At 34.5% G+C, this 72,089-nt stretch overlaps 6 protein-coding genes and 1 long non-coding RNA gene across 10 annotated transcripts; 3 read left to right on the top strand and 4 right to left on the bottom strand.

Annotated features, from left to right (window-relative positions):
- Positions 1-344: 344 nt before the first annotated feature.
- On the top strand, positions 345-2,758 carry LOC132599495 (uncharacterized). Its single transcript, XR_009566841.1, has 2 exons — positions 345-452; positions 2,125-2,758. It is a non-coding gene; the product is annotated as an uncharacterized LOC132599495 (long non-coding RNA).
- A 7,718-nt stretch (positions 2,759-10,476) lies between these two features.
- LOC132643732 (protein GL2-INTERACTING REPRESSOR 1-like) lies at positions 10,477-10,827 on the bottom strand. The gene has a single exon (XM_060360264.1). It carries the CDS (start codon positions 10,825-10,827, stop codon positions 10,477-10,479), a length of 351 nt encoding a protein of 116 aa, XP_060216247.1.
- Positions 10,828-18,952: 8,125 nt separating this feature from the next.
- LOC132600621 (uncharacterized) lies at positions 18,953-28,771 on the bottom strand. 4 transcript variants are annotated; one of them, XM_060313916.1, is made up of 3 exons: positions 28,505-28,771; positions 26,514-26,696; positions 18,953-19,269 (listed from the first exon to the last, which is right to left on the bottom strand). In XM_060313916.1, exons 2-3 carry the CDS (start codon positions 26,673-26,675, stop codon positions 19,102-19,104), a joined length of 330 nt encoding a protein of 109 aa, XP_060169899.1. In that variant the 5' UTR covers positions 26,676-26,696; positions 28,505-28,771; the 3' UTR covers positions 18,953-19,101. The 4 variants fall into 4 exon arrangements, with proteins under 4 accessions (XP_060169899.1, XP_060169900.1, XP_060169898.1 ...); XM_060313917.1 differs by having other exon boundaries at positions 28,558-28,771; XM_060313915.1 differs by having other exon boundaries at positions 28,473-28,770.
- A 1,064-nt stretch (positions 28,772-29,835) lies between these two features.
- LOC132643731 (cytochrome b561 and DOMON domain-containing protein At5g47530-like) lies at positions 29,836-30,789 on the top strand. The gene is made up of 2 exons (XM_060360263.1): positions 29,836-30,286; positions 30,374-30,789. Exons 1-2 carry the CDS (start codon positions 29,836-29,838, stop codon positions 30,787-30,789), a joined length of 867 nt encoding a protein of 288 aa, XP_060216246.1.
- Positions 30,790-31,472: 683 nt separating this feature from the next.
- On the bottom strand, positions 31,473-38,206 carry LOC132600620 (NAC domain-containing protein 40). The gene is made up of 4 exons (XM_060313913.1): positions 37,667-38,206; positions 34,179-34,438; positions 33,175-33,450; positions 31,473-32,175 (listed from the first exon to the last, which is right to left on the bottom strand). Exons 1-4 carry the CDS (start codon positions 37,944-37,946, stop codon positions 31,744-31,746), a joined length of 1,248 nt encoding a protein of 415 aa, XP_060169896.1. The 5' UTR covers positions 37,947-38,206; the 3' UTR covers positions 31,473-31,743.
- Positions 38,207-44,538: 6,332 nt separating this feature from the next.
- On the top strand, positions 44,539-45,132 carry LOC132643729 (uncharacterized). Its single transcript, XM_060360262.1, has one exon. It carries the CDS (start codon positions 44,539-44,541, stop codon positions 45,130-45,132), a length of 594 nt encoding a protein of 197 aa, XP_060216245.1.
- A 1,940-nt stretch (positions 45,133-47,072) lies between these two features.
- On the bottom strand, positions 47,073-60,937 carry LOC132600619 (methyl-CpG-binding domain-containing protein 5-like). The gene is made up of 3 exons (XM_060313912.1): positions 60,539-60,937; positions 47,738-47,851; positions 47,073-47,622 (listed from the first exon to the last, which is right to left on the bottom strand). Exons 1-3 carry the CDS (start codon positions 60,866-60,868, stop codon positions 47,383-47,385), a joined length of 684 nt encoding a protein of 227 aa, XP_060169895.1. The 5' UTR covers positions 60,869-60,937; the 3' UTR covers positions 47,073-47,382.
- Positions 60,938-72,089: the final 11,152 nt, after the last annotated feature.

Raw genomic sequence — 72,089 nt, 5'->3', positions numbered from 1 at the left:
CAAAATATATCAACTTAGATACAAAATATATCAGATCTGAAAAAATTAAAAGCCCAACTTTTCCCTATATTATGGGTCGAAATTCCAATCCCTCTAAACCTAAAAATTCCTTCCGTCCCTTGTTCTTCTCTGATGGGAGCTTCAGAAAACCCTAACTTAAGTGAATCCAAGATTCCTAATTATTATTACTGTATATTTATTTATTTATTTATTTATATTTAACTATATAATAAGAGTGAGTCTATGGGACGACGAAGGATATTCCGGTAATTTTATCCGGTCCAACTTTTTTTCTCCTTCTACGTACATTCTACACAGATCCTTTTCATTCTACATACATCCTACGCAGATCCTAGATTTTTCCTCACTCTAAAACCTCTGGAACTGTCCATCTTCGTCTTCACCCTCAATTCATGTCTCTGGAAGTATCCATCTTCGTCTTCACCCTTGAGGTATGCTTCCCCCTCTTGCCCTAATTTTCTTCAAATTTACCAATTTTACGGTTTAAATTCATTGTTATTGTCAGAATTTTCATGAACTCTCTCTTCAATGTTCTTTGGTTTTTTTTTTTTTTCTATTGTATTGCTGAGCTATTGTCTGCTGCTTCTTTCGATTTTCTGATGGGTTCTTTTGGTTGCTTCCTTTCTTCTTATTCTTTCTGTTTGTCTGCTTCCCCTGCAAAGGCAGGGGAATTTGTGAGGTTGGTTCTTATGCGCTCTCACAAAGGCCTCCGTTTTTTGCAGCCATGGCGAATTAGCCCCTTTTCTGATATAATTTTAGGCTAATCTGAGCCTCTTTTATGTATTATGGTTAGTTCTACAATGAGTGGTCCTTTTGTTTAGTTCTGTTCGTGTTCTTTCTTCTGTTTTTGAATAATCTATATATCTGTATGGAGATGAATAAACATCAGCACCTTGTATCTTAAACAATTTATTCCAAGATTTCTTGACACTATAGTCTTTCATTACCCATAACTTAAAACTATCCACTCCCCATGAGTATAAGTAGAATAACCACAAAGTCCTCCTCCAAATACTGAGATTGATCTGAAATTGGGCTGTGATGATGATTTGCTTCTTTCTAGGCTATAATCTACTTCACCGCATTGAGAAAATATGCCCCGTATCTTGGCAGGGCGACTCGGTATAGCATCCATTTGCGAACCGGTGTCTGTAGCCATGGCGATGTTGCTTTCCCTTTGCTTGTTTGTAGAATAGCAAAATCTGAGCCCTAAAGTGAACATATATGATTAGAAAAGCTACTGGAAGGGACTGAACCTTCGACCTTGTGGTTAATAACCACGCGCTCTAACCAACTGAGAATTTTTTTCCATTTATTGCTGAGCTATTGTCTGCTGCTTCTTTCGATTTTCTGGTGGGTTCTTTTGGTTGCTTCCTTTCTTCTTATTCTTTCTGTTTGTTTGCTTACCTTTCTGGTGGTGGGTTTGCTTCAAAATATCAAAAATTATAAAATTTTGAAATGACAAACCCGGTTGAAGAATACACTGTTTATTTTTTTTTGTTGAGTTTTGGGACTAAATTTACTACACTTGGAATTTGGTAATATATAAAGTAGGATCTTAGTTTTGATGTTGTTCCCATGAAACCATTGCTCTAAGCAGGACTATAATGAAAATATAGAGATTTTGTTGACTCCGTTTTCTAATTTGGTTGCTCCATATCGTCGGAGAAATTTGATTTATCTTTATAATATATAACAATCTTGTGTTGAAAGTTATATCAAAGGCTTACAAAATTTTCTAAAACCAATCACACAGAAGTTCAAGATAACCACATGCTCTAACCAACTGAGAAATGATAAATAAATAAATCTATCACGGGGCTATATGATGAAATTCTTCTTAGAAAATGCAATGAAGCTTCCACATAATTTGAGCCGTAGCATGGAAGAGCGACCTGTTAGCATCTATTGTAACATGCCAAAGGTTTGCAGCCATCACGGTGTTGAATCCGTGATGCCAATGATTTCTTCGTTAATCTAATCAATAGCTCCTTTTTGTAAGTATGTGTGTGTATGTACTGTGTCTGTTTCGGTCTCACTCTCTCTGTAATACTATCTTTTGCTCCGAACTCTCACCATCACTTATTTTATTATAAATTACAGGTTTTTGCTGTCTACAGTGGATGGAATTTCAACCCAGAATAAAGAATGAGGCCAACAGGGAGAAGGGATTTCTTGGAGGGTGGTTTCCCTCTCTGCTTGGCCTATGATTTCTCCATCTACCAAATCAACAACCCTCTTCAGAAAAAAACAGGCAAGTATGTTTGGTGATTCTGATAGTCGAGATACTATCTTTTTGAGCTTAAGCCTTGAGGCAATGTTTTTGGTCCAAAACATGCCCAGATCTAAAGGTTGCGTTTGTTTGATGAGAATTTTTTAACATGTCCAAATGGCTCCTAGAACTATGGAAAAGTTTCCATTTCTCGAAAAAGGTAATGATGATACTGCTAATCGTTGCTGAAGTTCGGGGCATGGAGACAGGTGACAGGTGCTCTTGATTAGAGAAAGATCAGGGGGTGCTAATGATGCAGATAAAATATCTGATAAAATGTCCTCCAACAAAATAGTGCCTACTGCATCAGGAGATGGCTCTACAATAGTTGCTGATACCTTCAAATAATACATAGAGATGATATATATATGCCAGATATGTTCTCTTACTTTCTTATACTACTTGAACCATAGGAAGCTGCTCTATTATTAGCTAAAGAAATAGACAAGGAGAAGCTTATTTTTCTGTTGTTGCATGTCTATGTCTTAGTTATTTGCTTTGCAACTTGAACTATTTTGATGCGTGATTTCCGTAGGAATGTGCAACTGTGGTAGTATCAATTATCCTCAAGTCCAACAGAAATTTCACCTTTAACTTCTATTTGCATACAAGCCCATTGTTTGTGGATCTCTTTTTCTTCTGAGATTAATTATGATTTGTGGGTCAATACTCAGGACATGTTTATGTCAAATAATAAAATGTATAATGCTAATTATTCTTGGTATAAAGAATGAAAATAAAGAACTGAAAAAGAATAAGAAAGACAACATTTAGACTACATGGGAGTAAGAACCTTTTATATTTACATGCTTGGACCATTTCGCATATTAGAATTGCATTGAGAGTTGATAAAAGTGCACATAAATCCTATGCTGAGAATTTTAAAAATTAATTGAACAGTGCCCGTGTCATAGTTCTTTCATGTTTTAAAAGGTAGAATAGGGGTGTGCTGCAATTTTGAAAAGCTGACAGACAAAAAGTGGAAGAACAATTCTTCCTTTAATAGTCTTCACATAAGCAATAAACAAGACACATCCTTATGACCGATTAGGCTCTTACTGGTACAATTTTGCAGGTGAGGGTTCCTTTAAGGTATCAGATATTCTCGATAATTTGGCTTTTTCTTTTTGGAATTTCGGAAGATCCAAGTGACCAAATTAATGATGCTATTGAAAGGGTCCCAAGAGTTAAGTTTGTTGCTGAAGCTTTTGAGTACTCTCCGAGTTATAAGTCATTGTTGGATATTGTTTGTTGTGAAGTATGTTTATATTGTCTCTTGTCATCTTTATATTGTCTCTTGTCATCTGTTACTTTATTTCCTTTCCTCTATCTTATTTTGTTGAATTCTTTAACTAAACTTGAGAATTCAATAAAGAACTAAATTGAGGAACTCCAAATTGCTTAAAATGAAACTGAAAATCCTCTCAAGGAAGAGCAAACTGAATATAGAGGTTCACATCTTCTTTTAGATTAGACTTCTGGTTGCTCTTAGTTTCATGAGAAACATTACGAATTCATTATCTGCTGCAAGATAAAAGTCAATTACAGTTACATGCTCTTTTCTTTGCATTTAGTTAGAGCTGCATGTTCTTTTTATGCTTTGTACCTACCATTAGATTTGGACACACAGCTGAATTTGTTATCAGTTACAACTACCAAAATTATGTTGGTCCACCTATAATTCACTATTTCTGTCTTTCTAGCAAGCACACTGTATAGCTTTGTTCCCCAAACAAATATAATATACAACGAACCATAATATGTTTTCTTTATTTTGATCTCATTAGTTTAACGTAAAACGCCCGTGCCTTGCACGGGCACGGGCTATCTAGTATATGTAATAAAGGAGGATCGAACTATTTTTGTCGTCCTCAGGTTACATTGCAACTAGGATAGCCAACTAAAAAGTTTGCTCTTCTAAATTTACCCCTATCTCTGCCCTTTATTGCTTCAAACCACTAAAGTGTGTTGGAGTAAAACAAAGTACTTTGAAGCCTTTTTCGGTAATATGCAATCCCTCAAACTAACTATTTTCTGGTGACATGACCATAGCTTCTTTTTATATTTCATATTTACCCCGACTTTACTTCTTTATTACTAACATTGCCACATACAATTTGGTAAAAATTAAAAAACTTCGGTGTATAACTAGATTGGAAAAAAATGAATGTGACGAATTCATTTGACATTTAACATTACTCTGGAGAAGATATTTTTCACCCGGTGAATTCTGAAATTATTTTTAAATTCTCTGCTCTTGTTTTTTGTGTAACTTTTTTTATTTTGAAAATATAAATTTAGGTATAATGTTCTAACACAATTTTTTTTTTTTTTTAAAAAGAAGACAAATTTCAAAATTGATGTCTCCGAAAAATGAAAAGCAGGAACGAACAATATGATTAGCTACTCTCTCCGTCTCAAATTATCTGTCATTTTATCGTTTTAAACGCCGCTTAAAAAAATTAATTAGGAGGGAAAGTTGATTAACTTCACCCGTATTTACGTCTAAGTTTTTCAATCATGTCGTAGTTGTTTAATAACGAAATAATACTCTATCCAAATTTGATGTTACCCTAAGTAAAGCATGTATTGCACGCAAGAACATTGTAAGTTCTCTGATTAACAACTTATAAAATCTTCAATTGTTTAATGTACAACTTTGTGAATTTAACAATAAATTGGTCTTTATATTAAAATATACTTATTTATTGTTCACTAGTTTTTATAAGAACATTGAGATTCGAAGCTTAAATCATCACATTTAACAAGCATAACTCCTTGTCACATGGAATTCATAGTGAAAAAGTAATAAATACCAAAAGAAATCGATTTCTATTTATTGCTAAAGAAATTATATGCTCATAAATTCATAAAAATGCCAAATGTTCCCAATTTATGATCTTCATGGAGTTATGATTAATTGCATGCTGATAAACTTTTTTAATTTGTAGAATATTTAATCACATGTGTGCGCCTTTATTATTTGTTAATTCCCTTCCAAACTAGCTTCTTCATAAAAAGATCGTCTTCTTTTTAAACATTATCCAATCATGTGTGTCAATCGTTGGATATTGTCAGTAACTTTGTATGAATCTTTATTGCCTTTTATTTTCTTCGATTTATACTATCCGGTATTTTTTTAAGTGTTATATTTAGTCCGAAAAATAGTAATTATCTATATTCAAGAAAGTATCAATAGTTTGCTTTTCAAAATTATCTTTATTAGATAAGTGAATTTTTACATAACCAAGAATCTATATTAAATTGGTAGAATTAATCCAGCGTAATTTAGTGAAAATACTTTTTCCTTTCTAAGAGTAAGTGATTTCTTAAGGGTGTGTCCAAACTTAAGATTAGATTACCTTTTACATTATTTGTCATTATACATTTTGATAAAATTTAGACAATTTTGGAGTCACTATTTCGTTTTCAACTCGAACATATATTAGATCTTACTAAATACTCTCCCTTCATTTCAATTTATGTGGCGCTTTTCGCTTCTCGAGTATCAATTTGACTAAACTTTGAAGCTAAATTGAATTAGATCAACTTAGTGTTTTAAAATTAAAATTTAGATATGCAACAATTTTACAAGTAGTAATAATTTTTTTTAAAACCTTTTTTTATTACATAGGGGAAGAAGAAATGGAGGAGGAGATTACAATGTGGGGAATCGAACCCTCACCAACAAGGTAAAAATAGATCCCCTTAAAAAGTACTATACAATGCAATTTAACCGAGTATTAATATTTTAAGCATAAACTATATATGACGACTAAATTGATTCTTGAGATTTAATTTATGAATTTAGTTTTTTCCTTAATTTCGTCTAAAACTAAGCTTAAATCATCAAATTTAACTAGCATAAACTCTTGGCGCATGAAATATCATGAGTGAAATTAAAACTTAATACTCCAAAAGAAATCCATTCTGATAAATAAAGATATTATATGCTCACAAATTCATAAAAATATCAATATTTCTCAATTTATAATTTTCATCGAGTTATAATTATTTTACATAATTTAACTCATCTTACTTTATAGAATGTCGAGTCAGTTGTTTCTCTCCGGAATTTACTAATTCTCCTACCAAACTTTCCCCTTCATAAATATTTTTTTGTCTAAAGATTATCTAATTAGGTAACTAATAAACTTTGATAATTATGAAGACATATCAACAATACATATTTTACGTGTCACTGAATGATACGCCCCCCGATTAAAAAAGAGTGTCCACTTATAACCTTTATTTTTTGGTTAAAAAAGAGTGTCCACTTACCAAATCAAGAAATAATTAACCTTATTTTGCAATACATAGGCTTTTGTAAAAAGTCTGCCGTCTCCGGCAGACTTTTAGTCATGCCTTAAGGCAAAGTTTGCCTTACAAGGCAAAGTCTGCTGTCTCCGGCATATGTTCCATGTAACTTCGCCTGAATAGGCATAGGTTCATAGAAACCTATGTCTTGCAAAATTATTGTTATTTTTGACTCTACTAGGTTTCGAACCCAGAAACATGAGGTATTTTCGGCCACCTTTGTAAGCGAAGGACAAAGATTAAAGACCAGCGAATTGAGGGGTAAAAATTAAAGACCAGTCCGTATAAAGGCCAATCGTGCAAATTGCCCTTAATGCCAACTGATGCAAACCATAAAATCTTTTGAGGATTGTTTTATTTTTTATTATTATTAATAATAAATGTCACATTTGAAATATTCTTGTTGACACTCCCCAACGTAAACCATCTTTTTTTTTTTCCTTCATAAACAAAAGATTTACGTAATAAACTTCCCTGAAATCATGGGCGGAGCCACTTTAGACACGGTATACATAGGTTAAATGTTCGCTAGTATGAGTATATATTCGATTTTGCACACCCTTAACACAAGTGAGAAGAAAATTTACACACTCTTCGCCTAATTCCTGGCTCCGCCAGTGCCTGAAATGATCAGTCTTTTAGTGATATGCATGACAGTGTAAGGTTTTTTTTATTTTTTTTATTGTTAATGTGTAGTAGTTGAACAATTGAGCCGAAGGTTTATCGGAAACAACCTCTCTACCCCATAAAGGTTCAGGTTATGTCTGCGTACATCATACCCTCCCCAGACTCCACTCGTGAGATTACACTGGGTATGTTGTTGTTGTTGTGTAGTAGTTGAACACATAAGAAAATGTTGTTGAAGTTTAGCGTAAATCACAAACTTGCAGATGACCAAACACTGTCAGTCGAGCTGAAGTATAAATTCAGTATTAATGATTTAATTATATTTGTGTACATAACAGGTTTCTTGGAAAAATATTAACTTGATCGAGACTCAAGACGATCTTCTTTTTTTTGTTCAATTCAAGGAACAGATATATTGAGATCTGTAGAAATTTATACGTATTCAGCATTTGAAGTATCAATTTAATAAGTTTATAATACATGTTAATTATATACCGGGGCGGAAATAGTGCTTGGGTTATGAATTTGACCAAATCTAATTGCTTTGATCCAAACCCTGTATTTATCAAAAAAATATTAAATATATACAAATTATTAATTTGAAACAAAATAACTTTAAAATTTTAGAATCTTGAACGCATAAACTTCAAATCCTGGCTTCACCTCTATCTACATGTACTGTTTAGTTTGTTACTATTAAAATCATTGCTAATTAATATGGCACCTATTTTCACTTTAGTTGATAACTTAATTATGATAAATTAATATAATTGAGGTAAACGCCGAGTGCGAATAAAATTTTACCACAAAATATTGAATGAGTTATCTTCCAATTGGGAAACACCAACTGTGGGAGCTTCTGTTTGGGTCAATGTGACTCATTGCCAAAAATAGTACACTTCATTGAATAATATGAGCCCTCTACTATTGGCTACACATGGCAAGCTAGCTATAATTAATGTATATAATTAGATATAGTTCTTGATATTAATTTCACCTATATCTACTTCAAAAGAGCTTGTTCAAAAAATTGGTAGGGTCAAATTGTTGATGTGAGGTGGTCAGGTAGATTCACAAAGTCCAAACAAATGACTGAATACTTTTATGAAAAAATTTTAGTTTATTTTTTTTTCCTACTCAGCATTTGGTATTGTATTGAGCTTCAATTAATTAATTTGAATTCGCACCTCATAAGATGTATCAAAAGAGTGCTCTCGATTAATTTGAATTTGCACCACATAAGACCTATCAAAGAAGTATTCCCAATTAAGCTGAATCCGTGCTGCATAATACTTTATCAAAGAGTGAAACACTTCCCACCATGATTTTTTTGTCATATATACAGAGCTCGACCCAAAATTTATAATTAAAAATAGCGAAATTATATTCATCGCACCACAATGTTCGATGAATTCATTTTTATGGCTTATAAACATGTCACATGCATGCGAGTTTTTTTTAATAGAGAAAATAACAAAAATGCCCCTTATGTTTGTTTAAGAGTAAATCCAAAATGGTCCTTTAATTTATATACACTTTTGCACAGTTTTCATCTTCTAAATTTGCTAATAGTGAACACTTTTGATCAGCATTCAACATTTAACAAATTCTAGCCGTCAGATTTTATTGAAACCGTGAAACAAAAAGATTTAACTAGAAATAAGGGACCATTCAAGAGTGCAACTACATCTATTAGTTCTAGAGATGATGTAAATAAACGAATTAATTAGCTTGCCCACATTTGTTATTATTAACCTCCAATATTGATACAGAATTAAATAAAAAAATTAATTAGCTTGCCAACATTTGTTATTATTGACCTGCATTGATAAAGATGTAAAACAACTTATTCAATGGCCATTCTTTTGACAATCAGGTCATTTATGTTGGATTTTGAATAATTTGTCCATCTAATTATTAACTAACAGCTCAATACGACTATGAATATAAGGAAGTCTCTTTAGTATTACACTATTACTTACTGTCGAGAACTAAAATTTCATTTAGCAATATTGTGATGACATTGTCAGCCTAAAAAGATTATTCTAAAAAATATTCGTGGAAACATTATACTTCTAAACTTTAGTGCTTGTACCTTATTCGAAAAGGATAGCAATCTATCACATTAATTAATTTGATTGAGCCATCTGTAGGGTGTTGAAATTACTTCGTTCGGTCCTATAAATTAGTCGTTTTAATTAACAAACTGAATGCAAAGTATTGACTTTAAAATAAACAAGAACTTATTAATTTCCTCAGTATTTTTTTTACCGTTATTCAGTTGAATGAGACTTTTAAAGAAATAAAAGGTAATTTAGATAACTATTCCTATGATTAAGATTATCAAATGTCTTTTTTATAAAGTGTTCAAAAATGAAATAAACTATAGAAGAATAATATGGACCGAAAATAGTATCTTTGAAAGGTGGACTGAAGGTACATACTTTAGGGAGTACCAAAAGTTGGTGTAATTGAGTACATTCAATTTTTCAAGTACCAATTTAAGTTATATACGATCGTTATGATAAGAAATCTTTATATCATTTTATCATTTTATCATTTTTACCGGTTTGTAGCAGATAATTTTTTTTTTTTTTCAAGATTACAAATTTCATATTTTGAGAAGGCTAGCTTACTAGTAAATATCCTTTGGGTGACCTGACAATGCAAACAATTATTTTCACTGATGATGTATATAATTTATATTCTTCCAACAAATTAAACCATGCATGTGTAGCATCTTACAATATTAAATTTTAAACGTACTCCTAACATTTGAAGTGTGTGTACAATTAATGAAGGATATATTGAAGGTCATAACAAGGGATGTTGCAACCAAAATGTGATTGCATTTAGTAAAGATAGCAACCATACATGAGCAGCTAGCATCAAAATATTAATATGATGGCCAAACCATAGTACTGTTGTAGTAGTCTCATTGGCTGCAAATTAAGACCTATAGCACTAGTTATAATACAAAATTCCCAAATTTTTCATGATCACATAATCCAATCATATCAAATTAATCAAAACTAAATAAAAGCAAAGCTAATATTTGATTGAGCTACGAAAACTTCTCGATAGGTATTAATCTACAATTGAATCGGGTTTTTTCTAGTTAAAGAATCTTTTTCTAATTGTTCTAGAACAGTTAGAAGATTCTTTAGAAGAAATACGGGATTCATCTTCGGGTGACAACATGCTTGGTCCTTGATTGCTTCTTGAGTAGTTCATAATGGTCACTTTGAGTTCTTGATTCTTTCCTCATGGAAAAAATCAAGCAAGACAGTGCTCTTGCATTTAGGGCATTTTGGCTCATTTACTGATAACATAACATACATTAAACATCTAGGGCATCCCACAAGCATCATTGGAGCTGCGTCTGGGCTACTAGGGTAACCGGAATATGGCGGGTCATCGCAGGGGCTCGGTTCTCGAGAAACACAGGAGCTGACCGGTGATCTGACGATCTCCAATGAAGAAGAAGAAGAAGATGATGATGATCTTCTTGGTGATGAAGGTTCTCCTCTTGCTGGTGACAAGTTTAGCTTCAAGTCAAGCTTTGCATGACTCTCTTTGGTATAGTTCATTTTTTGTTTTGTTGAAACTTGTCCACAAAATTCTGTATTTTTCATAATACAAACAAATACTACAAATAAATAAATAAATAAATAATATAACCAGTAATAAATAATATAACCAGTGGAGGAACTATATATGGTGAAGAGGATTCAATTGAATCCCCCCTCCGAAAATCGTACCACGTATATAAGTGTATGTGTGTGTATACGGGGGCAAAGTCAGGATTTAAAACTTATGGGTTCTGAATTCTAATCTTTTAAAAGTAGCCAAAGCTACTGATTCGGCCGAACTCGCAGTTAACACTCTGGCTCTGCATCTCTGTGCGCGCGTGCGTGTGTATATATAACACTTTTATTAGTGTGCTATTTTTTGAATCCCCTGATAGCTGAGCCACATAGACGAAAGGGTGATCAGGTGAACACCCTTCGTTAGAAAATTATTTTGTGTATATAGAAAATTATGCTCCATATTCAAGTAAAAAAGTTAGATATTATAATAGATATATATTAAATCTTTGAACACCCTTAGTAAAATTCTTGACTTCGCCATTGAAATCAAATTCTTGATTTCGCCATTGAAATCCCTATTTAGAATTTCTGGCTCCGTCACTAACCAGCATCTCCGAAAATAGAAACTAAGAACAAAGATTGAGAATAAATGAATAAAAATAAGAGAAGATTAATATTACCTTTGATGAGAAGTGTTGACAACCACCTAATTGTAGATCAAAATTCTGTATAGCCAACGAAGAGAGAGAATTGAGGGAGAAAAAAATTGGAGTGGTATAAACCAGTCTAAGTTGGAGAAGATTTATATAGTAAGCTGGAAGAAAGAGAATTTATGAGGTTTATTTAGTGCAAAATTAATTGTGATTGCAACTTGGATAGCGTAGCGCTACGTGTAATAATGAGCAGGCTGGTAAACTTTAACTTGAGGTAACAACGTATTTAAGAAAAATTTGGTAAAGCAGTTATAATATATTTGAGATAGTTCTTTGAGAATAAAGTAAATAATAGCAACATACTATAAAGTCTTGTGACTGGTTTCATTTAATATATGATGTAATTGTAGGTTTATAAGATTAAACCTCATTAAAAGTCTAACCGCTATCCCTACTATTATATCAACAAACAAATTAAATTAGTCCACGTATGTCTAAGGACAGCTGCAGAGTATTGAAAAAAGAGTTTAAATTGCACGCACTCACATAAGAAATATTTGCACAATTATATTATTTATAACTAAGGTAATTATGGGTAAATTCGTTGATGAACTTTAATTAATAATCTGGTAAAAAATGACAACTAGTCAATTGCCGTACAAGTTAAAATTCAATTCGAATGTTTATAAGATTTTTGCGCACTCATGTTCACAAAAAGAGCGGTATTTCATGTTTATTGTTCCGGTCAAAACAACCGAAGATCATTTCGAGATAAAGGAAAAGTTCTGTAGTAAATAACACTCGGTCACTTTCATCCGATATTAATAGAATTTCATAGTTAAAATAGCCATTCCGGTAACCAAACAAGAGAGAGACTTTGCAATTTCCCCATCATCCTAAGATTATATCTCATTGGAGGAATAAGGTGCGATTCACATGGAAGAGAGCACTAGAAATAAAAACTTGTTGAAGAAATAACAAGATCTTTATTTTGTCCCTTTCATGCTCGGAAAATATTAAAAGAAAAAAAAAAAGACAAAGTGAACTTTGCTTAAGATGAAGGAAACAAGTGCTGGAACAAAAACGATCAATCCCAAGGAAATTATGAGGAAGCTATCATGGTTGAAATTCTTAGATCCGTCTTACTTAATGTATGTCCCAATTATGCAAAACAAATTGAACATGATTTATCAACTTGTTTATTTATTTTACCAACCCCAGTTTGATCGAGCTCAATTTGTATGCTGGACGATAATGAAGATTTAACTTCGAATTGTCTCAAATTAATTTTTAACGTGCTCATGAACATTTTAATAGTAATAATTATGCCATCAATCTCCTAACCATGTCTAGATTCAAGGATGTATCTGTTTCTAACTTTTGATTAGGATTAGTAGATTATTAGAAGAACATGTTCTAAGAGGATACAAAACTATAATATATATTTTTTTAATTAAAATTTCTTTAGTTATATACACACACAATATTAAGAATTTTGCATATTAGTACTACTTCAACATTAAATCAGATGAAAATAACCCCTATTATCAACTTACTACTTGGGGATTGAGTCATCGCGATTAGTTCCTTTATGTACTTAACTACTTTAAATTATCAATTTAGTATTTACTATTTTTTGCAGGTTACCAATTACTATTATTAATCAACCGATTTTTATTTTAAAAAATTACATTGTCAATGAATACAACGTAAACTCAAAAAATATGTAGTTAGTTATGGCTTGAAGCCAACCTTTTGCTATATTCTCGATGTGTAACCTAACCTAGTTAAAACATTACATTAATGGAGCACATGTATAGTACTCTCATAATTTAATGTTACCTATTTTTAATGTCACAGGAAAACTAAAAATGTTTTACTAATTAATATTTTAATGGCTAATTAATTCTCAGTTCCAACTCCTAGCATTGCCATATATATTGATGTAAAACTTTAAGAACTCTTACCTAATATATTAAACCAACATTCTATGCGCTGCATGCTGGTTTGGTAATTATTAAGTTGATGTCTTTTGATTTACTACAGCAACATTAAATGTTTTAATCTATATATGGCCTTGATCAGGTTTTTTTGAATGTTTGCTTGTTAGTAATTACTATTGTTCAGTTTATTCATATCTGAAAACTTCTGATCGATATATAGTTGATAAAAAAAGAACTTATTAAATACACTAAAAATATATGTTCACTTTTACTTGTCCAGTTTGAAAAATCAAGAGACAGCTTACCATTTCATGAATATTTTACCTTTATTATTAATTATTGAGTTAAAAACTTTAAAGAATTGTTAGTGGCTACACAGCTTTTAAAGTAAGTTTGATTGATTTTAATTATTTAGATGATTTATAGTAATTCGGGGTGATATAGTAAGATTATCATTTTATTTATTTCATCTTAAAAGGTGTGCCAAGTCAAATATGGACAAGTAAAAATGGACGGAAGGAGTATTTAATAAGTCGCAACCCAACTATATACTAGTTGATAAAAAACTAATACTTAATAATAGGTTTATACTTCCCAACCATGAATTTATAATCCTCTCATGCAACTCAATTTTTAATATTATATCCCTAAAAGTAAGTAAATGATGAAGGATTAAGTTTGTTAAATTTTTGAAGAGATCAAAAGTGCTCATTTTTGACAAATTTAAAAGACTAACTACTCAAAAATATATTTAAGAAGCTACTTTGAACCTACTTCCCTACATATATAAGAGGCCATTTTTATTAATTTTTGTTGTGAATAAGTATTTCATATAAAGTCATGTCATCCCAAACAGAGCCTTACATTATCATTTGAATGAATAAATATTCGCACGCATAAAGAATGTGTCGGTGAAATAGTGGCATAGCTATAAGTATTGTGAATGGTTCAATTGTGTCTCTTTAGTTTGAAGAATTATAATGTATATATAAATAAATAAAAAGTGATATATATATATATATATATATATATATATATATATAGTTGAAGTCTCTTTATCAGAGTATTGTAATACTTTTCGAATTTCCTTATTAAAATTTCTGACTCTGCTGCCAATAATAAAATTGAAGAAATTGTGACTCTCTATTTCTTTATTGCAAGAGTATAGAAAAGTGATCTAATTTAACTAAAAATGTTTGAACCTAATAGCATCCATCTCAGCCGCAACTCCTACAATAAAAATGTAAGTGGTCAATTTATTGTCGGCAATTATAGAATTCTCAACGTGGCAATATGTTTTTGCTTTTCTATCCAAGAAATATGTATTAGGGCCCGATTAAATTCGAATTCATGTCCAGTAATTCTATAACGGGGAGGGGGGTAAAAGTGTTTCCTAATAAAGATACTTTCATATCAAGAGCTTGAAACCAACATCTCTGCTTAAAGATAAATGAGTACTTACTACTCTACTATAACCCTCGTGGGTAGCATGACAATATTATTAATACTCTATAAATGAAAAATAGTACTATTACTTTGTCTTTTGTAAACCAATTTTTGCCAACCAGCTGACAAGGCTAATTAATTTAGAAGTTATTTTCTGTACCTTCAATGAAAGCGAAAGTGTTAGTCTCCTCCTCTTATTTTATTTTATGTGAATAACTTTAAAATGATTTAAATTACGGTTATTAAAGTTTTCCTTATTTGAATTATGTAAGAAGTCCTAATATTTATAATTTTAAATTATGTAACATAATTATATACATTTCATATTCATTTGAGAAAATAAATTTGTTACAAAGTAGAGAACGATAACCTACATGTTTTTAACATGAAGTTATATGAAGTTGACATTTTTCATTGAAAAGTCATACTGAAAATAATAGGCCTTTATGAAGAAGGAATTATGGTGACATTCTTCGATTCAAACTAAAATAATGCTAGAACACTTGACTTTCACTGTAATTTTATTTAATATCAAATATTTTGTTTTGAATAAATAATTCAATTTTTGAAGAGTATAAATGTCAATAACATTTTGGGAATATTGGTCAATATTTTATTTTAGGGAAAAGGACACTGTGTGTCCACTCAGCCAAACTAATCTCACATTTGATCACTGTTTAGGCTTAATCCCACCAGGAAGTCCGATCGGCTCAAATTAATGCCAAAACATGGCCGGCCGGCCCAACAGCCTAGACGCTTTAAAGGGCTGCTATAAAAAACAAGACTTTTTGTGGCGACTTAACGCCGCTACTAAAGGGCTACTACAGAAAAATCAGGCTTTGGCAATTAAAAAAGTCGTCACTAAAGGTTAAATATCCCAAATCATGTATAATATGTGTAAATTTAGTAAGAAATATATAAAAAAAATGTGTATATTTAGTAAGTATATACAAGAATGATACATTTTTATATACATATATTGGAATTATATATACACTTTATATACAAAAATGATACAGTTTGTTTATATATATATGCTGGAATTAATTATACACTTTATATACAAGAATGATGCAGTTTATATACATATGTTGGAATTAATTATACACTTTATACAAGAATGATATAGTTTATATATATATATATATATACACACACACACACACACAAATGATACATATTATATACAAAAACGATACATACCTTAGTGATTCATATTTTATACAGTTTTTATACATTAGAGATAGGTACTGATACATATTTTTATACACAAAAAATACATATTATATACAAAAATCACCTCAGAGTTTTTTGGGATATTTATTACTAAATATACACATATTATATATGTTTTGGGATGTTTAACCTTAGTGGCGACTTTTTTAATTGCCACTAAAAAGCCTGATTTTTCTGTGGCAGCCCTTTAGTGGCGAATTGTAGTCGCCACAAACAATCTGTTTTTTTTAAAGCGCTGGGCTTTTAGTGGCGACTTTTTAAATCTTTTGTGGTGACTGTTAGTCGCCACAAAGACTATGGAAATAGTTTATGAGCTAATTTTTGGGTTTGAGAATAGATGGGTCAGCGCGTGGGATTATTTATGGCCCAACGGCCATCTGTGTCCATTCCCCTTTATTTTAGGGAAAACTACGTATATATACATATTAAGGAGAAATATTTACGAAACATGACGATAGTTTTCCTTATTTACAAAATATAAAGAATAGTTACAAAACTTGACAGTGTATGAATACTATATGAAGTCAAGTATATTGAGTCCAAAAAAATTTATTTTTTCTCTGCAGAGCGTATGATTAGTGTATGAATACAGTACGTATATTCATACAACTTTCATACATGATTCACACATATTTTTCATGCTCACCGGAAAATAGTCAGATTTGGCCGGAGCAACGAAGAAGACGAAGGGGACAGTCTGCACTCTGCAGAGAAAAAAATAAAATTTCGCTTGATTAATGTCGCTTTTCAACTGATTGCTCTGTCCTTGACTTGTTCTTTTTGTTTTACCTGTGTAATGGAAATCACTGATCTCATTGGCATTTTATCTGTTGCAGCAACATGATGAGGCAGTGGTGCTCCGGCGCCGTTTCGCCAGTGAAGCAACGCCCTTTTCCCTCCGCCACCAGATCTGGCCAGCGGGAAGACCATTACCGGTTGTTGGAATGGGTTTTTTTGGCAGAATGTATATGTGTATAGGTATTGTAATGTTATGTTTTGTAAGTAAAAAAATATCGTCACGTTTCGTAAATATTCTCCCTAAATACGTATATATATATATATATATATATATATATATATATATATATATATATATATATGTAAATTACCCTTTATTTTATAAAAGCACAAAGCCTTGTGACAGAACATTGATCGACTTTTTCACTCTTTAAATAGATTTCATGTTGGATATAATTATAATTTAATTTCCTCATATTTAAAATTAAGTAAAATTATTATTATATCAATCCTTGCGTTTACAATAACCACTAGGCTACACGTGCAAGGCACGCACGTTAAAATTAATAAAAAGAAAACATTTTTTTGAGCGGATTGCCATTCTTCTGGGGTGGTCTTTAATTTTTTCCCTTCACGTAGAATACCCTGAGGTTCTGTGTTTGAACCCCCGCTCAAGCATTTTAAAAAAAAAAATTGCAAGGCAAGGGTTTGGGAAAAGTCTGCCTTATGCGGCATAGGTTGCCTTAAGGCATAACTAAAAGTCTGCCTTATAAAGCAACCTATGCCGGATCCGGCATAACTTTATTTATGCCATAAGACAACCTATGCCATCTCCGGCAGAAGTTGCCTTGGCATAACTAAAAGTCTGCTTTATAAGGCAACCTCTGCCAGATCCGGCAGAACTTTAGTTATGCCTTAAGACAACCTATACCGCATAAGGCAGACTTTTCCAAAAGTCTTGCCTTGCGATTTTTTTTTTTATGCCTGAGCCTGGGTTCAAACCCAGAACCTCAAGGTATTCTAGACGAAGGACAAAAATTAAAGACCACCCCGAATAAGGGGCATTCCTGTGAATTGCCCAAAAGAAAATAATCATTAACTGGGGCCATTTATTTATTTCCAAAAGAAGAAAAATAAAACTAGTTGCTTAATTTTCCAAAAGGGGGAGCCACAAACAATTACTAACAAATTTCAGGTATATGGTCACTACACCTACTATTCGTATATTCATTATTTTCTGACATATACTTTGGGGTGGCTTAAAAAATTTATTTTAGATCCCTAGAATTTATGGCTCCAAAATTATTATTTTTGGCAAAAGAAGGAAAATATCTATTGCATGATTGAACATTGTACATGTTATAAATGTGTAATACATGTAGTATGAAACTTGCTTTAATGCATGTACCCTGAGAAATAATAGTTGATCTGATATTGATAGTTTTCTTAAACTTATTTTCAAAAGTAGAAGTGCTAAGAGAAATTGTCCAAATCAAAAAAGTAATACCCTATTTGATATACTCAATCATATAACAATTTCTATAGGGCTTTTGGTATAGAGTTAATAATTCCTGTAACAGTTATCTTAGGTGAAAGAATATTTCAAATAGAATTCTTGATTTGAAGCTTTCAACAATGGATTTAATTAAACCACGACTTCAAACTCGTCGTAGACAAAAATTAGGTATTTTAAGTGGAGAAGAGTAAAAAAAGACCAAGTTCAATATCCACTGCATTTCAAACACTGTGACACTGGCTCTCGAAAAAAAAATTGATTAAAAATGATCAAAACCAAAAAAGATAAAAAGTAAATTGAAGCTTCAAATGTATCTAAATTCCCATTAAGTAGTCATCTGAAAGCAGCTCAAAGATATCAAATTCATGGAATTGACAGGAGGCAATGGCAGAGCTAAAATTTTTACTAAAAGGAGTCGATATAGTTTAAACCTTTCAAAGGAATTTAACATATAATTTAATATATGTAATTTTTCGGACGACGGGGTCAATTGGTTCTCCTTGTAGCTCTGCCACTGGTAAGAGGCCAGTTGCTCCAGAAAATATGGAAGTTACTTTTTTTTGTTTTCCTTCACACAAGTATTGCCATATGGATTAGTATAATGACACTCAAATTGCAGATTTCATCAGTGACTTACAAGATAGACACACAAAATAAGCGGAAAAAAGGTAGTTACAGAGGAGATAGCACAGAAAATTTGAGTAGTGTGACAATGACAAAACTTATTGATGTATGTCACTGTCTAATCCTCAAGAATTTGCTGTTTTTCAAATTCAGCAATGTCAGCCAGTGAGCTAAAAGTGTTATTTATTGTTTCATTGCTACTACTTCTGCACTGAAGCAACTGTTCCCTGAGACTCCGCACGAGCTCGTTAAGCCTCTGAATGTTCTTCTCCTGTGATAATATAATCTGCAAAAATATTTATATTAGTCAGAACACCACGTGAGTTTGTATTTTGACTTCCGATCTGCCCCTTGTATATTTCATTGGTAAACAGAACTTACTGCAATAAAACTAGTGCTCTCAGCAACTAAAAATACTAAGATGAATTGTACATACAAAGTCAAAATTATTTTTTATGTAAATATTAGATGTCAGACCCCCTTGGCTTCTTCATGAGTTTACTCCATCAAAATCACAAGTGAAAGTGCAAAGAAATAAGTAACATGTGATATTAACTAAGAGGGTTCAGTTTGGTCATTAACTGTAACAAAGAGCCAAAGAGGAGTAAACTGGTTGTTTGTAGGATTCAGTGCAGGGGAGGAGAAAAAAACCGACGAACTTTAAATTTGAAAAAAATATATATATATGGCGAAGGAGAAGAAAGATTGTCGCAGATGGCCGAGGACATTCAACCATCATTTTTATGACCGAGAAATCCGATTGGAGCCAACCCTTTGGACCACGCCCAGCCTTCGAAACTCGGGGATTATTAGCCTGCCCCTCTACCCTTCTCCACTTAAATACTACACTTAGTTCGCTTGGCACCGGGCTCGAGCTTGGTGACGTAACCACAAAAACCTAATTGAACCATCATTAAAAGCGCAAGTTGGGCAGCCAGCAAAACTATGGCCCATGCCAGGCCAACTTGGTTGCATACAATAAGTTGATAGTAGTCCCACTTGTTCAGCCATAACCATCTCTCTTTGCTCCCGTACAAGTACTATAGATGTTCTTTTTAAATTATAGATAAGTTGCAACAGATTCTTTAAGTCCTTGTCTGTCAAAACTGCTAGTACTACAGATTTTTTATTGCTCTTGGTCCCATCTTTTCTCACATTTATTTCATTCTCAAGACAACAGTGACTTTAACTGGAGAAAAGGTTGGGGGAGGAACTATGACCACAACAATCAAATATTTGCACAATGCAGATTTTGCCTAACCTTATTAATTTCACATTCATGCATCATTTGTTCTATTTTCAGATTAACATTTTTATAAAGATTACTGCAACACCTTATGCTATTTCCTTGATCTAGAATAGTGGTCTTCTTATATAGACTTGGGCAATCCTCCCCTCATGAAGAGGGGAGCTAGCTTTAAGAGTTTAGTTAGGCCCAATGGCCATATCTTACACGGTATCAGAGCCACTAGGGCTCAAAATCTTTGTTTAGAAATTCCATATCTTTCCTGGCAGCCTAAGAAAAGTTCTCGGCTATTTGGGTCACCCTAAGGAGTGTGACCAGTTTATCTCACCACCACCATAATAAGAGATGGAAGGAGATTTCTGGCCGCAAGGGCCATCTCCGGCATCTGGGTGGGTAGCAAGTGAACCTCACGGGCCAACTATACCTCGTCGTTGTCTTTCACTCGTCGGCGTGGTCTGGGCATGCAGGGAGTGTAAGTGGTTAGAGTCCCACATTGGTTGGGGAACGGACTGGTGGTCTCCTTATATGGATTTGGACTACGCTCCCTCATGAGCTAGCTCTTGGGTTTGAGTTAGGCCCAATGAACATATCTTACATGGTATCAGAGTAGGGTCCCTCCCTGTTTGGACCTTCGTGTTATGTTGTTCACGCTCCAGTTGGTGGTCTGGGCGTGCAAGGTGGTATTAGAGTGGGTTAGAGTTCCACATTACTTGGGGAACCGACTGGTGGTCTCCTTTCCCCCATGAGTTAGCTTTTTAGGTTGAGTTACGCCCAAGGGCCATATCATCCAATCTTCAAATTTAATCTTTGCAACTTCTTCTTTCTTTATTTTTCTTAAAAATAGGAAAACTAAAAACAATCACAATAGCTTCTAGCCGTCTATAAGAATGAAGTACATCAAATAATAACCAGCAAAATTTTACGAACGTAGCTAAGGTTTCTATCTTGTATGGATGACTGGACATTTATAAAGTTATTTCACCATTTTTCATCAAGTCTCAAAAAAAAAAAAAGCTATTTCACCAAAAGTGTATATAAATTTGTTCTTTTGAATGAGTGTAGCAATTGATCAGCAGAACCTCATCATCTCTCTTTAATCTCACCATCTCCTGTAAACCTTGTCAAACATTGTCTTTAATATATTCAACTTGGTTTAAGTCTTTACCCCTCTTTCTACTCAAGTGTGCTAATTTATACATTTTATTACCTCTTTCTCCATTCCTAAATTTTGCTACAAGCCATCTAGTGTTTAGTTCTCTTACACTCTTCCAAAGAATATCCAAATTCGACTTTCAGTATCTATGTATATCACTCTCCTTTTGCTTTAGGAGCACTCTACAACTCTTCTTTCTACCACCATAATTTTTATGATTGAGGTCCTAGATCTTTTATATAGTAATGTAAATCACAAACTGCGGCGAACTCCAGAAAAGCTTTTCCTTCTTCATTCTTAGTAGTGTAACCATAACTTCAATGTACTTGGTTGAAACTGTCAATATATCTACCCACACGTCCATTTAGATCTCCCGACAAAGATCAATTGGTTATTTGGAATCCTTTGGACCAAAAATATCCATATCTCCCCAAATTTTAATTTTGGTTTCCTTATCTAATCTTGTTCAATGGGACCGGCACTTATAATGTAAATGTCTCCTTTCCTCACACTAGTCTTAACGAGATAATTATATCATAAATTTTTTTGAGACTGCTATAATTATATCATAAATGCTATTTACCTTTACACGTTTATACTTAAATTTGGCTTCTCAAATGATTCTTATCCTGTTGCTATTTTAGTCTATCCCACAATACCACAATTTATAACTTGTATTGCCAATCTCTCCGATTTTCCCCCGTCTATTTAGTCTCTTGTAAACACACAATATCGACAATTCAATCATTTGAGGATAACATTATTAGCTTCATCATATTCAGTTGTTAAGATGATAATTTAATTCATATTCGTTGGGAAAATAAGTAAGAATACAGACTAATACTTCCTTTGTTGCTTTCATCATGTCATCTGGTGATGGTGGATCCTCATAATAATGGAAGGATACTTTGATACATATCTAAGAGCTGGTTTAGCAGTGGGAAATAAAGAGAAAACCTACACTAAGGGTGGATTTATGCAGTTAACGTAAAATAAAGTTTCATATTTCTTTGCTAGGATGAGGAAGTTTCAAGTACCTTGGGTCCATAATACAAGGGGACGGGGAGATTGATGATGATGTTGCAAGCCGTATTGGAGCAGGATGGAAGAAATGGAGGCTTCCTTCCAGGGTGCTTTGCGATAAGAAGATGTCGCCTAGGCTGAAAGGTAAGTTTTACCGAGTGGTAGTTAGACCAACATTGTTGTATGGGGAAAAATGTTGCGTTCAAGATGAAGGTAGTGTAGATGCGGATGCTCAGATGGATGTGTGGTCATACTAGGAGAGATAGATTAGGAATGAAGATCTACGGGAAAAGGTCGGAGTGGCCTGGGTGGCGGACAAGATGAGGGAAGCGAGACTGAAATGGTTCAGGCATGTGAAGAGGAGGTGTGAGGATGCACCAGTTAAGAGGTGTGACAGATTGGCGGTCACAGGAGTTAGGAGAGGTAGAGGTAGGCCAAAGAAGAACTGGGGGGAGGTGATTAGACATGATTTGGCACAAAGCTGACTAAGGACATGACCTTAGATAGGAAGCTTTAGAGGTCGAGAATTAAGATAGAAGGTTAGTAGGTAGTTGAGTTTTGTCGCGCTGTGTGTGAGAGCGGTAGGGAGCTAACCTTTCCATCTTCTCTTCTCCTTTTCATAGTAGTATTATTTTGGTATCGCGCAGATCATTATCCTTATGTGTTATGTGTTGCGCCATGTGTTTTGTATCTTGATATTTTGCTGTCTTATTTTCTCTTGCATTCTGCATTGACTACATTTCTTTTGAGCCGAGAGTCTATCGGAAACAGCCTCTCTACCCCATAAAGGTAGAGGTAAGGTTTGCGTACATCCTACTCTCTCCAGACCCCCCTTGTGGGATCACACTAGGTATGTTGTTGTTGTTTGTTGTATTTCTTTGCTAGGATTAAAAAATTATCCCGAGTCTACACTTAGAAGGCTTTAACTTTCTTTTTTTGGTCTATTTCATTCTGTTTATTTATTTTGTTACCAGTGTCTATTTCTCAAAGTTTGTCAGTAATTTCAAAGATATAAGCAGGAGAGAAATGATGACCACCCTGAAGTCAAGAAATAGAGTGAAGTGCATATTTTTTTCTGATTGATTATTTAGTGGGGCCCAGGGATTATGTTAACTTTAGGGGGTCTGGTATAAAGAAGGACCTTATTTTCAATCCAGCAGCTGTTCTCTCAGTTTAGAAACAATTTATTTCCTAGATCCTATAAAGTTTTTCTGGGACACAAGTTCTAGAAGGCAACTCCTAGTCAGAAATCAAAAAACTCTGGGAACTTCTTTCAAGGCCCTATGAGATTATGGCTAATGAAGACGGGTAAATTACGAGATTGAAAATGGTAAACATATAGTGCATTTGCGATTTTGCGTGTTAAATTGGTTGCTGCTTTATAGAAATTAACGCATAAGAAAAACAACAAAGGATCCTCCTTGTAGAATTGTCTGGAACTCGGTAATGGTCATGAAGTTGGTTAAGATAATGGGAGACCTTGATGAAATTCCAGCAGAGACAAAAATTGCTAGGGAATTTCTTCCAATCTGAACATTGGTGGGCAGAGTTCCCTAGTACCTGTGCCGGTGGGAGGCAAGGGGTACTCGACATACTAGTAGAGGTGTGTAAACTGCTTGGACACCATTGTTATCAAAAAGAATTGTCTGGAGTTTGAAAGCCCCTAGAAAGGTAGAGTTTTTTCGTAACTTTCAGATTCGAGAAGAAAACAGTCCGGTAGATAGCTTGTTCATGAGATTTGATGCAGTTGGTCATTGCTATATGTTAGTGTCTTGAAAGGTAAAGTTGAAGCGAACCCCAAGGCATCCATTGTGGCTAGCAAATTATTTGCCCCATGCTTCACAGGATTAGGTATTGTACGCCTTTCAGATGAGACTTATGCTTATTTAGTTAATTCTTTTTGTCCTTCCCCACGTAATGGTATTATCTGATTTTTTTAAAAAAAAAGTCATTTCTTTTTTCTCGTAAAGGTTCTGATTAATGAGGGAAAGTTTTGTCATCCTACAAGGCCAAAGCTCGCTACAGCATTCATTGTCCTCCCCCCTCTCATACCCACAAATCCTCAATCACTAACTCTGCTTGACAGTTACTGCTACAGTTTCTCCTGTTATGCTCTTCTATTGTTTCTTTTTTGCTATTGCAATGTATCAAGATAACGAAGTGATAATGCAAACAAGTAGAGAAGAAGTACACAATACAGACACTCAACAAGTGAAATGAAGGAGTCAGATATGTTTATTTCTTATCTGTTTACTTTTTCCGAGTTGTTTCGATTTCTAACAAATACTTATTTTTTTCATATTAATAGAATGTCTCGTAAGGCATACACCTCATGCCTCGCCTCACAGCAAGGAGAATGAATCGGCTTGCATTTTTGGCCATTTTAAACCATTTATTCAAGGATCTCAATTGTAGGAACCCTGAAGGGATGAGATTTGCTGCAGACAATGCATAAAAACTGCCTAAAGTGCATTTATGTACGGACAATAAACACTGAGCCTCATGTTGTTTCCACATGGGAAATTATAGCAAAAAATACCCCCTAAGATTTAATGGGTACCTATTGATGCACATGGGAAATTATAGCGAGAGGCTATAAAACTGGAAAGAAACGTCATCTATAGCTCCTCCAAAGATTGACGTGAGATGTTTCTATGTTGGGAGGAGATTTAGAAAAGATACATTAAATAGAGGCTATAAAACTGGAAAGGAACTTGTAAAGTTATAAACACTTGATGCACATGCCATAAAAATAATCACGTGCCAGCCCTATTGTAGTACTCTCCTCTTTCCTTTAGTTATGCACTTTTTTTATGCAATTTCAAGGCCCAAAATTTTTGTAACATCAGTACTTGTGGATTTATTTATTGATTGGCCACATTCATTGGCTAAAGCTTCAAAAGATCAGATACTAATATACAGCTCAAAGGTAAATGGACTACTTAAAAACCAACATGAAGGATTTGGGACTTCATGGAACTAATACAGATACTTAGCCTTCATAACAGAGATATTACATGGTTAAAAAAGTACTCTTTATGCAAGCTCCGAGCAATGACATATCCACGAAAACTAGGGCATACTTCAGTCAAAGTGAGATCACAAAAAGCAAGCCATGCACTGCAACGAAACGGTCAAAACAAATCGACTATGTGTTTGGGTTGAGTCTTTCCAACAAGTTCATGACATTTGAGGTGCTTGAAGCATTGCAAATTGATAAGAGATAAGTTGATAGTTGGTTTAATTCCTCACTCTGGTTAGATTAACTTGGTTAGTTCCATTCTTGGGGATAAAGAAGGATCCACTGGAAGAATATAGTACATCCATCTAAAGGAAAGCATAATGTGGAAGCTGGTTTGACAACATGTGAAGGTATCAAAAACGCATAATACAACATCATTCATAATTTCATCGTACACAAACCAAATGATTCTTTAGGGTCAGAGATATTATCTTCGACCAGGCGACTTCTAATCACATAACTAACTCTAGCCTCTGTAGACTAATCTACTCAGTAAGCTAAAGAATATCTTTAATATTAAAAAAACTCGTAATGAATGCAAAATCTTGAAATAAAGTATTAAAGTGCAAAGGACTTCAAAATCAACCCAGATAAGAAATGACGGAAAGATAAAAAATCAAGATGCAAGAGGTCAACGAGTACCCTATCGTGAAACTAGCATATTTCCAAACTTGCAACTAGGAAGTCAGATCAAAATAGAGAAATTGACATAAACCCCCCACCAAGATAATAGCCAGCAAAATATATTTTTGTATATTAGTGTATAATATACATATAATATACATTTTTGATACATACAATGTATATTTAGCTAGTAAATGCAATTATTTTTGGCTGACCGGCCAAATGTGTAACTTGCCCTATTTATTCAATGCCTATTATGTCCATTTTTCACTTGGAATCTGTCAGAGAAATATAAAGTGCACATTTAATGATGCAAATATGATCAGCTAGATACAATGACTTATTTAACCCATCTTCCAAGGTAATAGGTAGCAAACCCCAGTTAACAACAAGTAATAAAAACCTAAACAATTCATACACAATATCACACAACATGCAACAAAGAGAACATAATATGATTACCTTCTCTTTAACAGCTTCTTCTCTCTTTGAGATTTGTTGCTGCTTCTGAGATATACTGGGACTCGGTTCGACGTCACTCACCAGCTGCTGTTTCCATTCAAACTGAGATGTGATTATGAGTACGATCAACAGAAAAACAAGCAGCATTGGTCTTGACATCATTACAATCTACTCTCACACAACCTGCCAATAATCCCACAAACGAAACAAAACACACATTAATTTCAAAAAAAGGATCATCCTCAAAATCATAACAGAACCCACCTTCACTATTATAGTGTCCTCATTTATAAATTTATTCAATAAATTATAGTAGTTTCTTTTCACTCATTCAATCATTAATGCTCTCAAACCTACAAGTTTACATCAAAAAGCTGCATTTTTGGCAATTCAGCATGAACGAACCTAAAGGGAAAACAAGCTTGTCTCAAAAGAGAAAAGAAAAAAACCTTAATCACAACACTCCATATAATCCAGGTAGAAAGCATTCTAAAATCTTTTTTTTTTTTCTCATTTTTAATCTCAAATTCCACAGATTTCCTAGAGAACAATAATAGAGAGTACAGAAGTTAACTAACTAACTTAGAATGCTCCATTACTAAAAACCCAAGTAACAAAACAGCTTAAAACAGGGATACAATCATAAAAATCCAGCTGTAGCAACAAAGAACTGATCTTTTTCACTTTTAATTTGAAATTTCACAATTTTCCTAGAGACCCAATTACCCAAATGGAGAACACAGAAATTAACCAAATAACTTAGAATGCTCCATGACCAAGAAAACCCCAAGTAACAAAATAATTCAAAACAAGCATACAATCTTTCAAAGAAAGCCATTAGTCCTATTGTAGCAACAAAGAATTGGTCTTTTTCAGTTTAAATTTGAGATTCCACAAATTTCCTAGACATCCAAAAGGAGAATACAGAAATTAACCAAATAGCTTAGAATGCTTCATGACTAAAAACCCAAGTAAACTGTAAAAGAACAGAACATGGACAGAATCTCAAGAAAGCAAGTCGTAGCAACAAACGACTAATCTTTTTCACTTTTAATTCGACATTCCACAAACTTCCTAGAGACCCAAACGCACATAGCGAGAGCTTAGTGCACCGGGCTGCCCTTTTTCAACCAAATAACTCAGAATGCACCATAACTAAAAACCCAAGTAACAGAACAATCTACAACAGGGATAGAATCCTAAAATAAAAAGCCAGTAGTCCTATTATAGCAACAAAGAACTGATCTTTTTCACTTTTCATTTAAAATTCCACAAATTTCCTTGAAACCCAAATGGAGAATACATATATTAACCAAATAAAAAAACCCAAGTAACAAAACAATTTTAAAACAAGGATACAATCTTTTAAAAAAGCCATTAGCCTATTGTAGCAACAAAGAACTGATCTTTTTCACTTTTAAATTGAAATTCCACACATTTCCTTAAAACCCAAATGGAGAATACATAAATTAACCAAATAACTTATAATGCACCATAACTAAAAACACAAGTTACAGAACAATCTACAACATGAATACAATCTTTAAAACAACCCAGTAGCCCTATTTTAGCAATAAAAAACTGATCTTTTTCACTTTTAATTTGGAATTCTACAAATTTCCAAGAGACCCAATACAGAAAATTAACCAAATAACTTAAGAATGCTCCATAACTAAAAACCCAAGTAAAAGAACAGTTTCAAACATGGATAGAATCCCAAAAAAATGTAGCAACAAAGAACTGATCTTTTTCACTTTTAATTTAAAATTCAACAACCCAAATGGAGATACAGAAATTAACCAAATTTAACTAAAAACCCATATAAAAGAACAGTTCAATACAATCTAAAAAAAGCCAGTTACCCCATTTTAGCAACAAAGAACTGATCTTTTTCACTTTAAATTTAAAATTCCATAAATTTCCTTAAAACCCAAATATAAAATAATCAAAATAACTTACAAGATCTAACCTTGAAGTGAAGCTCAACTAACCATAATAAGTCCTGTAATTATGAAGAACAAAAAAGGGTCTTCTTGGTTTTCACCTTTTGTTTCTTTTTTCTGTTCCTTTTTTGAGTTTGGCGTTAAATTGCAGTCTTGAACTGCTTATACTAATTAAGAAAATTTTAACAGTGAAATTGAGATTTGAGAGCAAAATGATATTAGAGTATATGATTGTAATGAATTTGGAAAATTATTGGGGACTGATTCTGGAAGTTATAGAGAATTTTAGGACTACTCTTAAAATTGCAAGTTTGAGAGAGACAGATTATCCTCTTAGCAAAGAAAGATATTTGGAAAGTTACAATAAGGTAACCATAAGTTTTATAAAAGATAAATTTAGCCATAACTTCTAATTCTTTGTTATTTTTTTCCCCATCCCCGTACGAGTGGTTATTGTGCAGTAACAACAATATCAGCATAATCTCACGAGCGGGATCTGGGGCGGGTAAAGTGTACGCAGAATCTATCCTTACCATGAAAGTACAGAGGCTTTTTCTGAAAGCCCTCGGCTAAAAGAAAAGAAAGAAAGGAGTGGTTATTGTGTGGTAAAAGAAATAAAGTATTCATTTTAATTTACGTGACACACTTTCATTTTTAAAATGATCTAAAAAAAATCTTATCTTTCTGCTTCGTAACAATTTAACTTCAAAGAACTCATTTTTATCCTTAAAGAGATGTTTTTTTATAGTTGGTCTTGAATTATAAATTTCAAAAGTCTTATTTTCTTTTTAAAATTTCTAGCTAATGAATCAGTCATCACATAACCTTGTGGGATATTTGTATTGGATTGCCATAATATAGAGAATGTAAGTTGGGCCATCTTATAATTTACCGTAAATATTTGTGTTTCCATTATCTATGAGTAATGTCCTAAAAGGAAAATGGAATTTTTTTTTCTACACGTATATATTTTGTATAAGTGAAGTTTTCCTATTCCCACTCATATGGGGTAACGGGACTCGCCAAATATTTCTTCCTAGTCCTAACGAAATGAGGTTAATTCCAAATTTTAATCCATCTCTAAAAGGGATTAATCCACTTAATATAAATATACACCATCCCAAATCATAAGAAATTACTCTTGTGCTAGCTACACTCATCATGGCATACTCTAAGAATATGTTAGTGTTTTGCTTTTTTATATCATTATCCTTCCTCTCATCTACTCAAACCAACTGCTCGGATTTCCAGTTTCATGAAAAATCATACGATTCGTGTAGTGATCTTCGTACTCTGAATTCCTCTATTTACTGGAATTATGACATGTCTTCTAGTACTGTTGATGTCGCGTTTAGGAAGTCTGAAAGTAAGCATGGGAGATGACTTGCTTGGGCTATAAATCCAACATCTACAGGGATGGTCGGTTCACAAGCTTTTGTGGCATTGCTGCATTATGTACTCTTGAAGCATACACATCACCTATCGACACCTATGGAACCACGTTCGTGAAAGGCGACTTGAATTTTAGGGTTCTCGACGTTTCAGCCCAGAATATCAATGGACAAGTCATCATATTTGCCAAGTTTGAGCTACGTGTCAATGGAACCAATAATATTGTGAATCATGTTTGGCAAGAAGGACCACTACAAGATGATAATACACCAAGAATTCATGACTTGTCGGGAGATAACTTGAAGTCTTTTGAGACTTTAGATTTCCGTTCGGAAAAAATTGTAACTATAACTCATGTAAAACAAAATTCAAGGTCTAAGGTAAAGATTGTTCATGGGATTATCAATGGGGTTAATTGGGAAATGATGATGCCACTAGGTGTTGTTATTGCTAGATTGAGATATCCACAGTTTTCAGAGTAACCGGCTTTGTGGTTCAATCTATATATTTATTGTCAAACTATAGCTTATTTTCTTGGTATTGTTGGTGGAGGTTTGGGATTTTTTCTCGGGAGACAATCTTCAGGCGGAGTGAAACACACTTTGCATAAGTATATTGGTGGTGCACTTTTAGGCCTTGCAACATTACAAGTCTTAGCTCATCGTGTACGACCAGAAAAGGAACACAAATACAGGATATATTGGAATATCTATCATTGGTGCACTGGATATGCTACTATTATAATGGGAGTTGTCAATTGTTTGAAGGGTTTCCAGATGATGGATGTGGGGATTTGGAAGAATGCTTACATTGCGTTTCTTGCTTCCTTGGGCTTTGTTGCTGCTGCCCTTGAACTTGTGAGACGATACTTGAATGCTAAAAAAAAAACCTACTCCAGGAGCTTTACCAAACAGTATCGAACAAGAGGCGTAGAGTTCTAATAAGCCATGAACTATATCAAAATCATTCTCAACGAGTCCATAAGAAGTGATCCCACTTTTTTCATCGGATCCGGATAAAGACCAAAGATCTTGAGCGATCGATCCGGCAGAACAACTCAAAAGATAAAGAAGTATTGTTAATCTCTTCATGCTCGTTCCAAGCTCGAAGTACCATTTGTACAAATAAGAATCCCCTTTGTTACATGATTTCTTCTTCATATAGCTAGATATAGTATCTATGGGGCAATTACTTAACGAAGACATATTTCTTTTTCTTCTTCCCTGTAATCATAAATCTTAACTTTTACTTTTGTAGGCATATGTAATTCGGAGCGCAAATTTCATGTATGTTCCACCCCAAAGGGATTAGACTAGATAGACTAGTTATTGATTGACGGTGCTATTAAAAAGGTGGCTGTCTAAAAAGGTTCTATTTAAATTTTAAATATTACTTGACAAACCCAAGGACAGAGGTAAACACACAAAACAAGCCTAGACACAGAAATAGGCAAAGTAATAATCATCGAGGCCTCACAATCTGAACATGCCAAATTGGAGGAATATAAATCTTATAGTTTTGGATCCACAAACTTTAAATTCATCAATTAGTGAAATAAAAAGAAGTCACACACAACTGACAACACAAAGCCAAAAAAATAATCCAGAGTTGATACTCGTTCATGCACAAAAATATGAACAACCGCCGCGGATATTATACAACTACACATCTTTACAAGGTATTATACAACTATGTAAAGTAAGACACCACCCTAAAGTTCTGCTACTGTCATACACCTGCAAGTTTACAAGATATCATCCTGAACATTACTGTTTTGCTAGTAAAATACAGATAATTGGACATAAGCAGAGCCTACTTTACATGCATCAAAAAGTTGAATCAACTACCTCTCTGAACTGCCACTCTAAATACTACAAAAGAGATCTATGCTGGCGCTACATTAACTTCAGCTGGAGTAATGCCATTTTACTCTGTAGTGGAACTCCGAACAAACAAAGAAACATGACCAGTAACATCAAGAAAACTAAAAGTAAACATATCGACCATTGCTTCATCCTTTTAATCAACTGTCTACTGATGCCCCGACCATGGCTAATCTTCTTATTAGCTTCATGCCGTTTAGATTTCTCTACTCGACGGGGCACGTTCTCTGTTCGTAGTTTTAGTCTTCGATTTGCTGTGCCCTGGAAAGGCAGCCGATGAGACATCAGATTTTGGGCTTCCTCGGACATTGGCGAGTTCGTAGAGGATTCAAGATTCCTAGCGATTATTGGCAACAGATTGTTTCTTGCCTTATACAAAGAATCATCTAGCTTAACGATATCATTTTTCAATACATCAGCAAAACAGTCCTCTTCATCACAATCCTGAAATTCCGAACATCAAGATATTAGGTCAGGAAATTTTGAACTCAAGAATACTCATCATGTTTGAAAGAGAATAAAGATAAAACAGAAAGAACAGCCTAGAAATGACTCTAATAGGAAGACTGCTCCGTCCCCTCCTACTTCTAAAGATAGTTAGAAAAGTAAAGGAATGATCGTCCCTAAGTAGAGGCGAATCTAGGATTTCTAGAACATGGGTGCACTACTAAAGATATGAGGAAAAAAATGTATTAAGTGGGAATTGATCCTTGTTCCTCTTGGTCAATAACTAAGCTTTTAACTAAGTGCACTATTAATCCTTTTTGTAGCATGGGGCCATAAGGTAATACTAAATCAATTCTAGAAAATATGTACATAAAATATCTAGTTTTGCGGGAAGTCCATGGGCTCACGTGCCCCAAATTTTGTACATAGATTCGCCCGTCCCTAAGGGTGTGTTTAAGATTCCAATTTTCCCATGTTTGGCTGGGTTTTTCTCCGGGGGAACAAGTTCCTTAGAATGAAGAAAATGACTTCCCTTATAAAAGTAGGGAAAACAAGTTCCATAAGTGACATTCCAAGTTCATTGTCTCCTCCCACATTCCCCACCCCATCCATCCCCATAGTGTTTTGCTAGATTACATATAACAACTCTTGGGATAATAATTTTTTGCTACTTACCGACCACTAGAAAATTAGTAAGTAACCAACTTGTTTTCCAAGAAAACATTTTCCTTCATACCAAACACACCGTAGGAGACTTGAGTATGTGATAGAATCATTTTTAGGAAATGTCAATGAAGTGGCGAAGGCCGGCTATCATACTGTTAATCACATCTTGAAGGGGCTATTCTATCGAGTTTTACTTTAGCAGAATCAGTTTCACAAACATATAGTGAAACAAGGGGCGAAAAATACAAAGACAAAGTATGTAAAGCAACAAATATGAAGGCTGACACTAGTACAAAGGCAAGCTATATAGAAGGGTTGCAGAACCAAAACCTTCAAGTCAATAGAGGAATGATGCTGAGGCAACTCTTTAGTCAGCTTATCGGATTCTGATCCAGATTCAATCTGCTCAACCGAATGAGAACTATAACTGCTACTACCCACTTTGGAACAGCACGCCACTCCATTTATCAATCCCAAACCATCCAACTGTCCTGCCCCAGACAAAGCAGTGGTATCATCTACAGCCAGATGATTCCTTTGATTTCCTGGGGTGTCATTCAAATGAAACTCGTTATTCTTCCGCAGGCGGCAAACAACCATTGAATCCTGTATAACACATGGAATCAGAACATTAAATTAACTTCCTTCTTGTAGAAGTTGACATATTTTAAGCAACTGCAGCAAACAAATTATCTCATTGAGCAAATAATATTGTAACATAATCTGTACAATACTAGATCTCCAATGTTTGCCGTAAGCGGACTAATTCTCCAAACATCATGTTAGGTTCTTGACAAATGTTACCACATAGATACTTAATATCTAGCCATTAATGATTAACAACAGAAATCCCCAATTTATCTATGATTCTAGCTAGTATGATTCCACTTAAACGCCTTCAGATAAAGCTCAACAATCCAGTAGCAAATTATTTAATTTTTCGTCAATCATGTTCTAATAATAAGCAAACCAGTTACAAACAACAACAGACCCAGTGTAATCCCATAATTTAAGGTAATTGCAGCCTCAAGTTTCTTTTTCACTTTAGAGAAAATATATCATTATGCTCTGACCTGCTAACACAAATAAAACCATAGTTTTCCCTTTTATTTTCAGATGGCATAATTAAGAAGATAACATCAAAATGACTAACATATCCAAGAACCTTCACTTTCCTAAGCAACTGACTTGTTGACCAATCATTTAGAGCATCAAAAGCCCAAAAAAACTAACAATGCTACAACCAAAATTGTGAGAAGTAGGTGGCTTCGCAGTTTTTCTAGCTCAGAAGCCAGCAATTCTTAATAAAAGGATGATGGTTTAAGCTTTGTTACCTGATAATTAGAGTTACCCGTCATGCAATATTCATGCATTATCCACTGTGTCCTCTGTCCTTTAGGAGCCCGACCAATGTGGAATACCAGGGTTCTCTTTGTGCCAATCATATTAGAACCAGACTTCACATTACGTTCTTTTCCTGTGGCCTTCCAGTAACCAGACTCAGTTGCCCTTTTACTCTGCGAACCATTTGGGTACTTCCTTCCACGAGGAGAGAAGAAGAACCATTCATTATCTGACTGAATGATGGATTGAGCTGGTAACACAAGAATAAATGAATGATCAGTTGATGAATAAGAAAGATCGGAAAGAATGATTTGGAGAAATTACTAAGATACACAGCCATCTATATGTTTATATTGAAGAAAGGAAGCATGACAATGCAATTTTTTTCTGGACTTCCAACTACACTTCAGTACGTTTTTAATGGCATTTTTGCTCAATAAGCTACAGAACCAAACTTCAGCAAAACCTGTATAAAAGGAAACTGTGATAATGGCAAAATTTTGGTGCTACATAGTTTATTATGACAAGTTTATTATGACCCATTTCTAGTCATAGAGCTGTATATGCACAAAGACCATCAAGACATCGGTCCTTATCTGGTATCGCTGCCACACCATTGCTGCAGCCACGCTACGATCCTCAACATATTAATATAACTAAGAGAAGAGAACAGCGAATATTTTTCTCCGAATCAGGTAAATGAAAACAAGAAATATTCGCCCCCCATCCAGTTCAAGAAGATCAAATTCAATAAACTTTGGGCTGATTTTTGACAGTGCAGCTATTTTTGAAATAAAGCATACAGATCTTGTATCACTGACCAAACTTTTGGGAATTCAATAGCCAAGTTCATTCCTTTCGGATGGAGTGATGGGATCATATGCAAACAATAGAGACCAATAATCAAAGCAAGAAGTTAGCATCAGGAGGAGCAGTTGGTGGCCTTTGAATAAATTGTCACCAACTTTATTCAAAGTCTGACCAATTTCATTAATCACTCCTAGAGTACACATGACTAAATGCAATTCTGGAACAAATATTGCCGACTGATTGTTTCTGCTTGCAATACAAACCAAAACTCAGCCAATCAAAATATAGAAGTCCGATTGAAGATGCTAAGGATATTATCCAAAAGTTTATACTTTAACACAACTTGTTTAATATTTTGGCTATTAGACCTCTTGGTAACGGCATCAACATGCTCCAATCGATACTATCCCATTCAGCATTTATGACCTTATAACTTGACAAGATCTTTCCCAAGGTATCTAATATTCTCCCATTCTTGAGGATTCAGTACTCTGCACAGCTACTCCATTCGTCCCAATTTATGTGAAGGTGTTTGACTGAGCATGGAGTTTAAGAATGAAAGAAAAACTTTTGAAACTTGTGGTCTAAAACAAGTCATCGATAATTGTGTGACTATAAATCATCTCATTAAGCGTAAAGTTGGAAGTATAAAATTAAATTGTTAGTAAATATAGAAAGATGTCGTTCTTTTTGGGACTGATTAAAAACGAAAGAGTGTCACATAAATTGGGATGGAGAGAGTATTTATTTTCTGCTAATATCAGTACATCATAAGGGCAGCAGATATTTCTTCCACCTGGGCATCTGCATATTTTGTACCTAGAGTGATGAAACAGAGGAATCACTAGTAGAAGAACAAGCACAATGTGACGCCCCTGATGGAGGGCAGGTCAAGTAGGACTGACAGGCTTCTAGGCTGGCAAGCTTTTGAAGATGGTATGCACATGACACCTTAGGTGAATCCCACATCGGATTGGGAAAGAAAAATGAGAAGCGCTCAAATTCACGTGGTATGAGCCAAAAAGACAAATTTGTCCGGGCCAAGGGCCAAAGAGGAAAATACATGTAATGTCATGGACTTGGGATGTTATAAACAAGATTCTCTCATCAGAATCAGAAACATGACTGAAATGCTTTATGCAGCCACCCTCACCCTAGTGTAAACCCACAGTTAGGAGGAACTTTTTTGTATCTCCAATAACTGCTCTCATGCTAATGATAATTTTTTCATACATATCCTTTATGGCATTTATATATTCAGTATGAACTCCTTGCTGTACCACCACTAAAAGACCTTTCTTGGTATTCTACCATATACTTTCTCTAGGAATGAATACCACGCATAGATCTTTTGTCCTTCCATTCATTTCTTAGCAAGAATATAGCTTTTATCTAAGATTTTCCAGAGATATAAATCTAAACTTGTTCTCTGTCAATCTTGTCCCTAAGTCTCTGCTCTATCACTCTTTTCCAGAATCCCACCGCATGACTCATAAGTTCAATGCCCACGATAGTTCGTACAACTTTATATCCTATATTTTTATAAATTGGAATCACAGTTCTCTCTCTCCACTCTCACGCATCATTACCACTTCTTAGTATAGCATTAAATAGTTTGGTAAGCCACATCTCCAAGAAACTTCCTAACCTCTATGGGGTTACTATCCGAACCCCAGGCTTTTTAAATTCTCATATTTTTATGATCTCCTCTACTTTGCCGGCATAATTCTATGAGTGTAGCTACAATTTCTATTGTAAACAGATGTATAGAGATCCAAATTGTTATTCTCATGGTTCGAATTAAACAATTGATCAAAATATTCTCTATATCTCTCCTTGGTCTCGTTATCTTCTGTCGACACTTGTTGAGGATCGTCTTTATACGCTTTACCTGGTTTAAGTCCTTATTCCGCTTCTCTGTCAGACGTGCTAGTTTAAGCATTTCTTTCTCCGGTTCTCTTGTCCCTAAGGGCTTCCCTCGTGCTTTACTAATGGCGTTCCTAGCTTCCCTCTTAGCTCTCTTATATTCTTCAAAGTTCTGTCAAAGACTTCGTTGTCTTCTATTTTTGATAACACGACACTCTTCTTTTAGTTCTACTAACTCTTTGTTCCTCCTCCTTCCACCGCCAGGATTCTTGCAATCAAGGAAAGAACTTTTTAAACACACCGAGCACTTCACTCGCTACTCTTTTAATGCAACCTGACATTTCCTACCATTGGATATCTGCATACCCTCCAAGTCCCATGCTCCCTCCTCCATAGTTTTGTTCTCGAAAAGCTAACTGGTTAGAACTCTTTAATGCCCACTATCGAATTCTTCGCCTCCTTTCTCACTCTACACTTACACTTTACCTCCAAGACCACCAACCTGTTTTTGGTGGTCATGTCTCTCCTGGTATAACATTATTCTCCTTACATGCTGTTCTATCATGTCTTCAAGATAAAAGTCTATTTGAGTAAAAATTGTAAATAACATTTTTATAAGTAAATTCTAAAGATACAACAACAACAACGTGGGGTCCAGTCAAGGTAAGATACACGCAGACCTTACCTCTAAAGAGACTGTTTCCGATAGACCCTTGGGCTCAAAGTAAATTCTAAAGATTATCTTTCAATATCTTGTAAAACAAAACTGGACATTTAAAACTTGTAAAAAGTAAAAACTAACCAGGAAGATCCCAAGGTTCATGTTTCCAAATCTCAACTTCAGAAATAACTTCAACACAGTTATCAGAACCTTCAACTTTCTTCTTTAAGTAATAAGATATCAGTTCCTCATCTGTTGGACAAAACCTAAAACCTGGAAACATAACAGATGCTGTAGCTGCTGATATCTCCACATTCTTTTCACTATTACTATTATTATTAACATTAATTTCACTTTTCTCTACCATTTCTCCATCTTTTTTCTTCTCATTTTTACAACCTGATACATCCCCATCATCCATTACTCCAAAAGAAAAAAATATTAAAAAAAATCAACTTTTTCTTCAATTTCTTGACCCTTTTAGAATTTTGTATAAACCCACCTTTTTTCCTACAATTTGGTAAAATAAAAAAAGAGTTTAGAAGTTTTTATAAACCCATTGTTTTCTCTAATTTCTTAAACCTTTTTCTTTGTCTAAGTGAAAAAAAGAGCTTACAAGTTTGTATAGTAAAAATGGTGTGAGGCAGGAAAATTTAACCTGTTGAAGAGTTGGTAGGCGTTTGGACATAACGGTGAAATTTGGAAAAAAGTACTCGCTCTGTTTTAATTTGACATGTACTTTTTGTTTTTTTAAAGGATCCGTTTGGCCACGAAAATTTTTCACTTTCTTCCGAAAAACGTTTTCACTTTATTGGAAAAACGTTTTCACTTTATTGGAAATCAATGTTTGGCTATGAAAATTCAAAATACAACTTGAAGTTAGTATTTGAAATTTGAAAACACCAAAATACTTGTTTTCACTTTTTTCACTTTTAATACATTCAAATAATCAAATATTATTTGCATAAACTATAACCAAACACAACTTCATCTTTAACTCCAACTTCAACTCCAACTCCAAATTATCAAATAAAGTGAAAAATATAGGCCCCGTTTATCCATAGATACCAAAAAAAATTCACTTTTTTTGGAATTTTGGAGTTGGAATTATGTTTGGACATAGTTTTTGAAATTGTAGTTTTTGGCGAAATGTAGCTGTAAAAAAGTGAAAATTTTGAAAAATAAATTTTTGGAGTTTTTGGTATTCCGGAATACAACTTCAAGTTGTATTCGGAATTCTTATGGCCAAACACTGAAAAGTGAAAAAAAGTGGAGAAAAAAATCCAGAATAAAGTGAATAATTCTTATGGCTAAACGCCTACTTAGTTTTCATGGTCAAACACCTATTTAATCTGTTTAAAAACAACTTTTTAGTTTTAACTTTTCAAGGTGCATATTTAATAGCACAAGATTAAAGGTCATTGTGGTACATTCTACGTATCTTTAGTCGATAACTACAAGATTCAAAAATATCTTTTTCACTTTCGTAAGTTTCGTATCAAGTCAAAAAACTGACAAATAAGTTGAAACGGAAGGGATATTATTTGTTTCAAATTGAAAATATTGGAGTTGTGTTTGTTATGAATAAGAATTGGAGTTTTTTCGGATATTTATGAGTAATTTGGAGTGAAAATTATGAAAATAACTTTTTAATTTATTTTTGGAAATTCAACTTCAACTTAATTTCAGAAAATTATAACAATCCTATCCAAAAATAATGTTCCAACAAAAGAAGTGGAAATTATCCGTAGCCAACAGGAGCGGATTTAAGTGGAGGTGAGGGCGGCAAAAAGTTAACAATATACAAGTAGGATAGATTTTTTATGTTTATGTACATATATTAAGTTTTGAACACTCTGAGCATATATAAAAAGTTAGCTCAAGTGGTTCAGAGTGTTCAAAATTATTTCTAGCGTCTTAGGTTTGATTTTCATGAATAATATTATTTTTTATATTTAACTTTTGATACTTTTTAAAATTCCTTAAGTGAAAATTTTAGATCCGCTACCGTTATCTAAAAGGGGACTAAGATTTCTACTTTCCGTTACTTTTGAGGAAAAAAAGTGAGTGAGTCAGCAGCTTTATTTTTTCTTTTGAGGATAGCCAGGACAGAATTACGTGTTAATGGAATGGCATGGGGGACCACGTGGCTGCCTTTCCTTTTTTTCAGGTAAAAAGGAGGAAGAAAGAAAGAAAGAAGAAATCTGGAGGATATTCATTAAAATCTTTACCTAAACAAGTGTATGCTCTTTTCTCTTTTACAACAACTATCTCAAAGGTAATAACTTCATGGAGCAATGCATTTAGTTGGAGTCAATTTACCTACTATCATTTAATTTGAGCAAATTACCTGGTAAAGTTATTTTTCTTCCTCATAAGTTATTCAAGTTTATACATTATCTTAAAAAGTATCAAGGGCCAAAAGTCATTTTAAAAATTAAAAAAAAAAAGGTCATAGTAGTCTCTTGAGTGAACTTTGAGTTAAAACATCCTTGGTTTTTTTTTTTACACCGAAGAATAATAGTCCTCCAATTATTTTCACTTTCGTACTTCGTAAATTAGATTGTGTTTTAACAAAAAAAAAAAAAAAATTGTGTTCGTCGTATAGGTAAGTTCATAATATAGATTAAAAAAAAATCATAATGTTTAAACGTAAAAAGAAATGAAAAGTGTTAACGTAGAGGTTAAAATAGGTACTAAAAATTTTAAATGAGATAAAGAGGAGGAACAACTATTGTTCTAGATCGGGAGAGATATTTAATTTTTGAAACAGGGTTGGAGGGGGGAATAATTTTCACCCAAATAATATTACAAGATTGACAAAAATAATATTTGAAAACTTTAAAAAATTTACTACACAATGATGATATAGAATCTCCTCATTTTATGTGATGTCGATGATTTATATTTTTAATGATGTTATTCAATATGCATCTATGTTTTTTTTTTTTTCTTTACGAAAATCCTTTATGATTAATTTTTATATTGAACTTTTTACATACTAGGACCTAATTTTTTTTGTTTGAAGAAATTCATTTTCCTTATTAATTATGAACTTCCTGACAATAATTTCTACCGTAGAAGAAACTAACAGCTGATTTAAACTATTTTATCAAAATAAAGATTACTCATAAAATGAATAAATAGAAAATGTTATTTTATTGTTGAACTCCTAAGTTTTCATACATAAATCTAATGAATGTTAGTTCTCTTTCATAGGGCTCTTGGCGCACGTTAGTTAAACGTATACCGTTGGTGGTGCCATGGCTAGAGGATGCGGAAGAGGGCGTGGAAGGCCCCAGAAAATACCCATCGTAGAATTTGGAAGCTCATTGGGGACTCATGAAGCAGGGGAGATGCAAAACAATGGAAAGCAGGTCGCTCTTGACGATACGCTTAATAATAGACCAATTATGCTTAAACCATGGACCATGGATTTTGATTTTAGTACTGAGTTCCCTATAAGGATCCCCCTCTGGGTGAAATTCCCTGGGTTACCTATGTCATGCTGGGAAAGAAAGCCTTGAGTAAGATTGCTAGTGTCATTAGGGAGCCTATCTATGTTGATGAGTATACTACCAAGCAGACTAGACTTTCCTTTGCAAGGATGCTGATAGAGGTAAACATTACCAAACCCCTTCCAAATGAAATTAAGGTGATAGATCCTCAAGGGAATCAATTCCGACAGTTGGTCTCATATGACTGGAAGTCTAGTTTTTGTCCAACTTGCTTGGTGGTGGGTCATAGTTGTCCACCTAAGATGAATTATGAGGGTACAAAGCCTAAGAAGCAACATAATGAACAGCCTAAATAAAGACAAGCCCCTAAGAGAGTGTTGCAACAATGGCCGAGTAAAGGTGTCATCCAAGAAAGGGAAGACCACACAACAGTGATGGCAGCTTCTTAGGAGGGCAACTCAGTAGCAAATCAGATGCAGTCTACTATTCAAAACCAAGCAACTCTACAACAGGGTGCCCAAACAACCATAAGTGATATTGATCAGGGGACCACAAGTACAGCTGACCCACCCCAGATGCAGAGTAGCCAAGAAGGTCAAAGAGAAAATACTCCACAACAGGGCAATTTTGAGCAACAATCCCAAGTAGTGCAAAATAAGAAACCTGATCAGGGTGTCGTTACTACTAATCTTGATGGGACAATGTTTTCATTGGAACATTTTCCCCCATTAGGATCAGTAGCTGCTAAACAAGGGTGTGGTAAAGGGACAGGTGAAGCTAGTGGAGCTAAGAACCTCCTTCAAGCAAGGGAGGCACTGCCCAAACTATGTCTTGGTTGATATGGAACATAAGGGGTTTGAATAAATGGCACAAGCAAAAGGAGCTTAAGAACTATCTTAAAACTAAGAAAATAAACCTTGTCGGCTTAGTGGAAACCAGAGTGAAAGAGCATAAAGCAAAGAAAATAAGTGACAATGTCTTCTTAGGATGGAGTTGGATGAATAAGTATGACGCTGCAGTGAATGGCAGAATATGGATCAGTTGGGACCCAAGAGTATACAAGGTGTTGCTCCTCAACTCACATGCCCAGCTAATACACTGACAAGTCTCAGGGGTGATGGATGACTTTTCTTGTTCAGTGACAATTATCTATGGCTATAACTCTTTAGATAGTAGAAGAAGCTTGTGGGAGAAATTAGAAAAGATAGGACAAACTGTCAATCAGCCATGGCTACTAGGGGTGATTTCAATGCAATATTACATCCAAGTGATAGGATTTTTGGAGCAACAGTCACACTAGCTGAAACAAAGGAGTTTGCTGAATGTGTCCAAAACCTACACTTATCAGAATTACCATGGAAAGGGGAATACTACACCTGGTCTAATAAGCAACTGGGCACTGATAGGATATGTAGGAGGATAGATAGAATCTTTGGTAATGGAGACTGGATGATGAACTGGGGCCATATAATCACCACATATGATCTCCCTCAGGTGTCAGATCACTCGCCAATGTTGCTCACTATTCAGACACTACAGCGGAACATTAAAACACCATTTAGATACTTCAATGTGTGGGCTGAATATCCTAAATTTCAAACTATTGTGGCAGAAATATGGACCAAACAGTTGGATCATGGTAAAATGGCAAATATATGGAGCAAACTCAAGAAATTGAGGATCCCTCTAAGGAAACTGAATGAAGCAGAATATAAAAGTATCCCTCAAACAAGACTTGGACTACAGAATATTCAAGCTCAAATTTGTAGAAACTGCACTGATACACTATTATTGAAGGAGAAGCAGTGTTTGCTAGATCTTGAGAAGTGGAATATTATAGAAGAAAGTGTGCTAAGGCAAAGGCGAGGGCAAAGTGGATACAACTGGGCGACTCCAACAATAAATATTTCTCTGCTTTGGTCAAAGAAAGAACTTGCAGGAAACAGCTCCTAGTGCTAACTTCACTGAATGGCACCAAACTGACAACACCAGAGGCAATCCAAGATGAAATAATAAAGTTTTATCAATCTTTAATGGGGACAGCTACTCAAAGTCTACCTGTTGTTGATATTGTTACAATGCGAAAGGGCCCAACTCTCAGTCATGCTCAAGGGGTTGATCTATGTAAAGAAGTGTCAGATGAGGAAATATATGAAGCATTGAAATCTATAGAAGATGATAAGGCCCTAGGGGTAGATGGGTACAATGCCCATTTCTACAAAACATTCTGGAACATTATCAAAAGAGATCTTATAACTGCTGTTAGGGATTTCTTTCAAACAGGTAAGATGTACAGGCCAGTAAATTGCACACTCATAACTTTTGTCACCAAAACTGCCTGCCCTATTAATATCAAAGAGTATAGACCTATTGCGTGTTGCTCTGTTCTTTATAAAGTTATTGCAAAGGTCCTAACAGCCAGATTACAGACAGTTATAGCTTCCGTGGTCAGTGAGGCACAGTCAGGGTTTATCTCAGGCAGAAAGATTGCTGAAAATATTATACTGGCAAATGAACTTGTCAAGGCTTATTTTAGGAAGCATATGTCACTAAGGTGTGTGGTTAAAATCGACCTACAAAAAGCTTACGGCTTGGTGGAATGGGCTTTTCTCAAGCAAGTTCTGGAAGCATTATCTTCGCAATCAAATTTGTACAATGGCTCATGGAATGCATTTATACTGTCAACTACTCAATTATGATAAATGGAGAGTCTACTACTCCATTTGATGCAGCTAAGGGCCTTAGACAAGGGGATCCCATTTCCCCTTTCTTGTTTGCCATTGCCATGGAGTACCTAAGTTGGTTTCTTACAAAATTGAAGGACAGCAAGGGCTTTAAATTCCACACCAAATGTGCTAGACTTGGCATAACACATATTTGCTTTACTGACGACTTATTATTATTTGTAAGAGGAGATCTAAGGTCAGTAGAAAGCCTCTACCAATGCTTCCTCAAATTTTCGAAGGCTTCAGGACTTCAGGCAAACATTGGAAAGAGCAACATCTATTTGGGAGGTGTGGAGGCTACTGCAAAAGCAACTATCTTACAACACATGGGATTTGGTTATGGAGAGTTGCCTTTCAAATATTTAGGCGTTCCACTGTCCACAGAAAATTAAACATAATGCAGTGGACTCCTCTAATTGAAAAAATTGTAGCTAGGATTTCTTCCTGGACGGCAAAAAAACTCTCCTATACTGGGAGAGTTCAACTAGTTCAATCAGCGTTATTTGGTATTCAAGCATACTGATCACAACTTTTTGTTATCCTTTCAAAGGTGTTGAAGTATATTGATGCATATTGCAGGAGCTATATCTGGTCGGGAGTTAATACTGTCACTAAAAAAGCACTAGTTGCGTGGGAACAGATGTGCTTACCTAAATCTGATGGTGGCCTAAATCTTATTAATTTGCAAGCTTGGAATAAAGCTGCAATTGCTAAAACATATTGCAACCTGGCCCATAAAACTGATAAGCTGTGGATCAGATGGGTACATAGCTACTACATCAAGGCCAATCAAATAGCCACTGCTCTTATTCCTAAGCAAGCTTCATGAATGTTGAGGAAGATATTTGCAGCCAAGAATATATTTGCACAAGACCAAATGCTAGCTGAACACATTGGTATGTCTATTAAAACTTTATATCTTCATCTTATCGGGGACAGGCCTAGAATGCCATGGAAATGTATGATGATCTCAAATGGGGCAAAACCAAAGGCCCTGCTTTCACTATGGCTGCAAATACAAGATAGACTCATGACAACAGATAGATTAGTTGGCTGGGGGATAAATGTGGATCCGTACTGCAAACTGTGCACAAACCAACTTGAAACTAGAGCACATTTGTTTGTACACTATGAATACTCAAAGAAAGTGTGGACAAGGCTGCTCAAGTGGCTCCAGATCCTAAGCTTAGCTGCTACTACATGGGAGAGTCACCTGCAATGGATCATCACCAAAGCCAAAGGCAAGTCAAAAGCTGCTCAATTATTTAGAATGGCCTATGCAGAATTTGTTCATGCGGTTTGGCTAGAGAGAAATCAGAAGACCTTTGAAGATAGAAAAAGGGACTGGACTGTGTTAGCTAGAGAAATTGCTTATATTTGTAATGTTAGGGCACCCTTGGGTCTGAGGACTAGATTACAATAGCTGATATTTTGATTAAGATAGGAACTGCTGTAGTATTTCTGAGTTTTATTTGTTTGGATAGCAGGTTGGGGAAAAACACTGCTATGGGTCTGTAAACTTTCTCCTTGGTGATTAATACAACCGTTAGTTACCAAAAAAATAGAGTACATTTACGCTATTTCATATTCTTTTTTTAGCAATGATAAATTGATTTTTTTTTTCATTTCTAAAGTTATCAGTCACATTTTTTTGCGTGTTTTGTTATTTTTAATACCACAGTTAGAACTAAAATTGTGTTATTTTGTATAATTAAAAGATTTTAGTGTTTTATGGTAAAGAATAAGGACTATTTTAATTGAAAAGTCAAATTTAAGGGACTACTTTGGACCTTCTTCTTTTATTTAACCATTTTTACTTTGTAAGGCAAATATTTAAACTTAAATGACCATATGAGGAACAAAAAAACCAACAAGGGTTGTGGTGTAGTGGCTGGTACTACTCCATCCTTAACCAAGAAGTCTCAAGTTCGAGTCCCCTTGAGTACAGAGTCACCCTTGTCAGGGAGTGCTTTGCCCCCCAATTTGGGACTACCCCGCACGAATCCGGATTAGTTGGGCCCCAATGCGGGTACGGGACACCGGATGGGAAACCAAAAACCAAAAAAAAAATATGAGGAACAAAAAAAAAAGAGATAAATGACTTTATTATGTAATTTGCTTAAGTTGAGTGACCATTTGAGAAATTGACTCCATTTAGTCGCCCAATTTAACTTTTATCCATCTTTTCAAAAAATATATAAAAAAGAACTAGTATAAATAAATTTAGATAAAACCATTTGTTCTCTGTTTTTTCTGTCGTATTTATCTCCTTCTTCTTCTTCTTAGTTGTTGTACAATAATATTTTTGAATTTATAACAAATGAAGTATAATATTTTGAAAAAAGTTATCTTAAATTTTGAATATGAATGATGAGTTTGAATCAAGTATATATTATCAAAATAAAAAAATTGAAAACATTGACAAATTACCATTATTGCAAAATAGATTTGTTAAAAATATTGTTGTTTTAACAAATGATTATTGAGATTTTTTCTTTATGACGATCGAAGCTTATATTTCAAATTTAACCTTGATACAAGAAGATTTGCGTATAGAATTGTGTTAGATTGCTAAAACTCAAAGAACATGTTGATGTTTGTAGGCAAAAATTTGTTCATCTGTGAAATTCACACAAGATGTCTAAAGTTCAACCATATATGCGTCTAATGAGTTCACTTCTGACAGAACATACCACCGAAATAACACAACGATATGCTGAGTAAGCCGGTCATATAATGCAAAATAGATGTCATTAGTAAACCTTTCAAATGCCCACACAATTAGTCTGGAGCAAACTTCACAAGCCCTTAGACTTCGTACTCAATAACTACAGCATATTCACACACATCCAACAATTTTCTCATATATCTATCCTACTAAAATGCTCAAAATTCACTGGTTGATAGTGTTATCCCTAAGTGTTCAAACTAGTATTTTAGTAAAAACTAGTTTCTGTTAAAAAATAAAAAAAATAAAAAAAAAGGTAACAACAAAAAGTGGATGAAATAGAAAATTTCCGAGCCCATAAGTTTCTTGAGTTTCCTTTAAAAATATAATCCCCTCATAGTTGCCAAGGTTAAAGGATTAATTTCTCCAAGGATAGAACTGAAAACTATTCTACAATAGCAACAATGCAAATTGTAGAACTTCACGAACTCCAATAGCTGCAGCAAATCACATGACTATTCTATTTTGTTTTGGAAAACAATGCAGAGAAGAGGGGAAATTTCAGAATTTTTCAGTATATTAAAATCTGAAGCAAACCTCTGAATTTATAAGAAGTGAAAGGGTGAGATGAAGAGGTGCAATCCAGAAGGTGCCTCTTCCATTTCCCATTCACACCTTTGAAAAAACCCAACAAATAGTTCATAAAGGAGGTCTTGAAACTAATTAATTTCAAAATAACAGTTCAATGGCAATCCATGAACCCAGAACAGACCATACTACTACTACATCATAATCAGAATTTAGGTGGAGCAACGTTTGCCTATTCCTTTGACAAAATAAGAAGCTATCAACAAGACAACAACTATAAGGTCCTGTGCTAAAACCAAAAGAAGTAAATCCAATTCAGATGAGATTTGACACACTATCTAGTCTAGATAAATATGGAGAAAGGTTCATTGACTGGTTAGTGCGAGTTCGAGCCACCTATCTCCCTAGCTAAATTTTTTACACTTTCCTTCGCCGTAGGTGCGATACAGTTGAGAACACAGCAGCCCATTCTTGTTTTCGGGTTTCAGGAACCATACTGCCATTACAAGAAGCTGCCCAGGTATCTGCATAACTATCCGTCTGAATCCAGCACATGCTCTGTGGCGGATTCGCAGAGTCAAAGTAAAACGAAGTAATTTTCTTTGTTTTCGAGGCACTCTTCTTCTGTTTTTTGCTATTGGGGGTGGTCTCAGGTGGCTGCAAAAGAATTGTACCATCAAAACACGCAAGAAGATGTACGTTTCTTTGTAGCTAAGGGAAGAGTGATACAAACATAAGAGTTGAAAGGTCATTAATGTTTTGATTCACTCACTGTTGTAGCATCACCGCTAGTGTTTCCCTTCTTGCGCTTGCCACCCGTTTCCAGGAAATATTGCACCTCATTCTTTGACCGGAACTTACGCCCGGACACTGGCTCATAATAGTACTGCAGAATCCAGGACACAAACAATTAGATACCATGCCAAATGATATACAACTCAGTTTATATGTCAAGGACTTCAAATAAACAATAAGAAAGCAAATTGAAAGAGCATGACATAGTAATAGTTTCAACTGTCAAGGACTGCAAAACAATAAGAAAGCAAATTGAAAGAGCATGACATAGTAATAGTTTCAACTAAACTAACTCAATAATTCTCTACCACCTGCTACTGGAAGGGGAAAAAGAAAATACAACAATCTCACACATCAAGAAAGTGAAACAACAAACATAGAGGAACAAATCACAGGAGATTACACGAAGAGCGGAAGAGAGATATGGAGAGGCAGAAGAGATTCTGTCCACCACAATCTACGTAAGAGGCAATGAAGGCTATACGTACAAGCAATTATTTCCTTGATGGCAAGCAACATCAAGAGAAGGAATACATTTTCTTTTGGGAAAACAGCAGTACAACTTGGCTGCATGTCAAATATTCCTCCAAATACTTGCATCCTCTCACTAGACTTTGCCCATTAAGGAGAGATGGATAATTACACACTTCACCTTTATTGCCTCATATACTTCCAGAAAGTTTCAGCGATTGCCTTCAACAAACACATCTTTTTTTTAACTTTATAATGATGCCTTTAATAAGCACATTATCATCTTTTGCTCTTGTTTCTCAAGCACATCAGGTCATCAAACTGAAACGTTTGGACTGCTCTACCCCAATTTTCTTCTCATTACTTCAATGGGTTGAGCAAAGAAGTTTCATGTTTCACCTAAATGTACAAGTACCATATTCTTACATCTAACAGATTAAACAAATGAGAAGTTTGTTAAAAAATTAAAAAATTAACCAACTACTACGATCATAATTCGTGTTAATAGTTGTAGTTATGGTTATAAAGACAAATATGTAGACACTTTATGATCCACTCACCAAAAAAAGGAGGATCAGACTAGATAGGCTATATAATAAAGGAGTTCAATTGGTCTATGATTGGAGCGAAAAACAGGAAATGACACAGGAACTGCTACAGATATCAAAAACTTATATGTTGTTTTCTATAGTTTGTTAGTAGCTTATAAACTTGGTGGAGAGGCTCACAAGTATTTTTATACTAAATGGTCAAGAAATATCTCACCCTCTTGACCTCTCATCTCTGGCTTACTGTAAAAATAATACCCGAACAACAACGACAACATACCCAGTGTAATCCCACAAGTGGGGTCTGGGGTGGGTAGGACGTACGTAGATCTTACCCCTAACTTTGTGGGCAGAGAGGTAGAGTTTCAAAAATTTGAGAAGAGAGTTCAGTTCTTCTTTTTTGCGATGATTTTCTAGTTTTTGGCAAACAAACTGCTTTTCAGCCAAATTCCCAAAAAAAAAAAAAAGGTCAGTTTTTGCAAAACCTTTAAAAATAAATGTTCTCCAACAAAAGCTATAAATGTCAAACCTTACAATAATTTAAGGTAGGGAAAACAATCATATTTGTCCCTCTTTCAAATATTGCTCATACATACCCTCCTTTTGAGTATCCGAGCATATACCCCTACCGTTATACTTTTGAACAAAAATGCCCCTCATCCGTTAAAAGATCCGGACACAGCACTAAAATTCACATGCGGAAGGCAAATAGACATTTTAAAATACCCAGTTCATTTTTCCAAACCTATTACCCGACCCATCCTAAGATCCTCTTTTAAACCATTTTCATCGTATGAGCCGCGTATGGGGCAGGTATGACTGGAAAATCCTTGAGAGAAGGCTATGGCTGCTCTGAAAATTACAAACTACATGTAGAACTAAGAAAAATGGAGTATTACTATCCCTTCTGTTTTTGGAAATGTAATAGACAAAAACCCTCAACTACCTTCACATAAACTTAGTTCTTCAATTCATTTAACTTCCTTTTTCTATAAATTTATTGAACTTTGCCATGACAACACTAGCTCAAATTTCCACCAAATTCCTAGCATTAAACACGCCACACGATGCTTTGTACAAAATATTAAACTTTATTGGTCTGATATTACAGTGACCTATCTACTGCTACACTCATTTAAATACCAAAAAAAAAAAAAAAAAAGAGTACCATTTTGTCGTAATTGGAACAAGAGCTTTAAAGGAGAGATCCTCACTCTTGAAGTTAAGAGGGATAAAAATGGAATTTTGGTGAAAGAGGATAGATGGATGGTAAGAAGAGAATGATTGTTACGAAATTCAAACAAGGGTTTGCATTTGATAGTATTGGTGATGGTAGCGGGACGAACAATAGTAAGTTAGTAACACTGTAGGGGTGTTCTAATCTTGTTCTAGCAATTGACTTAGATAGAGAGCACTCTCTGGCACTGAAGCAATCGTTGCCGTGTTACTACTATTTATGGATTTCTTCCAACTTTGGTAGGCATCTGTCACCGAAAACTTCAGTTCCGCCTGCAGCAATGACAACACTCAGCTATCTACTAACCTTCTACCCTAATCCTCAATCTCTTCTTATACATTTGTTATAACGCACAAGCACGCACAAGCAATCATGAAGAATGAAGCATAAAGCCTAGATTCGTTTTGTCAATTATACAATAAAAGAGGTAAACATATTTATGTATATGTAGTATAACACACAGAATTTACTCTATCAACAGAGATGGAAGAAAACGCCACCTCTTCATATACATTTGTTATAACGCACAACAATCATGAAGAATGAAGCATAAAACCTAGATTTGTTTTGTTAAATAAAGGATAAAACAGGTATAAACATATTCGTATATGTAGTTTAAGATACGAAACTTACTCTATCAACAGATACGGAAGAAAATACTATCTCTTCATATACATTTGCATAACGCACAACAATCATGAAGAATGAAGTATAAACCTAGATTTGTTTTGTTAAATAGGGTACAAAACAAGTGTAAACTATATGTAGTAATGTAACAGATACGGAAGAAAACACCATGTCTTATATACATTGTTATAACGCACAGAAATCATGAAGAATGAAGCATAAAACCTAGATTTGTTTTGTCAAACATACGATAAGAGAGGCAAAAAATATATGTAAATGTAGTATAAGATACGGAATTTACTCTATCAACATATACGGAAGAAAACACGATCTCTTCATAACCATTGTTATAACACACAGCAATCATGAAGAATGAAATATAAACCTAGATTTGCTTTGTTAAATAGACTATAAAACAGGTGTAAACTATATGTAAATGTAGTATAAGATGCAGAATTTACTCTATCATCAGTTCCGGCAGTAGCACCAGAGGTACGAACAAAATATAACGCATTTGTTATAACACACAGATACCTACTAACCTTCTGCCCTAATCCTCAATCTCTTCATATACATTTGTTATAACACTCAGATACCAACTAACCTTCTAGCCTAATCCTCAATCTCTTCATATACATTTGTTATAACACTCAGATACCAACTAACCTTCTAGCCTAATCCTCAATCTCTTCATATACATTTGTTATAACACTCAGATACCAACTAACCTTCTACCCTAATCCTCAATCTCTTCATATACATTGGTTATAAACGCACAACAATCCTGAAGAATGAAGCATAAAACCTAGATTTTGTTTTTTTGTTAAATATACAATAAGACAGGTAAAAACTAAAAATTATATGTAAATGCAGAGTAAGATACAGGAATTTACTCTATCAACAATTCCGACAGTAGCACCAGAGGTACGAACAAAATATAACGCATTTGTTATAACACTCAGATACTAACTAACCTTCTACCCTAATCCTCAATCTCTTCATATACATTGGTTATAACGCACAACAATCATGAAGAATGAAGCATAAAACCTAGATTTTGTTTTTTGTTAACTATACAATAAGACAGGTAAAAACTAAAAATTATATGTAAATGCAGAGTAAGATACAGGAATTTACTCTATCAACAATTCCGACAGTAGCACCAGAGGTACGAACAAAATATAACGCATTTGTTATAACACTCAGATACCAACTAACCTTCTACCCTAATCCTCAATCTCTTCATATACATTGGTTATAACGCACAACAATCATGAAAAATGAAGCATAAAACCTAGATTTTGTTTTTTGTTAAATATACAATAAGACAGGTAAAAACTAAAAATTATATGTAAATGCAGAGTAAGATACAGGAATTTACTCTATCAACAATTCCGACAGTAGCACCAGATGTACGAACAAAATATAAGGCATTTGTTATAACACTCGGATACCAACTAACCTTCTACCCTAATCCTCAATCTCTTCATATACATTGGTTATAACGCACAACAATCATGAAGAATGAAGCATAAAACCTAGATTTTGTTTTTTTGTTAAATATACAATAAGACAGGTAAAAACTAAAAACTAAAAATTATATGTAAATGCAGAGCTTATACAGGAATTTACTCTATCAACAATTCCGACAGTAGCACCAGAGGTACGAACAAAATATAACGCATTTGTTATAACACTCAGATACCAACTAACCTTCTACCCTAATCCTCAATCTCTTCATATACATTGGTTATAACGCACAACAATCCTGAAGAATGAAGCATAAAACCTAGATTTTGTTTTTTTGTTAAATATACAATAAGACAGGTAAAAACTAAAAATTATATGTAAATGCAGAGTAAGATACAGGAATTTACTCTATCAACAATTCCGACAGTAGCACCAGATGTACGAACAAAATATAAGGCATTTGTTATAACACTCAGATACCAACTAACCTTCTACCCTAATCCTCAATCTCTTCATATACATTGGTTATAACGCACAACAATCATGAAGAATGAAGCATAAAATCTAGATTTTGTTTTTTTGTTAAATATACAATAAGACAGGTAAAAACTAAAAATTATATGTAAATGCAGAGTAAGATACAGGAATTTACTCTAACAACAATTCCGACAGTAGCACCAGAGGTACGAACAAAATATAACGCATTTGTTATAACACTCAGATACCAACTAACCTTCTACCCTAATCCTCAATCTCTTCATATACATTGGTTATAACGCACAACAATCATGAAGAATGAAGCATAAAACCTAGATTTTGTTTTTTGTTAACTATACAATAAGACAGGTAAAAACTAAAAATTATATGTAAATGCAGAGTAAGATACAGGAATTTACTCTATCAACAATTCCGACAGTAGCACCAGAGGTACGAACAAAATATAATGCATTTGTTATAACACTCAGACACCTACTAACCTTCTGCCCTAATCCTCAATCTCTTCGGACACCTACTAACCTTCTAACCTTCTACCCTAATCCTCAATCTCTTCATATACATTTGTTATCACACTCAGTTACCAACTAACCTTCTACCCTAATCCTCAATCTCTTCATATACATTGGTTATAACGCACAACAATCATGAAGAATGAAGCATAAAACCTAGATTTTGTTTTTTGTTAAATATACAATAAGACAGGTAAAAACTAAAAATTATATGTAAATGCAGAGTAAGATACAGGAATTTACTCTATCAACAATTCCGACAGTAGCACCAGAGGTACGAACAAAATATAATGCATTTGTTATAACACTCAGACACCTACTAACCTTCTGCCCTAATCCTCAATCTCTTCAGACACCTACTAACCTTCTAACCTTCTACCCTAATCCTCAATCTCTTCATATACATTTGTTATAACACTCAGATACCAACTAACCTTCTACCCTCATCCTCAATCTCTTCATATACATTGGTTATAACGCACAACAATCATGAAGAATGAAGCATAAAACCTAGATTTTGTTTTTTGTTAAATATACAATAAGACAGGTAAAAACTAAAAATTATATGTAAATGCAGAGTAAGATACAGGAATTTACTCTATCAACAATTCCGACAGTAGCACCAGAGGTACGAACAAAATATAACGCATTTGTTATAACACTCAGATACCCACTAAACTTGTACCCTAATCCTCAATCTCTTCATATGCATTTGTATAACACTCACACACCTACTAACCTTCTGCCCTAATCCTCAATCTCTTCAGACACCTACTAACCATCTAACCTTCTACCCTAATCCTCAATCTCTTCATATACATTTGTTATAACACTCAGATACCAACTAACCTTCTACCCTAATCCTCAATCTCTTCATATACATTGGTTATAACGCACAACAATCATGAAGAATGAAGCATAAAACCTAGATTTTGTTTTTTGTTAAATATACAATAAGACAGGTAAAAACTAAAAATTATATGTAAATGCAAAGTAAGATACAAGAATTTACTCTATCAACAATTCCGACAGTAGCACCAGAGGTACGAACAAAATATAATGCATTTGTTATAACACTCAGACACCTACTAACCTTCTGCCCTAATCCTCAATCTCTTCAGACACCTACTAACCTTCTAACCTTCTACCCTAATCCTCAATCTCTTCATATACATTTGTTATAACACTCAGATACCAACTAACCTTCTACCCTCATCCTCAATCTCTTCATATACATTGGTTATAACGCACAACAATCATGAAGAATGAAGCATAAAACCTAGATTTTGTTTTTTGTTAAATATACAATAAGACAGGTAAAAACTAAAAATTATATGTAAATGCAGAGTAAGATACAGGAATTTACTCTATCAACAATTCCGACAGTAGCACCAGAGGTACGAACAAAATATAACGCATTTGTTATAACACTCAGATACCCACTAAACTTGTACCCTAATCCTCAATCTCTTCATATGCATTTGTTATAACACTCAGACACCTACTAACCTTCTGCCCTAATCCTCAATCTCTTCAGACACCTACTAACCTTCTAACCTTCTACCCTAATCCTCAATCTCTTCATATACATTTGTTATAACACTCAGATACCAACTAACCTTCTACCCTAATCCTCAATCTCTTCATATACATTGGTTATAACGCACAACAATCATGAAGAATGAAGCATAAAACCTAGATTTTGTTTTTTTGTTAAATATACAATAAGACAGGTAAAAACTAAAAATTATATGTAAATGCAGAGTAAGATACAGGAATTTACTCTATCAACAATTCCGACAGTAGCACCAGAGGTACGAACAAAATATAACGCATTTGTTATAACACTCAGATACCCACTAAACTTGTACCCTAATCCTCAATCTCTTCATATGCATTTGTTATAACACTCAGACACCTACTAACCTTCTGCCCTAATCCTCAATCTCTTCAGACACCTACTAACCTTCTAACCTTCTACCCTAATCCTCAATCTCTTCATATACATTTGTTATAACACTCAGATACCAACTAACCTTCTACCCTCATCCTCAATCTCTTCATATACATTGGTTATAACGCACAACAATCCTGAAGAATGAAGCATAAAACCTAGATTTTGTTTTTTTGTTAAATATACAATAAGACAGGTAAAAACTAAAAATTATATGTAAATGCAGAGTAAGATACAGGAATTTACTCTATCAACAATTCCGACAGTAGCACCAGATGTACGAACAAAATATAAGGCATTTGTTATAACACTCAGATACCAACTAACCTTCTACCCTAATCCTCAATCTCTTCATATACATTGGTTATAACGCACAACAATCATGAAGAATGAAGCATAAAACCTAGATTTTGTTTTTTTGTTAAATATACAATAAGACAGGTAAAAACTAAAAATTATATGTAAATGCAGAGTAAGATACAGGAATTTACTTTATCAACAATTCCGACAGTAGCACCAGAGGTACGAACAAAATATAACGCATTTGTTATAACACTCAGATACCAACTAACCTTCTACCCTAATCCTCAATCTCTTCATATACATTGGTTATAACGCACAACAATCATGAAGAATGAAGCATAAAACCTAGATTTTGTTTTTTGTTAACTATACAATAAGACAGGTAAAAACTAAAAATTATATGTAAATGCAGAGTAAGATACAGGAATTTACTCTATCAACAATTCCGACAGTAGCACCAGAGGTACGAACAAAATATAATGCATTTGTTATAACACTCAAACACCTACTAACCTTCTGCCCTAATCCTCAATCTCTTCGGACACCTACTAACCTTCTAACCTTCTACCCTAATCCTCAATCTCTTCATATACATTTGTTATCACACTCAGATACCAACTAACCTTCTACCCTAAACCTCAATCTCTTCATATACATTGGTTATAACGCACAACAATCATGAAGAATGAAGCATAAAACCTAGATTTTGTTTTTTGTTAAATATACAATAAGACAGGTAAAAACTAAAAATTATATGTAAATGCAGAGTAAGATACAGGAATTTACTCTATCAACAATTCCGACAGTAGCACCAGAGGTACGAACAAAATATAATGCATTTGTTATAACACTCAGACACCTACTAACCTTCTGCCCTAATCCTCAATCTCTTCAGACACCTACTAACCTTCTAACCTTCTACCCTAATCCTCAATCTCTTCATATACATTTGTTATAACACTCAGATACCAACTAACCTTCTACCCTCATCCTCAATCTCTTCATATACATTGGTTATAACGCACAACAATCATGAAGAATGAAGCATAAAACCTAGATTTTGTTTTTTGTTAAATATACAATAAGACAGGTAAAAACTAAAAATTATATGTAAATGCAGAGTAAGATACAGGAATTTACTCTATCAACAATTCCGACAGTAGCACCAGAGGTACGAACAAAATATAACGCATTTGTTATAACACTCAGATACCCACTAAACTTGTACCCTAATCCTCAATCTCTTCATATGCATTTGTATAACACTCACACACCTACTAACCTTCTGCCCTAATCCTCAATCTCTTCAGACACCTACTAACCTTCTAACCTTCTACCCTAATCCTCAATCTCTTCATATACATTTGTTATAACACTCAGATACCAACTAACCTTCTACCCTAATCCTCAATCTCTTCATATACATTGGTTATAACGCACAACAATCATGAAGAATGAAGCATAAAACCTAGATTTTGTTTTTTGTTAAATATACAATAAGACAGGTAAAAACTAAAAATTATATGTAAATGCAAAGTAAGATACAAGAATTTACTCTATCAACAATTCCGACAGTAGCACCAGAGGTACGAACAAAATATAATGCATTTGTTATAACACTCAGACACCTACTAACCTTCTGCCCTAATCCTCAATCTCTTCAGACACCTACTAACCTTCTAACCTTCTACCCTAATCCTCAATCTCTTCATATACATTTGTTATAACACTCAGATACCAACTAACCTTCTACCCTCATCCTCAATCTCTTCATATACATTGGTTATAACGCACAACAATCATGAAGAATGAAGCATAAAACCTAGATTTTGTTTTTTGTTAAATATACAATAAGACAGGTAAAAACTAAAAATTATATGTAAATGCAGAGTAAGATACAGGAATTTACTCTATCAACAATTCCGACAGTAGCACCAGAGGTACGAACAAAATATAACGCATTTGTTATAACACTCAGATACCCACTAAACTTGTACCCTAATCCTCAATCTCTTCATATGCATTTGTTATAACACTCAGACACCTACTAACCTTCTGCCCTAATCCTCAATCTCTTCAGACACCTACTAACCTTCTAACCTTCTACCTTAATCCTCAATCTCTTCATATACATTTGTTATAACACTCAGATACCAACTAACCTTCTACCCTAATCCTCAATCTCTTCATATACATTGGTTATAACGCACAACAATCATGAAGAATGAAGCATAAAACCTAGATTTTGTTTTTTTGTTAAATATACAATAAGACAGGTAAAAACTAAAAATTATATGTAAATGCAGAGTAAGATACAGGAATTTACTCTATCAACAATTCCGACAGTAGCACCAGAGGTACGAACAAAATATAACGCATTTGTTATAACACTCAGATACCCACTAAACTTGTACCCTAATCCTCAATCTCTTCATATGCATTTGTTATAACACTCAGACACCTACTAACCTTCTGCCCTAATCCTCAATCTCTTCAGACACCTACTAACCTTCTAACCTTCTACCCTAATCCTCAATCTCTTCATATACATTTGTTATAACACTCAGATACCAACTAACCTTCTACCCTCATCCTCAATCTCTTCATATACATTGGTTATAACGCACAACAATCCTGAAGAATGAAGCATAAAACCTAGATTTTGTTTTTTTGTTAAATATACAATAAGACAGGTAAAAACTAAAAATTATATGTAAATGCAGAGTAAGATACAGGAATTTACTCTATCAACAATTCCGACAGTAGCACCAGATGTACGAACAAAATATAAGGCATTTGTTATAACACTCAGATACCAACTAACCTTCTACCCTAATCCTCAATCTCTTCATATACATTGGTTATAACGCACAACAATCATGAAGAATGAAGCATAAAACCTAGATTTTGTTTTTTTGTTAAATATACAATAAGACAGGTAAAAACTAAAAATTATATGTAAATGCAGAGTAAGATACAGGAATTTGCTCTATCAACAATTCCGACAGTAGCACCAGAGGTACGAACAAAATATAACGCATTTGTTATAACACTCAGATACCAACTAACCTTCTACCCTAATCCTCAATCTCTTCATATACATTGGTTATAACGCACAACAATCATGAAGAATGAAGCATAAAACCTAGATTTTGTTTTTTGTTAACTATACAATAAGACAGGTAAAAACTAAAAATTATATGTAAATGCAGAGTAAGATACAGGAATTTACTCTATCAACAATTCCGACAGTAGCACCAGAGGTACGAACAAAATATAATGCATTTGTTATAACACTCAGACACCTACTAACCTTCTGCCCTAATCCTCAATCTCTTCGGACACCTACTAACCTTCTAACCTTCTACCCTAATCCTCAATCTCTTCATATACATTTGTTATCACACTCAGATACCAACTAACCTTCTACCCTAATCCTCAATCTCTTCATATACATTGGTTATAACGCACAACAATCATGAAGAATGAAGCATAAAACCTAGATTTTGTTTTTTGTTAAATATACAATAAGACAGGTAAAAACTAAAAATTATATGTAAATGCAGAGTAAGATACAGGAATTTACTCTATCAACAATTCCGACAGTAGCACCAGAGGTACGAACAAAATATAATGCATTTGTTATAACACTCAGACACCTACTAACCTTCTGCCCTAATCCTCAATCTCTTCAGACACCTACTAACCTTCTAACCTTCTACCCTAATCCTCAATCTCTTCATATACATTTGTTATAACACTCAGATACCAACTAACCTTCTACCCTCATCCTCAATCTCTTCATATACATTGGTTATAACGCACAACAATCATGAAGAATGAAGCATAAAACCTAGATTTTGTTTTTTGTTAAATATACAATAAGACAGGTAAAAACTAAAAATTATATGTAAATGCAGAGTAAGATACAGGAATTTACTCTATCAACAATTCCGACAGTAGCACCAGAGGTACGAACAAAATATAACGCATTTGTTATAACACTCAGATACCCACTAAACTTGTACCCTAATCCTCAATCTCTTCATATGCATTTGTTATAACACTCAGACACCTACTAACCTTCTGCCCTAATCCTCAATCTCTTCAGACACCTACTAACCTTCTAACCTTCTACCCTAATCCTCAATCTCTTCATATACATTTGTTATAACACTCAGATACCAACTAACCTTCTACCCTAATCCTCAATCTCTTCATATACATTGGTTATAACGCACAACAATCATGAAGAATGAAGCATAAAACCTAGATTCTGTTTTTTGTTAAATATACAATAAGACAGGTAAAAACTAAAAATTATATGTAAATGCAAAGTAAGATACAAGAATTTACTCTATCAACAATTCCGACAGTAGCACCAGAGGTACGAACAAAATATAATGCATTTGTTATAACACTCAGACACCTACTAACCTTCTGCCCTAATCCTCAATCTCTTCAGACACCTACTAACCTTCTAACCTTCTACCCTAATCCTCAATCTCTTCATATACATTTGTTATAACACTCAGATACCAACTAACCTTCTACCCTCATCCTCAATCTCTTCATATACATTGGTTATAACGCACAACAATCATGAAGAATGAAGCATAAAACCTAGATTTTGTTTTTTGTTAAATATACAATAAGACAGGTAAAAACTAAAAATTATATGTAAATGCAGAGTAAGATACAGGAATTTACTCTATCAACAATTCCAATAGTAGCACCAGAGGTACGAACAAAATATAACGCATTTGTTATAACACTCAGATACCAACTAACCTTCTACCCTAATCCTCAATCTCTTCATATGCATTTGTTATAACACTTAGATACCCACTAAACTTGTACCCTAATCCTCAATCTCTTCATATGCATTTGTTATTATAACACACAACAATCATGAAGAACGAAGCATAAAACCTAGATTTGTTTTTATCAAACATACGATAAGAGAGGCAACAAATATACGTATGAATTTACTATATCAACAGATAGATAAGAAAACACCATCTCTTCATATACATACATTGTTATAACGCACAACAATCATGAAGAACGAAGCATAAAACCTAGATTTTTTTATTTTTTGTTAAACATAAAACTAAAAATTAAATGTAGTAAAATGTAGTTTAAGATAGAGGAATTTTACTCTATCAACAGTTCCAGCAGTAGCACCAGATGTACGAACTCTCGTTTCAACTTTCCAGCTCTCCGGTAACCAACTCGGTCTCTCCACATTCACCTCCGCCGATCTACTCTGCTTCTTTACCGGCGTAACCGTCTCCTCCGCCGCCGTCATCTCCGGCGTAGTCTCCGGTAGGTCGGACACGTGTCGATCGACTAGCGGTGCGTCTTTGTTTGGTGTTGAGTCGGCGTCGATGTAGGTACCGGATTGTAAGAGCGGGTCCGGCGGTAAGGAGTCATCGCCGCCGGTGACGGTTTCCGGTGGGATTGATGAGATGGGGGTGGGTTCAGTCATTGGAGAGTTGAAGGAGAGGACTGACAGTGGTTTGTACTTTAAAAGTTTAACATAAGCTGTTTATTCTAGTAACATCTGTCATTTTTGTTTCTGTTTGTATTTGGTTTATTTTAGTGACTTTTAGAGCTTGTTTGGATGTGCTTAAAAAACAAATCTGCTTATAAATTGAAAAAATAAGTTGGTTTTATTTTTAGCTAAGTTAAATGGGCTAAGAGCCGGTTTGGATGGGCTTAAAAAAAGAAGTTTATAAGTCAAAAAAAAAATTGGCTTATAAATTATTTTCAGCTTATTTTTTTTTTAGATAAGTTAAGTCAAACAAACCCAATTAATTTTTTGGACTTATTTTAAGCACAAAATGACTTTAAGCTGACCAGCCAAACACTCAAAAAAGCTGAAAACAGCTTATAGGCAACTTATAAGCTAATCCAAACGGGCTCTAACTTATTTTTTAGGCTAATTTTAAGCTGAAAATAGCTTATAAGTTGTTTTCAGCAACTTATAAGCTAAGCCAAACGGGCTCTTAAGCGGGAAAAAAAATACTTTTAAGCACTTTTGTTTGTTTAAGTAAAATAAAAAAAAATTAAGCACTAATTTTTATTTAAAATAATAAAAATAAGTCATAAGTTAGGGTGTTCATGGTTCGGTTTGAATTGATTTTTGGTTAAAATCAAAACCAAACAGATTTTGTCTGTTTTTTAATTATTAAAACCAAATATAATACATATTCATTGGTTTGATTGTTGTCGGATTGGTTTCGATTTTTAAGAAATTTGAAGGTATTTCTCTATTTCATTTCCCCCCTCAAAATTAGGCAAGAATTTTTGTCCTTTTCCATCTTATAATCCGTTATTATCCTTTTACTGAGGTAAGTATAATTTTTTTGGACTATCGAGGAAATGTCTTAAGATCCATAAGCTTTAATCAAGTCAATAAAGTTTATACGAAATACAATTTTTCTTTTTGGTAAATCTTATAGTTGTTTCTTTGAATAAATAAGTTTGGATTCATGGCTTTCTTTTAAGAAATGAGCTTAAAGAGTAAAGTTCATTAGCTTATTAGGGATAAATGAAAATTTTATGGAAAAGTATACAAAGTACTTAAAATTATTTATAAAAATTGCTAATATATTGGATATATATAGTTATAAAAAATGCGTATATAATTGGTCGGTTCGATTCGGTTTAGTTCGATTTTTTCTTAGGTTTAATTTTAATGAAACTAAAATCAAATAAAATATTGTCGATTTTTAAAAATTTAAAACCAAACCCAGATAAATATCAACTTTTTAATGAGTTTGATTTAATTTTCAATTTGAATCGACTTTTAACCAAACCGTGAACATCCTAAATTAGTAAGTCAAAAGCTATAAGTCCATCCAAATAGGCCCTAAGTTATGTGGCAGCGTCTTGTTGGAGTTAACAATGCGTTTTGAATGTTTTCGTTTTTGTTTCCAAATTTCGGTGCTTATTACTCCATCAAATTTTTTGTTGGTTTGTTTGAATGATTGTTACATATTGAATTGTATTATATTATTATACTTTAAATAAAATATTTATTTTAATTGTTATTAAAATATTATTATATTTATTGTTATGTAATGACGAAAAATGTTAAAGTTATGTAATGATCGATTTATGTGATTGTACTGTTATAATTATTTTATTTTAGTTCGAAATAAGTGTTTACTTACATAATTAAAAAAGAATCAACTTTATTTTTTTTAGACTTATCTTTACTAAGTATTAAGTGACCAGATCTCAATGTGTAAGTTAATAGTAATATGTAAATTTTAATTTAGGATAGTTTAGTCAAACAAATTTTAATCCAAACTGGTACGACGGTAAGAGCCATCGCGGAAGTAGCCGCCTGTGACGGTTTCTGGCGGGATGGATGAGAGGGTGGCGGGTGAGTCCGGAACCAAAGTGACCCCAAAAAAAATCTTTTGAATCAAAATACCCCAACAAAAAAAAAAGTTACATAACTACCTTTAGCACAGTAAAATACTGCGCTAAAGCACTTAACTGACGGAGCCGTTAAGTGCTTTAGCGCAGTATTTTACTGCGCTAAACCAAAGTTTCTCTCACCTATAGCGCAGTATTTTACTGTGCTATAGTAGTCCACCATTTTCCAAAAACAGCCTCTTATTACATTTTCACCCTTTTTTACGTAATTTAGTCGTATATTAATCATGCTTTGAGACTCCGGAACTTCAATATTTTATATAGAACCCTACTTATATTTGTACAATTAATAAGGTAGGCTCAATACATCAAGGATACGCAAAAGTTTGGATTGTCGTTTTAGTGGTTGAAAAGTGCTAGAAGTCCTTTTTTGTTTGAAGACTTGTAGTCATTAGAGTTTCGTGTTATTTTTAAATTAATGCTTAACTATATTTCGAATGTGTCACGTTTTTTTTTTATTATCAATTTAGGATGTGAAACTATAAACAATAATAAAGACTAATATAATATTTATAAATATGTAAAAAATATATAATATTTACGATAAACTGTACAACACTAATATATATACACTATCGTGGATAGGTCCCACATATGGTATGCCTGAGACTATCCTTAGGCCTAAGGCTCATACCATCCCCACCGCCCTCGTCATCGTCTCCATCGCCCTTTTTTCCTCTTAATAACCGGGCGCTCTAAGTCATGGTCATCTCCTCTTTGCTTGGCCCATGCGCCCTTGACTAGAATGTGCTTCTTCTTGGGATCTGATCCCGCTATCACGGGCAGAACCTCATGTTGACCTGGGTCTGGAAACTCAACCTCTCCCTCGTCGGGAGTCGCCACCGCAGGCGCCGAAGGATGAACCTGAAAAGTATATAATAATAATTAGTACCATTTCTTATTTATATTGAATACATTAGCGTTTGTTGAATAATCAAACTTGTGTGTCAACGGGCACGTGAGTAGGCTCCTGAGATGGGTCTGTAGGCTCCTGAGATAGGTCTGGTGGTGAATATGAGGTAGTCTCCTGGACGAGATGTTGTTCGAAGTCCAAATAAAGGTTATAAAAAATAAATAAATATTTACCTTATATTGAATAAAATTAATTTTAAGTAAAAAATCTTACCTGCGCCTCGGTAGTCTCATGAGAAGACACCTCTGCCTCGGCAGGCTGATGAGAATGCTCCTGAATGGGTCGCTCCTGTGGACTCACTGGTGCCGAATCCTAAAATATGAAGAAAAAAAAAACGATATAATAAGTAACATACATGTTTAAAATAAGTATTTTAAATAATCAAATGTGTATATTAAATATTGACCTTATATTGAATAAGACTAATTTTAATAAAAAGCTTACCTGTGGCTCGACGGTCACATGGGAAGACACCGCTGGCTCGGCAGGCCCATGAGAAAATACCTGAGTGGGTGGCTCTGGTGGACCCGCTGGCGCTGAATCCTAAAATATAAAATATTACTAAATAATGAGTAACATATATATTTAAAATAAGTAATTTAAATGAACAAATAAGTATTTTAAATACTAACCGGGATCAAAAACTCATCAAAGTCAAGAATCCTGGCTCCCTCTAAATTCCTCACAAGCCGCTCATCAGCTAATGAAGCGTGTAACGCCGCCCAATCGACGTTATCACGCTCCTCCGTGTATGCATTCTGGCTCGGCTGTGATGAAGACCCACGTATCTCAGCAAGTAGGAGCGCCGACGTAAACGTAGGTGAGTCCCCAGGTGAGTTGCCACCGGCCTGGAACGGCTGCGGATGGACTAGACCTCGTCCTCTGGAATGGGATCGGTCTCATCTGCCTCATCTACCAGATGGTGTCCTCCACCACCAGGTCCTCTAGCAGCAGCATCGCGTCCTTTACGGGCACGACGTCCTCTGGCAGAACGACCTCCTCCTCTGGGAGCACCCGATCCTCCTCCTGGCTGATACTCAGCCTCCGAAACAGGCTCCTCCATGCATCTAATATCTCCTGCCTGCCGGATACCATCCTCGGATATCCGTACCATCTCCGACACGAGCCTCGCAAGCCCGGGATAAGGCATATGCTCTAACCCCAACATGCGTTATCGTTGTACGGGCACCAGCTGCATTTGTGTTCAACAGTAAAAAAAAAAAAAAAATTTAAAACGTAACAATTAATGCAATTAAATAAATCTAAATACGATAAACTTACCAATGACTCGTACTGCCCCGCGAGTGCTGAGTATCCTACATCCCTAGCGGGACGCAAAGCTGGGTTGCCGATCAATTGGCGTGTGATCTGATGATACCAGCGCATGTAATCCTCAATGGGAGTCAAATGGCCGACCACCGCTAAAATGCCCAACCTGTTCTCCCAATGATGGAGCTGGACAACCATAAAAGCCAGAAAATCATCATCAACGGCAGCCCGATCGTCCCGCTGGTAGTGTCGGAGCTCATGACGGATGTCAGGGGGTATACTCTGTGTATGCCCAAACTATTGTAAGACACGCTCGGGCATATGGTCCTCTATGATGTCCAGGTGTATCAATGGACACCGCGACCTCCAAACCCCCTGACCTGCCCTGCAAAAGGCTAGCAAACCATCTAATATAGCAGCTTACGACGTCCATATAAATAGTTGCATAACATATAAATACAAATCAGTGATCACCAAGTAGAAAATACGTTTAATTAAATTAATAATGTAAAGTCAAATAGTTTTACCGCATCGTCCGTCATGTGATCAAACTGGTCCCGGAATGGAAGAATACTGTGGTGCGTATCCACATCCCGGTCAAAACCCGCCGTCCACCTCCTCGCATAAGGCATGTCAATCTCGAGGTGATGCCTAGGTACGGGCTGAAAAGGCAGCATCCTCTCCCACTACCATAACTATAACGATATTAGAAAGTACGATTTTTTAGTCGTCATTTCAAGAGGTTTGTTTACATTAAAGGAACGCACACTTAAAATATTACCTGGAGAAGAGCAAAAAATCCACACACATATCTGACAGCACCAATAGACGCTCCGCATAAGCATTTGTAAAGATACGCCAAAACAGCACCGCCCTAGCTGTAGTCTCCCAAGCAGTCCAGATGCTCCAAGGAAACCAAATAACGTTAACTGACTGTAACACCCTGTAAACTTGAACTAGGTGTGAATGTGTAAAAATCTAGTATTAAGATGATATTATATCTATATGAAAACATTCTTGATGAATTCGGGTGGAAGATGGTCGTTTTGAAGTCAAACCAACTAGTGAAGTTCTTAAGGCCTCTTAAATTCGCCTAAGTTTTGGTAGGTCTGTCTTCTGGGAGATTTTCATGAAAATGTGTTGCGAATTTGGAAAAACTTCCTTCCTGGAAGTTGTAGATCTTTAAAATATCTTTCCAACAGTAGGTCGCCCATCCCAAGCAAGTTACGTACAAGAAGTTATGTCCATTTTACCGAACACTGTGCAGAACCGACACACGTCGCTTTTTCAGGCGCGTAGGGGCGCGTGCGATGGACCCGCATCGCGGGCCGATCACGCAAGTCTGAGTATTGAGCTACAGAACATCGCGCGATGGCCCCACATCGCGGACCCATCGCGTAACAGGTCGGGTTCGGGTCAAAAAGTCGGGTTTACGCGTTTTAAGTTATATTTAAGATTTGGGGTTTATTTCCAACACCCCATTCACGAAAAATTACCCTAAAGTCAGGAAGAACAAGTCCCAAGCCTCAAGAACCCTTCAAGGTAAGTTTTATCATGATTCTAGGTTGAATTCAAGTTCCTAATCCCTTTCTAACGTCAAACCCATGATTCTTAACATGATTCTTGTGACCAAAACCTAGGGTTTGCAACATAATTCTTCCCAAAGTGATTCAAGCTAGGGTTTGAGTGTTCTTCATTAGAAAAGTGATTTGTTAAACCTTTTAACAAATTAAGGTATGTCTCTTTTGAACGTACTCTTTCTATCAGTTTTTACGAACTCTTTGGTTGTGATTTGTATGTCTCTTTAAAAATAAAATTCTTTTTGAATATAAAGGTAATTTGTATGTCTCTTTAAAAATAAAATCCTTTTTGAATATAAAGGTAATTTATATGTCTCTTTTGCAAACTCCCTTGAAAGATTGATTATTTATAAAAGCATGTTTTGAATGATATGATGAATTGGTTTTACACTCTTAAAATTTATTACATGTTTTGATTAATGGTTAATGTGCGTGAGGGGACAAGCCCACATTAAACCTTGATTGTATTATCCTCTGTATATGTATATGAAATCATAATCATTTTCTTTTATAAGAGATGATCAGTGATGATGGTTAATTGTTGGTATTGATGATTTTACAAAGGAACTATGACAAAGGAATCTTGTTTAAAGAAGTGGAAACATTTTCAGGATTATCTATGAAACTGTGGATTTTCATAATGGCATAATGAACCTTAATGATAAATGGTGATGTGACTACCTTGAGATGAATTGTAATTTGGATTTTATACTATGAACTCTGTTGATGTGATTTTGCCTAGCCATTCGGGAGGATGAGTGGTCACCGAGGATTTCATATTCCGGTGTATATATGCCTAGCTACTCGGGAGAAAGGGTAGTCACTATGGATCCTAGTGTGGTAATTGCCTAGCCATTCGGGAGGAAGAGTGAACACTACCGGGTTCGCTACCCGGGGTGTGATTCAAGCCTAGCTATTCGGGGGGAAGGATATCCACCACTGGGTTCGCTACCCGGGGTGTGATATATGCCTAGCTATTCGGGAGGAAGGATAGCCACCGTGTACTACATAGTCCGGTGTGATTTATGCCTAGCTATTCGGGAGGAAGGATAGTCACCGCGTACTACATAGTCCGGTGTGATTTATGCCTAGCTATTCGGGAGGAAGGATAGCTACCGAGAATCATATGTTCCGGTGTGGTGCGCTATGCGCGATATGATTGATTCTTGGGCCTGTATTGGCATGTGTGATATTCTCATTCTCTCATGGAACTGTTGTTGACAATCATGATCAATTTAAAAGGCATAATTGAAAGTTATAAATTGACAAAAGGCTTTGTAATCGGTTTTGATAATTCTTATTGAGATACACAAGCTGAATACATGTTTTTATATTGATTAATGACTTTGTAAACTGTTTAACAAATGATATTAAGAATCATAAAGTGGAATGACTGTTTTTATACTATCTTTTCAGAACTGATTTCTTTATGTATTATTATATTTTATTTTTATATACTTGTTGTCCCCGAGGCACTCACTGAGTACGAAAGTACTCAGGCGTACCATTGTTGTTTTTAATGGTATGTTAGGAAACGGAGAAGAGCAGGTTCATGATACTCTCGACGCTTTGGAGAACTTGCTACTGTTGTTGATTTGGTGAGGCCACATCCTCGTTCGTGGGACACTTTCTGTTTCATTTATTATTCTAGATTTCCGGGCTGCGTCCCGAAGTTAGACGATTGTTATGTCTCTTAGAAGCTCTATAGATAGTTGTCAGAATTGTGGGTAGATTGTCAAAGTCTCGTACGACTTAATGGGTGTTTGTCACGTTTATGACTATTACTTATAAAGACTTCCGCTGATTTAATTCATGTATTCATGATTTGTTACATTTAATTTATAAATTGTTGGAGGCGAATGTTGAACCTGGCGGGTTCAAGTATTATTATTGCATTGTTTAGGTTCTTCCGACGTTGTTCACGACGTCGGATGTCGGTCACGTCTAGGGTGGGTTTTGGGGCATGACATTGACAAAGGCACCCGATGAGTTCGGGTACAAGATGCCCCTGAATATAATAAGCAGGTACAAACGGGCATGACGATCAACATCGTCATGCTGGGTGCCGTTCACAACCGGATCCAGACCCTCCAAATAAGTGCAGAGTGCACTAAGCTGAACCCGACTCTGTCCCGACATTTGGCCCTCGGCATCAGGCACGAAGTGGTTGAGCCTAGTCAACTCTGTCACCATGTTCTACCAGGAGGAGGCTCGTACCGAGTGTATAATGGATCTCCATCTACCCGTAATCCAAAGAGGACCTCCACATCCTGAAGTGTAATCGTGGCCTCACCAGTGCGAAGATGGAAAGTATGTGTCTCCAGCCTCCACCGCTCAACCATGGCCGTAATGAGCGTCCAATCATGTTGTACCCGACCAACGGACATGCAACGATAAATGCCGCCCCGAAACAATATCTCTAAGACGCGAGGGTGTGGGGGGCGCTCGCGTAAAAGAGTCTACGCTCTCTGTAGCCTACGGGGATGGAGCCTAGTCGATATCCCTATAGTACCAGTCCATAATAGCTCTGACCTATGATTTCCTTACAAAGACAATACTGATCTATCAGTGGGCTCGGGTGAACAGCGGACCCCAGGTGATCATCGGGCCCCGGGTGATCATCAGGGCCCGGGTGATCATCGGGCCTACGGGGAACATTCGGATCCATGAAAGAGTCTGGTCTGTACAAACTAAATTAGTCATTATTCTTGAAATGAAAGATAAATTATATTAACTAATTAATAATTTGTAGGGAATATGTGAATTATGCAGTATTATATCTTGTGAATAATTAACATGGGATAAACAATTTCACAAATAAATAAAATAACAATGGCATAATTAACATAATAGGAGATTACTATATTTTGGGGGTATGTAATCTCTATGTACGTGCGTTGCACGAATATTTCTTGTCGATTTTTATAATATTATTTATATTCTATTGATAAGCAACTTGGAAAAAAAATATCTACTTATTATCTTGAATACAATATTTATTTTGAATGTATAAATCTTTATTAGATAGTCTTTTTCAAAAAATATTTTCACTCTCCAACCGAATATTGGAATAAAAATAATTATTTTCAACATAACTTTCGTCATATTAAATGTGCAGTAAATTTAATATGTGATAGTAAGGACACATATGTGATGACAAAGACTTTTAAGTGATAGTAAGGACACATATGTGATGGCAAAGACTTTTAAGTTAATTAGTTTTGAATTATGTGATGACAAAGACTTTTAAGCTAATTAGTTTGGGAATCGAAATTCAGTAGTAATATTTGTTTAGAACTCTATTTTGAATATGTGATATATTTTTAGTTGACCAAATAGCCAACACAACTACGATAAAATTAGACTAAAAGACTATATTCGTCAACCACATATTTTTCTACAAACTTTATATTTTTATCGTTAATTTATGTATTTATGAAAAGAAGAACTTTAACTATTCTTTTTTAGATGATCTTTTTTTATTTAACATATATATTCATGCTTTTAAAATAATATAGATTAACAATTCATAATCAATTACTACTTGTTTGGATGGTTGTTACCTATTGTATTATATTGTGTTGTTAGTTTAAATACAATGTTTACTTTGATTGTTACTTTAATTTTATTGTATCGTATCGTTAAATCCATCGTTATGTAACGACGAAAGGTCCTATTTTATGTGACAACTGATTTGGTCCTATACAGTACAACACAATACGATACATTATGAAACAATACATAACAATCATCCAACAAAGTGTTAATAAAATAATAATTCATTACCAATCAACTTCTTTCAATTCATAACCAATATTTAACAACTAATTAATTCATAATCAATATTTAAAAAATAATCAATTAACAAAATAATAATTCATTAACAATTAACAACTAACAATTCATAAACAATTAACAAGTTAACAACTCATAAACATATAGCAAATTAACAATTCATAAACATTTAACAAATTAACAATTCATAAACATTTAACAAATAATGAATTAAACAAAAAAAAAAAAAAAAAACGGAACAGTGGCAAAAGCCACTTCCCAGTCCGATCAAACAAAAAAAAATTGATTTTTTTTTTAAATTAACGACGATTAAACGTTAAACATGCATACAATATAATGTATATAACAAATTAATAACAAAAGTTCATAGTAGAAAACCTTAATCGAAGATTTTTTGTAGAGTTGTGTTAATTGAGTTGTACGCCGCTTTTTTCCAAAATTCGAGCTTAGAATTTTGCTCCTTGACTTGAATATACCGAGAATCTAAACTTTTCGGACGAAAATTAATAGAAAACGACGTATTTTGATGTGGGGATCACCTTGAAATCGCCTCCAATGGCATTTTTGAATTTTTTTTGCCACTGGAGGGACCAGTGATGGAACTGATGGGTTTTTATGTTGGGTGATATAGCGCAGCATTTTACTGCGCTATAGGGGAGAGAAAATATTGTTTATCGCAGTATAATAAAGCACTTAACGGCTCCGTCACGGTTAAGTGCTTTATCACAGTATTTATAACCTTTTTTTTTATTGAGGTATTTTGATTCAAAAGATTTTTTTGGGGTCATTTTGGTTCCCGACTCTTGACGGGTTGAGTCATGAGAGTGAGTGGGCGTGGGGTGGGGGTGCAGCGGATTTGAGGGTGGGGGGGGGGGGGGGGTTGAGATAGACAACAGAGATAAAGGATCATCTGAATAGACGCGAGATGACTGATAGTAGTTTTCTGTTTGTACATTTTGGGGATGAGTGAAAATCTTCTTTATAAGCTAGTAGTATTAATTAACGGTCCTTGTTGTATTCTAGTAACATCTGTCATTTTGTTTCTTCAAGTACTAGTACTTCCTCACTGACTAAGTAGGCGTTTGGCCATGAATTGTTAAACTAGGATTTTAAACCAGCATTTGAATATGCATTTTCACATATGATTTCAAATCTCAAATTATGTTGGATGATTTGAGGTTTGAAATTATGATTTTAATTTTTTTAAATATAAAATTTAACCCATAAGTTTATATTTTATAAAAAAAGACACATAAGTTGGTAGATATTTTTAACAATTACCCCTATCAATCATTTACCAATCTCATTAACTTTCACCAAATTTTATTTACATTACTATTCATGTTAAATTTTCTTTTTTATTACATTACTATTCATATTAATTTTTTTTTATTGAACTAAAATTTGATCAATAGATGTTGTATTTTTAGAAAAGTCTTCTAGTATTAATTTTGAGCCGGTTGTTATAAATTAGCGTATTAATTTTGTTATGAACTATGACTTACTCATTTGGTAAGATTGTATAAGAATTGAGAATGTTTTTATAGTTTTTACAACTTGTGGGGTTTTTATGTCTATAAGAGAAAATACTCCTTAAAATATCCAAATTGCATATCCAAACATGGTTTCAAAATATATGTCCAAACGGGACCTAAGGACCCGTTTGTTCATGAGAATTTTTCATTTTATTTGAAAATCAGTAC

The sequence above is a fragment of the Lycium barbarum genome, chromosome 6 (genome assembly GCF_019175385.1).
Source record: "Lycium barbarum isolate Lr01 chromosome 6, ASM1917538v2, whole genome shotgun sequence".
NCBI lineage: Eukaryota > Viridiplantae > Streptophyta > Magnoliopsida > Solanales > Solanaceae > Lycium > Lycium barbarum.
Note: the sequence above shows the minus strand (reverse complement) of the source record. Positions and strands in the feature narration are given on the sequence as shown.

Bases quoted from the DNA above. Each gene is read 5' to 3' on its own strand.
- LOC132643732 (XM_060360264.1), bottom strand. From the start codon at position 10,827: ATGAACTATACCAAAGAGAGTCATGCAAAGCTTGACTTGAAGCTAAAC.
- LOC132600621 (XM_060313916.1), bottom strand. From the start codon at position 26,675: ATGATGTCAAGACCAATGCTGCTTGTTTTTCTGTTGATCGTACTCATA. The intron at 19,270-26,513 runs GTAATCATATTA...ATATTTTTGCAG, and splicing joins AAGAAGCTGTTAAAGAGAAG to ATTATATTATCACAGGAGAA.
- LOC132643731 (XM_060360263.1), top strand. From the start codon at position 29,836: ATGACTTGCTTGGGCTATAAATCCAACATCTACAGGGATGGTCGGTTC. The intron at 30,287-30,373 runs GTGTTGTTATTG...GTCAAACTATAG, and splicing joins GGAAATGATGATGCCACTAG to CTTATTTTCTTGGTATTGTT.
- LOC132600620 (XM_060313913.1), bottom strand. From the start codon at position 37,946: ATGGATGATGGGGATGTATCAGGTTGTAAAAATGAGAAGAAAAAAGAT. The intron at 34,439-37,666 runs GTTAGTTTTTAC...TTGTGTTACCAG, and splicing joins TGAACCTTGGGATCTTCCTG to CTCAATCCATCATTCAGTCA. The intron at 32,176-33,174 runs GTTTTGGTTCTG...TCGGAATTTCAG, and splicing joins ATTCCTCTATTGACTTGAAG to GATTGTGATGAAGAGGACTG.
- LOC132643729 (XM_060360262.1), top strand. From the start codon at position 44,539: ATGTTGAGGAAGATATTTGCAGCCAAGAATATATTTGCACAAGACCAA.
- LOC132600619 (XM_060313912.1), bottom strand. From the start codon at position 60,868: ATGACTGAACCCACCCCCATCTCATCAATCCCACCGGAAACCGTCACC. The intron at 47,852-60,538 runs GTAAAATTCCTC...TGGATTCTGCAG, and splicing joins CTGCTGGAACTGTTGATAGA to TACTATTATGAGCCAGTGTC. The intron at 47,623-47,737 runs GTGAGTGAATCA...ATTCTTTTGCAG, and splicing joins CTAGCGGTGATGCTACAACA to CCACCTGAGACCACCCCCAA.